The sequence below is a fragment of the Leucopleurus acutus genome (genome assembly GCF_964270905.1).
Source record: "Leucopleurus acutus genome assembly, chromosome: 1".
In the NCBI taxonomy this organism is placed as follows: Eukaryota; Metazoa; Chordata; class Mammalia; order Artiodactyla; family Delphinidae; genus Leucopleurus; species Leucopleurus acutus.
This window is the reverse complement of record NC_139142.1, coordinates 103985451-104057539: the sequence shown is the minus strand read 5'-3', so window position 1 is coordinate 104057539 and position 72089 is coordinate 103985451.

Below are 72089 nucleotides of genomic sequence, written 5' to 3'. Positions count from 1 at the left end.
AGGATGAGGAACAATGAGAGACAAGTCCTAGGTGTTCAGACAGGCACATGTCACTCTAATTTCCAATCAGGAAGATGAATTGACCAAAGGCTAGGGTTGCCCATGGAAACAGTATAGGGCTTGAGGAAATCCCACTGCTTTGTGGCCAGTTCCCATAAACACAAGTTGAACAATGGAACTCAGGGGCAGTAAAATTCACGAAACTGCAGAGTTGAAAATATCTATCACTGAAAAATGTCTTGAGGAAAGTCAGAGAAAAGGATTGGCAAGCAAGGGAGAATGGCAGGAAAGGGATTTGAGGAGGTAGAAAGGATTCGCCATTAAGCACAAGAAAAGGGGCTGAACATTTCCGACATTGCAGTTGGCCAAAAAGGCTGTATGCGTTTTTTTCTGTATATATTCAAGAAAAGGGCATACACTTTTTTAGCCAACCAAACAGGTGGGCACTGGAAATCAATACTACAAAAGATATCACTTCGCATCAGTCAGAAGAGCCATCCTCATAAAGTGTAAACGCCAGAAATGCAGGACAGGGCAAGGAGAAGAGGGAGCCCTGTGAGGCTTATAGTGGAAATGTATATTGCCAACGGCCATTCTGGAGAAGTGTATTGTGTTTACTAAAGCATCTAAAAAATGAGCTACAGAGCATAGGGCACTTGCACTCATGGGCGTATATCTTGGGTAAAACAAAAATCGAGAGGACACAGGCACCCCAATGTTTACTGCCTCTCTGTTTAAAAGATCCTCGACTAGGATATAACTTAAATGTCTCTGGAGGGAGAAAATGGATAGAGATGTGGTACTTATGTAGAGTGGAATATTACTCAGCCTGGAAATCAATGAAATATGGCCAGTTGTAACAACTCCGGAGGAGTTACGTATGATCATTCTAAGTGACATAATTCAAAAAGAAAAAGACACATATCATAAGATATCACTTAAAGGTGGAATCCAAAATGGCTACACATGAAATAAATTACAAAACAAAAACATAGTCAAATATGTAGAAAACACGCGTAAGGCTGCTAAACGGGAAAGGTGGGGAGGGGTGAGGCATCATCCAGGAGGTTGAAATTAGCAAAGATACCATTCCAAATACCAAACTGATAATCAACAAGGCCTACACGGTAGCTAAAAGAACTGCACTCAGCACACTCAAGTCACCGGAAAAGAATATCTATGACTGGTAAGAATCTGAAAAAGAATTTATTGATGTCTCTCTGTACGTGAATCAAGTGGATGTACAGCAGCAAGAAACAGAGCTTTGAAAATCAGCTGTAACCAATATAGTAATAAATTGAAAAAAATAAACGACAGAGAGACAGAGAAAACCTCTTACAACTTTTCCTCAGGGACGGTGATGCAACATGGATTGAACACATCTAGACCCACAGCAGGATGAGACATAAGGCTGGAAACTGTTCGCGCTAAGAGAAATGTGAGGTTGGGTGAGGAAATGCACACCCTTTAAAGTAATACTACCTGGTACCCATTCAATGGGTCCCAAATCTGCAGGTTCAAGGAATCTTCCTACAGCTAAAACATGCATGGAAAACCCAGAGGACTGTACACCATGTGATCGGGAGATGTGTCTAAAATGCACCTCATTTATCCTCTCCTGGTGCTCCTGTTCATCATTCCAGCCACGTTACTTAGAATCTCCCCACTTAGAGAATCAGCACATTTAAACTTCTGTTTCACACATTTTGCAAATTGTGAGGAGGATGAACGGGAAGAGGGGGAACCAATGAGAGAATAGTTGTAGGGGTTTGGACGGGCACATGTCACTCTAATTTCCCATTAAGAATAAGAATTAAAAAAAGGTTCAGCCCGCCTCGCCGGAGCCAAAGTAGGGCCTGAAGCAATCCTGCGGTTTTGAGGCCAGCTCACAAAAGAGCAACTTAAAAAATGGAGCTCAGGGTCACTGCAATTCACAAACCTGCAGAGTTATAAATGAAAACTAACGTCCAAAAATATGTTGAGGTAAGGCAAAGAAGAGGATCTGAATGCAAGACAGAATTGCAAGAAACAGATTTCAAGAGATAGATTGGACTCGCCTTTAAAGCACATGAAAAGCGGCAGAATTTCGACAATGATGCAGTTGGCCCAAAAGGGAGTATGCGTTATTTCCTGAATATATCCAGGAAAAAACGCATACGCACTTTATGGGCAACCAAGCAAGCAAGCAATGCAAATGTGCACAACAAAGAAGTCTCATTTCCCACCGGTCAAAAGGGCCATCCGAAAAAATTGTAAACACCAGAAATGCAGGACAGGCCATGGAGAACAGGGAGCCTTTATACGCTGATGGACAGTGTGTGAACTGCCGAGAGCCACTCTGGAGAAGTGTATGGTGGTTCCTAAATCATCTAAAAAAGAGAGCTACAATTTCTATGGAAGATGAAAAGGAATAGGGAGAACCAATGAGAGACTAGCTGGAGGTGTCTGGACGGGCAAATTTAACTCTCACTTCCCACGAGGAAGAGGAATTAACCAAAGGCTCAGCATGCCATGCCGTAACCAGAAGAGGTCCTGAAGCAATCATGCAGTGTTGCGGCCAGCTCACAAGAAAGCGAGTTGAAGAAAGGAGCTCAGGGGCACTGTAATTCACAAACCTGCAGAGTTATAAATGACAGCTATCGTCCAAAAATATATTGAAGTGAGGCTGCCAAGAGGACTTGAAAGTGGGGCAGAATTGCAAAAATCGGATTTCAGGAGGTAGACTGGAATTGCATTTAAAGCATAAGAAAAGAGGCAGAACATCCACAATGATGCACTTGGCCAAAAAGGCCCTATACCTTTTTTCCTGAATATATTCAGGAAAAAACGCATATGCCCGTTTTGGCCAACAAAGCAAGCTTGCAAAGGAAATCTGCACTAAAATGAAGTCTCAATGCCCCCCGGTCAAAAGGGCCATCTAAAAAAAAGTGTAAAATCCAGAAAGGCATGACAGGCCATGGAGAACTGGGAGACTTGTTATTCTGATGGGCGGAATGTAAATTGCCAACAGCCACTCTGGAGAAGTATATAGTATTTCCTGAAACATCTAAAAAACAAAGCAACAGAGCCTAGGGCACTTCCACTTATGGTCCTATAGCTTAGGGAAATTATAATCAAAAAGACACAGCCACCCCAAACTTTGGGACGGCTCTTTATACAAGAACCTCGTTTACGGTACAAGTTCAATATCACAGAAAGCGAAAAATGGATAAAGAAGTTGTGGTACTTACGTACAATGCAATATCACTCAGCAATGAAATCTATGTCATCAGGCCCGTAGCAGCATAATGAGTGGATGCACGTACGATGATTCTAAGTGAAATAAGTCACACAGAAAAAGAAACATCATAAGATATCACTACTACACGGAATGTAAACTTGGCTACACAGGAACTGAATTACAAAACAGAACAGGGTCTCAAATGTAGAAAACCAACTTATGCTTGCTTAAGGGGAAAGGTGAGTTGGGGTGCTGCATGAAACCAGAGATTGAAATTAGCACAGATACCGTTCCATAAGCCAAATATGTGATAGACAAGAGCTACTCCTTGCTGAACGAAGTGGACTCAACACCCCATATTAAACGCCTAAGAATATACCTGACTAGAAATAATCTAAAAACCTACCGATTTATATGTCTCCGAAAGAGAATCAAGCGTGTGTACAGTGACATAAACGCAGCAGTGATAGGATTGGTGAGGTTCGGTGAGCAAATGCAGACCCTATGAAGTCATATTGCATGGTACCCATTCCATGGGTCTCAACTCTCCAGGTTTAAGGGATTCTTCCTTCAGCTAAAACATGCATGTGGAACCCAGAGTATGATCCACCGTGTGATCGGGAAACGTGTTCAAATGTGTCTAGTTTTCGTCCCCTGGTACTCGGGTGCAACATTCCAGATGCTTTACTAACACTCTCCCCACTTGGAGAGTCAGTGCCTTTAACGTCCTGATTGGCCCAGTTTGCAATTTCTGTGGAAAATGAACAGGAATAGGGAGAACGAAAGAGAGACTAGCTGGAGGTGTCTGGACGGGCAAATTTAACTCTCATTTCCCACCAGGAAGAGGAATTAACCAAAGGCTCAGCGTGCCGTGCCGGAACCACACTAGGGCCTGAAGCAATCCTGCGGTGTTGCGGCCAGCTCACAAAAAAGTGAGTTGAAGAAAGGAGCTCAGGGGCACTGTAATTCACAAACCTGCAGAGTTATAAATGACAGCTATCGTCCAAAAATATATTGAAGTAAGGCTGCCAAGAGGACTTGAAAGTGGGGCAGAATTGCAGGAAACCGATTTCAGGAGGTAGACGGGAATTGCATGTAAAGCATAAGAAAAGAGGCAGAACGTCCACAATGATGCACTTGGCCAAAAAGGGCGTATGCGTATTTTCCTGAATATATTCAGGAAAAAACGCATACGCCCTTTTTGGCCAACCAAGCAAGCTTGCAAACGAAATCTGCACTACAATGAAGTCTCACTGCCCCCCCACGGTCAAAAGGGCATCTTAAAAAAGTGTAAAATCCAGAAAGGCAGGACAGGCCATGGAGAACTGGGAGCCTTGTTATGCTGATGGGCGGGATGTAAATTGCCAACAGCCACTCTGGAGAAGTGTATGGTGTTTCCTGAAACATCTAAAAAACTAAGCAACAGAGCCTAGGGCACTTCCACTTATGGTCCTATAGCTTAGGGAAATTAAAATCAAAAAGACACAGCCACCGCAAAATTTGGGCCGGCTCTGTTTACAAGAACCTCGTTTACGGTACAAGTTCAATATCACAGAAAGCGAAAAATGGATAAAGAAGTTGTGGTACTTACGTACAATGCAATATCATTCAGCAATGAAATCTATGTCATCAGGCCCGTAGCAGCATAATGAGTGGATGCAGGTATGATGAGTCTAAGTGAAATAAGTCACACAGAAAAAGAAACATCATAAAATATCACTACTACACGGAATGTAAACTTGGCTACACAGGAACTGAATTACAAAACAGAACAGGGTCTCAAATGTAGAAAACCAACTTATGCTTGCTTAAGGGGAAAGGTGAGTTGGGGTGCTGCATAAAACCAGAGATTGAAATTAGCACAGATACCGTTCCATAAGCCAAATATGTAATAGACAAGAGCTACTCCTTGCTCAACGAAGTGGACTCAACACCCCATATTAAACGCTTAAGAATACACCTGACTAGAAATAATCTTAAAAAGTACGAATTTATATGTCTCCGAAAGAGAATCAAGCGTGTGTACAACGGCATAAACGCAGCAGTGATAGGATTGGTGAGGTTCGGTGAGCAAATGCAGACCCTTTGAAGTCATATTGCATGGTACCCATTCCATGGGTCTCAACTCTCCAGGTTTAAGGGATTCTTCCTTCAGCTAAAACATGCATGTGGAACCCAGAGTAGGATCCACCGTGTGATCGGGAAACGTGTTCAAATGTGTCTCAGTTTTCCTCCCCTGGTACTCGGGTGCAACACTCCAGACGCTTTACTAACACCCTCCCAACTTGGAGAGTCAGTGCCTTTAACCTCCTGTATGGCCCAGTTTGCAATTTCTGCGGAGAATGTACAGGAATAGGGAGAACCAATGATGAACTAGCTGGAGGTGTCTGGACGGGCAAATTTAACTCTCATTTCCCACCAGGAAGAGGAATTAACCAAAGGCTCAGCGTGCCGTGCCGGAACCACACTAGGGCCTGAAGCAATCCTGCAGTGTTGCGGCCAGTTCACAAAAAAGTGAGTTGAAGAAAGGAGCTGAGGGGCACTGTAATTCACAAACCTGCAGAGTTATAAATGACAGCTATCGTCCAAAAATATATTGAAGTAAGGCTGCCAAGAGGACTTGAAAGCGGGGCAGAATTGCAGGAAACCGATTTCAGGAGGTAGACGGGAATTGCATGTAAAGCATAGGAAAAGAGGCAGAACGTCCACAATGATGCACTTGGCCAAAAAGGGCGTATGCGTTTTTTCCTGAATATATTCAGGAAAAAACGCATACGCACTTTTTGGCCAACCAAGCAAGCTTGCAAACGAAATCTGCACTACAATGAAGTCTCACTGCCCCCCGGTCAAAAGGGCCATCTGAAAAAAGTGTAAAATCCAGAAAGGCAGGACAGGCCATGGAGAACTGGGAGCCTTGTTATGCTGATGGGCGGGATGTAAATTGCCAACAGCCACTCTGGAGAAGTGTATGCTGTTTCCTGAAACATCTAAAAAACTAAGCAACAGAGCCTAGGGCACTTCCACTTATGGTCCTATAGCTTAGGGAAATTAAAATCAAAAAGACACAGCCACCCCAAAGTTTGGGACGGCTCTGTTTACAAGAACCTCGTTTATGGTACAAGTTCAATATCACAGAAAGCGAAAAATGGATAAAGAAGTTGTGGTACTTACGTACAATGCAATATCACTCAGCAATGAAATCTATGTCATCAGGCCCGTAGCAGCATAATGAGTGGATTCAGGTACGATGATTCTAAGTGAAATAAGTCACACAGAAAAAGAAACATCATAAGATATCACCAATACACGGAATGTAAACTTGGCTACAAAGGAACTGAATTACAAAACAGAACAGGGTCTCAAATGTAGAAAACCAACTTATGCTTGCTTAAGGGGAAAGGTGAGTTGGGGTGCTGCATGAAACCAGAGATTGAAATTAGCACAGATACCGTTCCATAAGCCAAATATGCAATAGACAAGAGCTACTCCTTGCTGAACGAAGTGGACTCAACACCCCATATTAAACGCCTAAGAATATACCTGACTAGAAATAATCTTAAAACCTACGGATTTATATGTCTCCGAAAGAGAATCAAGCGTGTGTACAGTGGCATAAACGCAGCAGTGATAGGATTGGTGAGGTTCGGTGAGCAAATGCAGACCCTTTGAAGTCATATTGCATGGTACCCATTCCATGGGTCTCAACTCTCCAGGTTTAAGGGATTCTTCCTTCAGCTAAAACATGCATGTGGAACCCAGAGTATGATCCACCGTGTGATCGGGAAACGTGTTCAAATGTGTCTCGTTTTCGTCCCCTGGTACTCGGGTGCAACATTCCAGATGCTTTACTAACACTCTCCCCACTTGGAGAGTCAGTGCCTTTAAACTCCTGTTTGGCCCAGTTTGTAATTTCTGTGGAAAATGTACAGCAATAGGGAGAACCAATGATAAACTAGCTGGAGGTGTCTGGACGGGCAAATTTAACTCTCATTTCCCACCAGAAAGAGGAATTAACCAAAGGCTCAGCATGCCGTGCCGGAACCACACTAGGGCCTGAAGCAATCCTGCGGTGTTGCGGCCAGCTCACAAGAAAGCGAGTTGAAGAAAGAAGCTCAGGGGCACTGTAATTCACAAACCTGCAGAGTTATAAATGACAGCTATCGTCCAAAAATATATTGAAGTAAGGCTGCCAAGAGGACTTGAAAGTGGGGCAGAATTGCAGGAAACCGATTTCAGGAGGTAGACGGGTATTGCATGTAAAGCATAGGAAAAGAGGCAGAACGTCCACAATGATGCACTTGGCCAAAAAGGGCGTATGCGTTTTTTCCTGAATATATTCAGGAAAAAACGCATACGCCCTTTTTGGCCAACCAAGCAAGCTTGCAAAGGAAATCTGCACTACAATGAAGTCTCGCTGCCCCCCAGTCAAAAGGACCATCTGAAAAAAGTGTAAAATCCAGAAAGGCAGGACAGGCCATGAAGAACTGGGAGCCTTGTTATGCTGATGGGCGGGATGTAAATTGCCAACAGCCACTCTGGAGAAGTGTATGGTGTTTCCTGTAACATCTAAAAAACTAAGCAACAGAGCCTAGGGCACTTCCACTTATGGTCCTATAGCTTAGGGCAATTAAAATCAAAGAGACACAGCCACCCCAAAGTTTGGGACGGCTCTGTTTACAAGAATCTTGTTTACGGTACAAGTTCAATATCACAAAAGCGAAAAATGGATAAAGAAGTTGTGGTACTTACGTACAATGCAATATCACTCAGCAATGAAATCTATGTCATCAGGCCCGTAGCAGCATAATGAGTGGATTCAGGTACGATGATTCTAAGTGAAATAAGTCACACAGAAAAAGAAACATCATAAGATATCACTACTACACGGAATGTAAACTTGGCTACACAGGATCTGAATTACAAAACAGAACAGGGTCTCAAATGTAGAAAACCAACTTATGCTTGCTTAAGGGGAAAGGTGAGTTGGGGTGCTGCATGAAACCAGAGATTGAAATTAGCACAGATACCGTTCCATAAGCCAAATATGTAATAGACAAGAGCTACTCCTTGCTCAACGAAGTGGACTCAACACCCCATATTAAACGCCTAAGAATATACCTGACTAGAAATAATCTAAAAACCTACCGATTTATATATCTCGGAAAGAGAATCAAGCATGTGTACAGCGACATAAACGCAGCAGTGATAGGATTGGTGAGGTTCGGTGAGCAAATGCAGACCCTATGAAGTCATATTGCATAGTACCCATTCCATGGGTCTCAACTCTCCAGGTTTAAGGGATTCTTCCTTCAGCTAAAACATGCATGTGGAACCCAGAGTATGATCCACCGTGTGATCGGGAAACGTGTTCAAATGTGTCTCGTTTTCGTCCCCTGGTACTCGAGTGCAACATTCCAGATGCTTTACTAACACTCTCCCCACTTGGAGAGTCAGTGCCTTTAACCTCCTGTTTGGCCCAGTTTGCAATTTCTGTGGAAAATGAACAGGAATAGGGAGAACGAAAGAGAGACTAGCTGGAGGTGTCTGGACGGGCAAATTTAACTCTCATTTCCCACCAGGAAGAGGAATTAACCAAAGGCTCAGCGTGCCGTGCCGGAGCCACACTAGGGCCTGAAGCAATCCTGCGGTGTTGCGGCCAGCTCACAAGAAAGCGAGTTGAAGAAAGGAGCTCAGGGGCACTGTAATTCACAAACCTGCAGAGTTATAAATGACAGCTATCGTCCAAAAATATATTGAAGTAAGGCTGCCAAGAGGACTTGAAAGCGGGGCAGAATTGCAGGAAACCGATTTCAGGAGGTAGACAGGAATTGCATGTAAAGCATAGGAAAAGAGGCAGAACGTCCACAATGATGCACTTGGCCAAAAAGGGCGTATGCGTTTTTTCCTGGATATATTCAGGAAAAAACGCATACGCACTTTTTGGCCAACCAAGCAAGCTAGCAAAGGATATCTGCACTACAATGAAGTCTCACTGCCCCCCGGTCAAAAGGGCCATCTGAAAAAAGTGTAAAATCCAGAAAGGCAGGACAGGCCATGGAGAACTGGGAGCCTTGTTATGCTGGTAGGCGGGATGTAAATTGCCAACAGCCACTCTGGAGAAGTGTATGGTGTTTCCTGAAACATCTAAAAAACAAAGCAACAGAGCCTAGGGCACTTCCACTTATGGTCCTATAGCTTAGGGAAATTAATATCAAAAAGACACGGTCACCCCAAAGTTTGGGACGGCTCTGTTTACAGAACCTCGTTTACAGTACAAGTTCAATATCACAGAAAGCAAAAAATGGATAAAGAAGTGGTGGTACTTACGTACAATGCAATATCACTCAGCAATGAAATCTATGTCATCAGGCCCGTAGCAGCATAATGAGTGGATGCAGGTATGATGATTCTAAGTGAAATAAGTCACACAGAAAAAGAAACATCATAAGGTATCAGTACTACACGGAATGTAAACTTGGCTACGCAGGAACTGAATTACAAAACAGAACAGGGTCTCAAATGTAGAAAACCAACTTATGCTTGCTTGAGGGGAAAGGTGAGTTGGGGTGCTGCATGAAACCAGAGATTGAAATTAGCACAGATACCGTTCCATAAGCCAAATATGTAATAGACAAGAGCTACTCCTTGCTCAACGAAGTGGACTCAACATCCCATATTAAACGCCTAAGAATATACCTGACTAGTAAGAATATTAAAACCTACGGATTTATATGTTTCCGAAAGAGAATCAAGCGTGTGTACAGCGGCATAAACGCAGCAGTGATAGGATTGGTAAGGTTCGGTGAGCAAATGCAGACCCTTTGAAGTCATATTGCATGGTACCCATTCCATGGGTCTCAACTCTCCAAGTTTAAGGGATTCTTCCTTCAGCTAAAACATGCATGTGGAACACAGAGTATGATCCACCGTGTGATCAGGAAACGTGTTCAAATGTGTCTCAGTTTTCGTCCCCTGGTACTCGGGTGCAACACTCCAGACGCTTTACTAAGACTCTCTCCACTTGGAGAGTCAGTGCCTTTAACCTCCTGTATGGCCCAGTTTGCAATTTCTGCGGAAAATGTACAGGAATAGGGAGAACCAATGAGAAACTAGCTGGAGGTGTCTGGACGGGCAAATTTAACTCTCATTTCCGACCAGAAAGAGGAATTAACCAAAGGCTCAGCATGCCGTGCCGTAACCACACTAGGGCCTGAAGCAATCCTGCGGTGTTGCGGCCAGCTCACAAGAAAGCGAGTTGAAGAAACGAGCTCAGGGGCAGTGTAATTCACAAACCGGCAGAGTTATAAATGACAGCTATCGTCCAAAAATATATTGAAGTAAGGCTGCCAAGAGGACTTGAAAGCGGGGCAGAATTGCAGGAAATCGATTTCAGGAGGTAGATTGGAATTGCATGTAAAGCATTGGAAAAGAGGCAGAACGTCCACAATGATGCACTTGGCCAAAAAGGGCGTAGGCGTTTTTTCCAGAATATATTCAGGAAAAAACGCATACGCCCTTTTTGGCCAACCAAGCAAGCTTGCAAAGGATATCTGCACTACAATGAAGTCTCACTGCCGCCCGGTCAAAAGGGCCATCTGAAAAAAGTGTAAAATCCAGAAAGGCAGGACAGGCCATGGAGAACTGGGAGCCTTGTTATGCTGATGGGCGGGATGTAAATTGCCAACAGCCACTCTGGAGAAGTGTATGGTGTTTCCTGAAACATCTAAAAAACAAAGCAACAGAGCCTAGGGCACTTCCACTTATGGTCCTATAGCTTAGGGAAATTAAAATCAAAAAGACACAGTCACCCCAAAGTTTGGGACGGCTCTGTTTACAAGAACATCGTTTACGGTACAAGTTCAATATCGCAAAAAGCGAGAAATGGATAAAGAAGTTGTGGTACTTACGTACAATGCAATATCACTCAGCAATGAAATCTATGTCATCAGGCCCGTAGCAGCATAATGAGTGGATTCAGGTATGATGATTCTAAGTGAAATAAGTCACACAGAAAAAGAAACATCATAAGATATCAGTACTACACGGAATGTAAACTTGGCTACACAGGAACTGAATTACAAAACAGAACAGGGTGTCAAATGTAGAAAACCAACTTATGCTTGCTTAAGGGGAAAGGTGAGTTGGGGTGCTGCATGAAACCAGAGATTGAAATTAGCACAGATACCGCTCCATAAGCCAAATATGTAATAGACAACAGCTACACCTTGCTCAACGAAGTGGACTCAACACCCCATATTAAACGCCTAAGAATATACCTGACTAGAAATAATCTTAAAACCTACGGATTTATATGTCTCCGAAAGAGAATCAAGCGTGTGTACAGCGGCATAAACGCAGCAGTGATAGGATTGGTGAGGTTCGGTGAGCAAATGCAGACCCTTTGAAGTCATACTGCATGGTACCCATTCCATGGGTCTCAACTCTCCAGGTTTAAGGGATTCTTCCTTCAGCTAAAACATGCATGTGGAACCCAGAGTATGATCCACCGTGTGATGAGGAAACGTGTTCAAATGTGTCTCAGTTTTCGTCCCCTGGTACTCGGGTGCAACACTCCAGACGCTTTACTAACACTCTCTCCACTTGGAGAGTCAGTGCCTTTAACCTCCTGTATGGCCCAGTTTGCAATTTCTGCGGAAAATGTACAGGAATAGGGAGAACCAATGATAAACTAGCTGGAGGTGTCTGGACGGGCAAATTTAACTCTCATTTCCCACCAGGAAGAGGAATTAACCAAAGGCTCAGCGTGCCGTGCCGGAACTACACTAGGGCCTGAAGCAATCCTGCGGTGTTGCGGCCAGCTCACAAGAAAGCGAGTTGAAGAAACGAGCTCAGGGGCAGTGTAATTCACAAACCTGCAGAGTTATAAAAGAGAGCTATCGTCCAAAAATATATTGAAGTAAGGCTGCCAAGAGGACTTGAAAGCGGGGCAGAATTGCAGGAAACCGATTTCAGGAGGTAGACGGGAATTGCATGTAAAGCATAGGAAAAGAGGCAGAACGTCCACAATGATGCACTTGGCCAAAAAGTGTGTATGTGTTCTTTCTTGAATATATTCAGGAAAAAACGCATACGCCCTTTTTGGCCAACCAAGCAGGCTTGCAAAGGAAATCTACACTACAATGAAGTCTCACTGCCCCCCGGTCAAAAGGGCCATCTGAAAAAAGTGTAATATCCAGAAAGGCAGGACAGGGCATGGAGAACTGGGAGCCTTGTTATGCTGATGGGCGGGATGTAAATTGCCAACAGCCACTCTGGAGAAGTGTATGGTGTTTCCTGAAACATCCAAAAAACAAAGCAACACAGCCTAGGGCACTTCCACTTATGGTCCTATAGCTTAGGGAAATTAAAATCAAAAAGACACAGCCTCCCCAAACTTTGGGACGGCTCTGTTTACAAGAACCTCGTTTACGGTACAAGTTCAATATCACAGAAAGCGAAAAATGGATACAGAAGTTGTGGTACTTACGTACAATGCAATATCACTCAGCAATGAAATCTATGTCATCAGGCCCGTAGCAGCATAATGAGTGGATTCAGGTATGATGATTCTAAGTGAAATAAGTCACACAGAAAAAGAAACATCATAAGATATCACTACTACACGGAATGTAAACTTGGCTATACAGGAACTGAATTACAAAACAGAACAGGGTGTCAAATGTAGAAAACCAACTTATGCTTGCTTAAGGGGAAAGGTGAGTTGGGGTGCTGCATGAAACCAGAGATTGAAATTAGCACAGATACCGCTCCATAAGCCAAATATGTAATAGACAACAGCTACACCTTGCTCAACGAAGTGGACTCAACACCCCATATTAAACGCCTAAGAATATACCTGACTAGAAATAATCTTAAAACCTACGGATTTATATGTCTCCGAAAGAGAATCAAGCATGTGTACAGCGGCATAAACGCAGCAGTGATAGGATTGGTGAGGTTCGGTGAGCAAATGCAGACCCTTTGAAGTCATATTGCATGGTACCCATTCCATGGGTCTCAACTCTCCAAGTTTAAGGGATTCTTCCTTCAGCTAAAACATGCATGTGGAACACAGAGTATGATCCACCGTGTGATCAGGAAACGTGTTCAAATGTGTCTCAGTTTTCGTCCCCTGGTACTCGGGTGCAACACTCCAGACGCTTTACTAACACTCTCTCCACTTGGAGAGTCAGTGCCTTTAACCTCCTGTATGGCCCAGTTTGCAATTTCTGCGGAAAATGTACAGGAATAGGGAGAACCAATGATAAACTAGCTGGAGGTGTCTGGACGGGCAAATTTAACTCTCATTTCCCACCAGGAAGAGGAATTAACCAAAGGCTCAGCGTGCCGTGCCGGATCCACACTAGGGCCTGAAGCAATCCTGCGGTGTTGCGGCCAGCTCACAAGAAAGCGAGTTGAAGAAAGGAGCTCAGGGGCACTGTAATTCACAAACCTGCAGAGTTATAAATGACAGCTATCGTCCAAAAATATATTGAAGTAAGGCTGCCAAGAGGACTTGAAAGTGGTGCAGAATTGCACGAAACCGATTTCAGGAGGTAGACGGGAATTGCATGTAAAGCATAGGAAAAGAGGCAGAACGTCCACAACGATGCACTTGGCCAAAAAGGGCGTATGCGTTTTTTCCTGAATATATTCAGGAAAAAACGCATACGCCCTTTTTGGCCAACCAAGCAAGCTTGCAAAGGATATCTGCACTACAATGAAGTCTCACTGCCGCCCGGTCAATAGGGTCATCTGAAAAAAGTGTAAAATCCAGAAAGGCAGGACAGGCCATGGAGAACTGGGAGCCTTGTTATGCTGATGGGCGGGATGTAAATTGCCAACAGCCACTCTGGAGAAGTGTATGGTGTTTCCTGAAACATCTAAAAAACAAAGCAACAGAGCCTAGGGCACTTCCACTTATGGTCCGATAGCTTAGGGAAATTAAAATAAAAAAGACACAGCCACCCCAAAGTTTGGGACGGCTCTGTTTACAAGAACCTCGTTTACGGTACAAGTTCAATATCGCAGAAAGTGAAAAATGGATAAAGAAGTTGTGGTACTTACGTACAATGCAATATCACTCAGCAATGAAATCTATGTCATCAGGCCCGTAGCAGCATAATGAGTGGATTCAGGTATGATGATTCTAAGTGAAATAAGTCACACAGAAAAAGAAACATCATAAGATATCACCAATACACGGAATGTAAACTTGGCTACACAGGAACTGAATTACAAAACAGAACAGGGTCTCAAATGTAGAAAACCAACTTATGCTTGCTTAAGGGGAAAGGTGAGTTGGGGTGCTGCATGAAACCAGAGATTGAAATTAGCACAGATACCGTTCCATAAGCCAAATATGCAATAGACAAGAGCTACTCCTTGCTGAACGAAGTGGACTCAACACCCCATATTAAACGCCTTAGAATATACCTGACTAGAAATAATCTTAAAACCTACGGATTTATATGTCTCCGAAAGAGAATCAAGCGTGTGTACAGCGGCATAAACGCAGCAGTGATAGGATTGGTGAGGTTCGGTGAGCAAATGCAGACCCTTTGAAGTCATATTGCATGGTACCCATTCCATGGGTCTCAACTCTCCAGGTTTAAGGGATTCTTCCTTCAGCTAAAACATGCATGTGGAACCCAGAGTATGATCCACCGTGTGATCGGGAAACGTGTTCAAATGTGTCTCGTTTTCGTCCCCTGGTACTCGGGTGCAACATTCCAGATGCTTTACTAACACTCTCCCCACTTGGAGAGTCAGTGCCTTTAACCTCCTGTTTGGCCCAGTTTGTAATTTCTGTGGAAAATGAACAGGAATAGGCAGAACGAAAGAGAGACTAGCTGGAGGTGTCTGGACGGGCAAATTTAACTCTCATTTCCCACCAGGAAGAGGAATTAACCAAAGGCTCAGCGTGCCGTGCCGGAACTAAACTAGGGCCTGAAGCAATCCTGCGGTGTTGCGGCCAGCTCACAAGAAAGCGAGTTGAAGAAACGAGCTCAGGGGCACTGTAATTCACAAACCTGCAGAGTTATAAATGACAGCTATCGTCCAAAAATATATTGAAGTAAGGCTGCCAAGAGGACTTGAAAGCGGGGCAGAATTGCAGGAAATCGATTTCAGGAGGTAGATTGGAATTGCATGTAAAGCATTGGAAAAGAGGCAGAACGTCCACAATGATGCACTTGGCCAAAAAGGGCGTATGCGTTTTTTCCAGAATATATTCAGGAAAAAACGCATACGCCCTTTTTGGCCAACCAAGCAAGCTTGCAAAGGATATCTGCACTACAATGAAGTCTCACTGCCGCCCGGTCAAAAGGGTCATCTGAAAAAAGTGTAAAATCCAGAAAGGCAGGACAGGCCATGGAGAACTGGGAGCCTTGTTATGCTGATGGGCGGGATGTAAATTGCCAACAGCCACTCTGGAGAAATGTATGGTGTTTCCTGAAACATCTAAAAAACAAAGCAACAGAGCCTAGGGCACTTCCACTTATGGTCCTATAGCTTAGGGAAATTAAAATCAAAAAGACACAGCCACCCCAAAGTTTGGGACGGCTCTGTTTACAAGAATCTTGTTTACGGTACAAGTTCAATAGCACAAAAGCGAAAAATGGATAAAGAAGTTGTGGTACTTAAGTACAATGCAATATCACTCAGCAAAGAAATCTATATCATCAGGCCCGTAGCAGCATAATGAGTGGATTCAGGTATGATGATTCTAAGTGAAATAAGTCACACAGAAAAAGAAACATCATAAGATATCAGTACTACACGGAATGTAAACTTGGCTACACAGGAACTGAATTACAAAACAGAACAGGGTGTCAAATGTAGAAAACCAACTTATGCTTGCTTAAGGGGAAAGGTGAGTTGGGGTGCTGCATGAAACCAGAGATTGAAATTAGCACAGATACCGCTCCATAAGCCAAATATGTAATAGACAACAGCTACACCTTGCTCAACGAAGTGGACTCAACACCCCATATTAAACGCTTAAGAATATACCTGACTAGAAATAATCTTAAAACCTACGGATTTATATGTCTCCGAAAGAGAATCAATCGTGTGTACAGCGGCATAAACGCAGCAGTGATAGGATTGGTGAGGTTCGGTGAGCAAATGCAGACCCTTTGAAGTCATACTGCATGGTACCCATTCCATGGGTCTCACCTCTCCAGGTTTAAGGGATTCTTCCTTCAGCTAAAACATGCATGTGGAACCCAGAGTATGATCCACCGTGTGATCAGGAAACGTGTTCAAATGTGTCTCAGTTTTCGTCCCCTGGTACTCGGGTGCAACACTCCAGACGCTTTACTAACACTCTCTCCACTTGGAGAGTCAGTGCCTTTAACCTCCTGTATGGCCCAGTTTGCAATTTCTGCGGAAAATGTACAGGAATAGGGAGAACCAATGATAAACTAGCTGGAGGTGTCTGGACGGGCAAATTTAACTCTCATTTCCCACCAGGAAGAGGAATTAACCAAAGGCTCAGCGTGCCGTGCCGGAACTACACTAGGGCCTGAAGCAATCCTGCGGTGTTGCGGCCAGCTCACAAGAAAGCGAGTTGAAGAAACGAGCTCAGGGGCAGTGTAATTCACAAACCTGCAGAGTTATAAAAGACAGCTATCGTCCAAAAATATATTGAAGTAAGGCTGCCAAGAGGACTTGAAAGCGGGGCAGAATTGCAGGAAACCGATTTCAGGAGGTAGACGGGAATTGCATGTAAAGCATAGGAAAAGAGGCAGAACGTCCACAATGATGCACTTGGCCAAAAAGGGTGTATGTGTTCTTTCTTGAATATATTCAGGAAAAAACGCATACGCCTTTTTTGGCCAACCAAGCAGGCTTGCAAAGGAAATCTACACTACAATGAAGTCTCACTGCCCCCCGGTCAAAAGGGCCATCTGAAAAAAGTGTAATATCCAGAAAGGCAGGACAGGGCATGGAGAACTGGGAGCCTTGTTATGCTGATGGGCGGGATGTAAATTGCCAACAGCCACTCTGGAGAAGTGTATGGTGTTTCCTGAAACATCTAAAAAACAAAGCAACACAGCCTAGGGCACTTCCACTTATGGTCCTATAGCTTAGGGAAATTAAAATCAAAAAGACACAGCCTCCCCAAACTTTGGGACGGCTCTGTTTACAAGAACCTCATTTACGGTACAAGTTCAATATCACAGAAAGCGAAAAATGGATACAGAAGTTGTGGTACTTACGTACAATGCAATATCACTCAGCAATGAAATCTATGTCATCAGGCCCGTAGCAGCATAATGAGTGGATTCAGGTATGATGATTCTAAGTGAAATAAGTCACACAGAAAAAGAAACATCATAAGATATCACTACTACACGGAATGTAAACTTGGCTATACAGGAACTGAATTACAAAACAGAACAGGGTGTCAAATGTAGAAAACCAACTTATGCTTGCTTAAGGGGAAAGGTGAGTTGGGGTGCTGCATGAAACCAGAGATTGAAATTAGCACAGATACCGCTCCATAAGCCAAATATGTAATAGACAACAGCTACACCTTGCTCAACGAAGTGGACTCAACACCCCATATTAAACGCCTAAGAATATACCTGACTAGAAATAATCTTAAAACCTACGGATTTATATGTCTCCGAAAGAGAATCAAGCGTGTGTACAGCGACATAAACGCAGCAGTGATAGGATTGGTGAGGTTCGGTGAGCAAATGCAGACCCTTTGAAGTCATATTGCATGGTACCCATTCCATGGGTCTCAACTCTCCAAGTTTAAGGGATTCTTCCTTCAGCTAAAACATGCATGTGGAACACAGAGTATGATCCACCGTGTGATCAGGAAACGTGTTCAAATGTGTCTCAGTTTTCGTCCCCTGGTACTCGGGTGCAACACTCCAGACGCTTTACTAACACTCTCTCCACTTGGAGAGTCAGTGCCTTTAACCTCCTGTATGGCCCAGTTTGCAATTTCTGCGGAAAATGTACAGGAATAGGGAGAACCAATGATAAACTAGCTGGAGGTGTCTGGACGGGCAAATTTAACTCTCATTTCCCACCAGGAAGAGGAATTAACCAAAGGCTCAGCGTGCCGTGCCGGATCCACACTAGGGCCTGAAGCAATCCTGCGGTGTTGCGGCCAGCTCACAAGAAAGCGAGTTGAAGAAAGGAGCTCAGGGGCACTGTAATTCACAAACCTGCAGAGTTATAAATGACAGCTATCGTCCAAAAATATATTGAAGTAAGGCTGCCAAGAGGACTTGAAAGTGGTGCAGAATTGCACGAAACCGATTTCAGGAGGTAGACGGGAATTGCATGTAAAGCATAGGAAAAGAGGCAGAACGTCCACAACGATGCACTTGGCCAAAAAGGGCGTATGCGTTTTTTCCTGAATATATTCAGGAAAAAACGCATACGCCTTTTTTGGCCAACCAAGCAGGCTTGCAAAGGAAATCTGCACTACAATGAAGTCTCACTGCCGCCCAGTCAAAAGGGCCATCTGAAAAATGTGTAAAATCCAGAAAGGCAGGACAGGCCATGGACAACTGGGAGCCTTGTTATGCTGATGGGCGGGATGTAAATTGCCAACAGCCACTCTGGAGAAGTGTATGGTGTTTCCTGAAACATCTAAAAAACAAAGCAACAGAGCCTAGGGCACTTCCACTTATGGTCCGATAGCTTAGGGAAATTAAAATAAAAAAGACACAGCCACCCCAAAGTTTGGGACGGCTCTGTTTACAAGAACCTCGTTTACGGTACAAGTTCAATATCGCAGAAAGTGAAAAATGGATAAAGAAGTTGTGGTACTTACGTACAATGCAATATCACTCAGCAATGAAATCTATGTCATCAGGCCCGTAGCAGCATAATGAGTGGATTCAGGTATGATGATTCTAAGTGAAATAAGTCACACAGAAAAAGAAACATCATAAGATATCACCAATACACGGAATGTAAACTTGGCTACACAGGAACTGAATTACAAAACAGAACAGGGTCTCAAATGTAGAAAACCAACTTATGCTTGCTTAAGGGGAAAGGTGAGTTGGGGTGCTGCATGAAACCAGAGATTGAAATTAGCACAGATACCGTTCCATAAGCCAAATATACAATAGACAAGAGCTACTCCTTGCTGAACGAAGTGGACTCAACACCCCATATTAAACGCCTAAGAATATACCTGACTAGAAATAATCTTAAAACCTACGGATTTATATGTCTCCGAAAGAGAATCAAGCGTGTGTACAGCGGCATAAACGCAGCAGTGATAGGATTGGTGAGGTTCGGTGAGCAAATGCAGACCCTTTGAAGTCATATTGCATGGTACCCATTCCATGGGTCTCAACTCTCCAGGTTTAAGGGATTCTTCCTTCAGCTAAAACATGCGTGTGGAACCCAGAGTATGATCCACCGTGTGATCGGGAAACGTGTTCAAATGTGTCTCGTTTTCGTCCCCTGGTACTCGGGTGCAACATTCCAGATGCTTTACTAACACTCTCCCCACTTGGAGAGTCAGTGCCTTTAACCTCCTGTTTGGCCCAGTTTGTAATTTCTGTGGAAAATGAACAGGAATAGGCAGAACGAAAGAGAGACTAGCTGGAGGTGTCTGGACGGGCAAATTTTACTCTCATTTCCCACCAGGAAGAGGAATTAACCAAAGGCTCAGCGTGCCGTGCCGGAACTACACGAGGGCCTGAAGCAATCCTGCGGTGTTGCGGCCAGCTCACAAGAAAGTGAGTTGAAGAAACGAGCTCAGGGGCACTGTAATTCACAAACCTGCAGAGTTATAAATGACAGCTATCGTCCAAAAATATATTGAAGTAAGGCTGCCAAGAGGACTTGAAAGCGGGGCAGAATTGCAGGAAATCGATTTCAGGAGGTAGATTGGAATTGCATGTAAAGCATTGGAAAAGAGGCAGAACGTCCACAATGATGCACTTGGCCAAAAAGGGCATATGCGTTTTTTCCAGAATATATTCAGGAAAAAACGCATACACCCTTTTTGGCCAACCAAGCAAGCTTGCAAAGGATATCTGCACTACAATGAAGTCTCACTGCCGCCCGGTCAAAAGGGTCATCTGAAAAAAGTGTAAAATCCAGAAAGACAGGACAGGCCATGGAGAACTGGGAGCCTTGTTATGCTGATGGGCGAGATGTAAATTGCCAACAGCCACTCTGGAGAAGTGTATGGTGTTTCCTGAAACATCTAAAAAACAAAGCAACAGAGCCTAGGGCACTTCCACTTATGGTCCTATAGCTTAGGGAAATTAAAATCAAAAAGACACAGCCACCCCAAAGTTTGGGACGGCTCTGTTTACAAGAATCTTGTTTACGGTACAAGTTCAATAGCACAAAAGCGAAAAATGGATAAAGAAGTTGTGGTACTTAAGTACAATGCAATATCACTCAGCAAAGAAATCTTGTCATCAGGCCCGTAGCAGCATAATGAGTGGATTCAGGTACGATGATTCTAAGTGAAATAAGTCACACAGAAAAAGAAACATCATAAGATATCACTACTACACGGAATATAAACTTGGCTACACAGGAACTGAATTACAAAACAGAACAGGGTCTCAAATGTAGAACACCAACTTATGCTTGCTTAAGGGGAAAGGTGAGTTGGGGTGCTGCATGAAACCAGTGATTGAAATTAGCACAGATACCGTTCTATAAGCCAAATATGCAATAGACAATAGCTACTCCTTGCTGAACGAAGTGGACTCAACACCCCATATTAAAAGCCTAAGAATATACCTGACTAGAAATAATCTTAAAGCCTACGGATTTATATGTCTCCGAAAGAGAATCAAGCGTGTGTACAGCGACATAAACGCAGCAGTGATAGGATTGGTTAGGTTCGGTGAGCAAATGCAGACCCTTTGAAGTCATATTGCATGGTACCCATTCCATGGGTCTTAACTCTCCAGGTTTAAGGGATTCTTCCTTCAGCTAAAACATGCATGTGGAACCCAGAGTATGATCCACCTTGTGATCGGGAAACGTGTTCAAATGTGTCTCGTTTTCGTCCCCTGGTACTCGGGTGCAACATTCCAGATGCTTTACTAACACTCTCCCCACTTGGAGAGTCAGTGCCTTTAACCTCCTGTTTGGCCCAGTTTGTAATTTCTGTGGAAAATGAACAGGAATAGGGAGAACGAAAGAGAGACTAGCTGGAGGTGTCTGGACGGGCAAATTTAACTCTCATTTCCCACCAGGAAGAGGAATTAACCAAAGGCTCAGCGTGCCGTGCCGGAACTACACTAGGGCCTGAAGCAATCCTGCGGTATTGCGGCCAGCTCACAAGAAAGCGAGTTGAAGAAACAAGCTCAGGGACACTGTAATTCACAAACCTGCAGAGTTATAAATGACAGCTATCGTCCAAAAATATATTGAAGTAAGGCTGCCAAGAGGACTTGAAAGCGGGGCAGAATTGCAGGAAACCGATTTCAGGAGGTAGACGGGAATTGCTTGTAAAGCATAAGAAAAGAGGCAGAACGTCCACAATGATGCACTTGGCCAAAAAGGGTGTATGTGTTCTTTCCTGAATATATTCAGGAAAAAACGCATACGCCCTTTTTGGCCAACCAAGCAGGCTTGCAAAGGAAATCTACACTACAATGAAGTCTCACTGCCCCCCGGTCAAAAGGGCCATCTGAAAAAAGTGTAATATCCAGAAATGCAGGACAGTGCATGGAGAACTGGGAGCCTTGTTATCCTGATGGGCGGGATGTAAATTGCCAACAGCCACTCTGGAGAAGTGTATGGTGTTTCCTGAAACATCTAAAAAACAAAGCAACAGAGCCTAGGGCACTTCCACTTATGGTCCTATAGCTTAGGGAAATGAAAATCAAAAAGACACAGCCACCCCAAAGTTTGGGACGGCTCTGTTTACAAGAACCTCGTTTACGGTACAAGTTCAATATCACAGAAAGCGAAAAATGGATATAGAAGTTGTGGTACTTACGTACAATGCAATATCACTCAGCAATGAAATCTATGTCATCAGGCCCGTAGCAGCATAATGAGTGGATTCAGGTATGATGATTGTAAGTGAAATAAGTCACACAGAAAAAGAAACATCATAAGATATCACTACTACACGGAATGTAAACTTGGCTACACAGGAACTGAATTACAAAACAGAACAGGGTCTCAAATGTAGAAAACCAACTTATGCTTGCTTAAGGGGAAAGGTGAGTTGGGGTGCTGCATGAAACCAGAGATTGAAATTAGCACAGATACCGCTCCATAAGCCAAATATGTAATAGACAACAGCTACACCTTGCTGAACGAAGTGGACTCAACACCCCATATTAAACGCCTAAGAATATACCTGACTAGAAATAATCTTAAAACCTACGGATTTATATGTCTCCGAAAGAGAATCAAGCGTGTGTACAGCGGCATAAACGCAGCAGTGATAGGATTGGGGAGGTTCGGTGAGCAAATGCAGACCCTTTGAAGTCATATTGCATGGTACCCATTCCATGGGTCTCAACTCTCCAAGTTTAAGGGATTCTTCCTTCAGCTAAAACATGCATGTGGAACACAGAGTATGATCCACCGTGTGATCAGGAAACGTGTTCAAATGTGTCTCAGTTTTCGTCCCCTGGTTCTCGGGTGCAACAATCCAGACGCTTTACTAACACTCTCCCCACTTGGAGAGTCAGTGCCTTTAACCTCCTGTTTGGCCCAGTTTGCAATTTCTTCGGAAGATGAACAGCAATAAGGAGAAGCAATGGGAGACTATCTGTAGGTGTCTGGACGGGCAAATTTAACTCTCATTTCCCACCAGGAAGATAAATGAACCAAAGGCTCCGCGTGCCATGCTGGAACTAGATTAGGGCCTGAGGAGATCCTGCGGTGTTGCGGCCAGCTCACAAGAAAGCGAGTTGAAGAAAGGAGCTCAGGGGCACTGTAATTCAGAAACCTGCGGAGTTATAAATGACAGCTATCATCCAAAATTATACTGAAGTAAGGCTGCGAAGAGGACTTGAATGCGGGGCAGAATTGCTGGAAACTGATTTCAGAACGTACACGGGAGTAGCTCTTAAAGCATAGGAAAAGAGACAGAACTTGGAAAATAATGCACTTGGCAAAAAAGGGCATATGTGTTTTATACAGAGCTCTCATACCTGAGGGGAGGAGATTCCCAGCAGGCTCCAACTGCCACCTGAGGGCTCACATTGCCAAGGCAACGTGAGCATGCCAGGCAGGAGTTACCTCACAGCAGAGGTCCCACCTCACAGAAGGGTGAGAAACCCAGCCAACATCAGACTCTCACCAGAGGGCCCACATCACCAAGGGGATGGGAACCAGGCAGGAGTGTCTTCACATCAGTGGGGTCACATCATCAAAAGCTGAGGTACTCAGCACATGTGTCCTCAAACCAGAGGACCCACATCACCAAGGACCTCGGAGTGAGGCAGGCAGGAGTAGCCTCACAACACTGGGCACATAGAATAAAAAAGTGAGGAATCCAGCAGTTGGAACCTCCCAGCAGGCGGCCCAGAGCACCGAGGCCATGAGATCCAGGCCACAGTGAACTCACAGAAGAGGGCCCATGTCATGAAACTGAGCAACCCAGCCATTGGAACCTCAGAGCAGGAGGCCCACATCCCCATGGGGATGGAATTCTGGTAGGAGTGTCCTCGCACCACTGAGAACGTATCAGAAAATTTGGGGCGACCAGCAGTTAGGGCCTGACGCCAGAGGACCCTCATCACCAAGGGAAGGAGGCTCCCAGCAGGCTCCAACTGCCACCAGAGGGCTGACGTCGCCAAGGCGATGTGTGCCAACCAGGCACGAATGACCTCACAGCAGAGGGCCCACCTCAGAGAAGTGTGACGAACCCAGTCAGGATCAGACTCGCACCAGAGGGCCCACATCACCAAATGGATTGGAACCAGGCAGGAGTGTCCTCACATGAGTAGGGCCACATCATCTAAAGGTGAGGAACCCAGAACATGTGGCTTCAAACCATAGGACACCCATCACCAAGGGGCTGGGAGTGAGGCAGGCAGGAGGAGCCTCATAACAGAGGGCCCAAAAATAAGAAAGGTGAGGAATCCAGCAGTTGGAACCTCCCAGCAGGCGGCCCAGAGCACAGAGGCTAGAGGAACCAGGCCAGAGTGAACTAACACCAGACAGCCCACATCATGAAACTGTGAGCAACCCAGACATTGGGACCTCAGAGCAGAAGGCCCACATCCCCATGGTGATGGGAACATGACAGGAGTGTCCTGGCATCACTGGGCTCACATCAGAAAACGTGGGGTGCTCAGAAGTTAGGGCCTGACGCTAGAGGGCACTCATCACCGAGAGGAGGAGGCTCCCAGCAGGCTCCAGCTGCCACCAGAGGGCCAACGTCGCCAAGGTGATGTGTGCCAGCCTGGCAGGAGTGACCTCACAGCAGAGGGCCCACCTCACAGAAGGGTGAGGAACACAGCCAGGATCAGACTCTCACCAGAGGGCCCACATCACCAAGGGGATGGGAACCAGGCAGGAGTGTCCCCACACCAGTGGGACAACATCATCGAAAGGTGAGGATCCCAGCACATGTGTCCTCAAACCAGAGGAACCACATCACCAAGGGGTTCGGAATGAGGCTGGCAGGACTGGCCTCACAACACAGGGTCCATAGAATATAAAAGTTGAGGAATCCAGCAGTTGGAACCTCCCAGCAAGTGGCCCAGAGCACCGAGGCTATGGGATCCAGGCCGCAGTGAACTCACAGCAGAGGGCCCACATCATGAACCTGTGAGCAGCCCAGCTGTTGGGACCTCAGAACAGAAGGCCCACATCCCCATTGGGATGGGAACCTGGCAGGAGTGGCTTTGCACCACTTAGCACATATCAGAAAATGTTAGGAGCCCAGCAGTTAGGGCCTGACGCCAGGGGGCCCTCATAACTGAGGGGAGGAGACTCCCAGCAGGTTCCAACTGCCAACAGAGGGCCCACGTCTACAAGGTGGCATGCGCCAGCCAGGCAGTAGTGACCTCACAGCAGAGGGCCTATCTCACAGAAGGGTGAGGAACCGAGGCAGGATGAGACTCTCACCAGAGGGCCCACAACACCAAGGGGATGGGAACCAGTCAGGACTGTCCTCCCACCAGTGGGGCCACATCATCGAAAGGTGAGGAACCCAGCACATGTGGCCTCATATCAGAGGACATACATCACAAAGGGGATGGGAGTGAGGCAGGTAGGAGTAGCCTAAAAACAGAGGGCCCAAAGAATAAAAAAAGTGAGGAATCCAGCATTTGGAACCTCCCAGCAGGCGGCCGAGAGCACAGAAGCTATGGGATGCAGGCAGGAGTGAACTAACAGCAGAGAGCCCACATCATGAAACTGTGAGCAACCCAGGCATTGGGACCTCAGAGCAGAAAGCCCACATCCCCATGGGGATGGGAACCTGACAGGAGTGTCCTGGCATCACTGGGCTCACATCAGAAAACGTGGGGAGCCCAGCAGTTAGAGCCTGATGCTAGAGGGCCGTCATCACCGAGGGCAGGAGGCTCCCAGCAGGTTCCATGTGCCAACAGAGGGCCCACGTCGCCAAGGTGATGTGTGCAAGTCAGGCAGGATTGACCTCACAGCAGAGGGCCTACCTCACAGAAGAGTGAGGAACCCAGCCAGGATAAGACTGTCACCAGAAGGCCCACATCACCAAGGGGATGGGAACCAGGCAGGAGTGTCCTCACACCAGTGGGGCCACATCATTGAAAGTTGCCTAACCCAGCACATGTGGCCTCAAACCAGAAGACCCACATCACGAAGGGGTTGCGAGTGAGGCAGGCAGGAGGAGCATCACAACACAGGACCCATAGAATACAAAAGTTGAGGAATCGAGCAGTTGGAACCTCCCAGCAGGCAGCCAAGACCACAGAGGCTATGGGATCCAGGCCACAGTGAACTAACACCAGAGAGCCCACATCATGAAATTGTGATCAACCCAGCCGTTGGAACCTCAGAGCAGAAGGCCCACATCCCCATGGGGATGGGAACCTAAGAGGAGTGCTTGAGCAACACTGGGCTCACTAAGAAAAGTTGGGGAGCCCAGCAGTTAGGGCCTGACGTCAGAGGGCCCTCATCACAGAGCTGAGGAGGCTCCCAGCAGGGTCCAATTGCCACCAGAGGGCTCATGTCAACAAGGCGAGGTGAGCAACCCAGGCAAGAGTTACCTGATAGTAGAGGGCCCACCTCACAGATGGGTGAGGAACCCAGCCAGGATCAGACTCTCACCAGAGGGCCCACATCACAAAGGGGATGGGACCCAGTCAGGATTATCCTCACACCAGTGGGGCCTTATCATCTTAAGGTGAGGAACCCAGCACATGTGTCCTCAAACCAGAGGACCCACATCACCAAGGGCCTTGGAGTGAGGCAGGCAGGAGTAGCCTCACAACACAGGGCACATAATATAAAAAACGTGAGGATTCCAGCATTTAGACCTTCCAGCAGGCAGCCCAGAACACCGAGGATATGGGATCCAGGCCACAGTGAACTCACAGCAGAGGGCCCACATCACAAAACTGTGAGCAACCCAGGAGTTGAGACCTCAGCGCAGAAGGACCACATCCCCATGGGAATGGGAACCTGGCTGGAGTGTCCTCGCACCACTGGGCGCACATCAGAAAATGTGGGGAGCCCACCATTTAGGGCCTGACGCCAGAGGGCCGTCATCACCGAGAGGAGGAGGCGCCCTGCACGCTCCAACTGCCACCAGAGGGCTCACGTCTCCAAGGTGACGTGTGCCAGCCAGGCAGGAGTGACCTCACAGCAGAGGGCCTACCTCACAGAACGTTGAGGAACCCAGCCAGGATTAGACTCTCGCCAGAGGGCCCACCTCACCAAGGGGATGGGAACCAGGCAGGAGTGTCCTCACACGAGTGGGGTCACATCATCGAAAGGTGAGGAACGCAGCACATGTGGCCTCAAGCCATAGGACAGTCATCACCAAGGGGCTGGCAGTGAGGCAGGCAGGAGGAGCCTCACAACAGAGGGCACATAGAATAAAAAAGTTGAGGAATCCAGCAGTTGGAACCTCCCAGCAGGCGGCTCAGAGCACCGATGATAAGGGATCCTTGCCGGAGTGAACTCACAGCAGAGGGCCCACATCATGGTACTGTGAGCAAGCCAGCCGTTTTGACCTCAGAGCAGAAGGCCCATATCGCCATGGGGATGGGAACCTGGCAAGAGTCTCCTCACTCACTTGGCGCACATCAGAAAATGTGGGGAGCCCAGCAGTTATGGCCTAAGGCAAGAGGGCCCTCATCACCGAGGGGAGGAGGATCCCAGCACACTCCAACTGCCACCAGAGGGCCCACGTCACCAAGGTGACGTGTGCCAGACAGGCATGATTGACCTCACAGCAGAGGGCCCACCTCACAGAAGGGTGAGGAACCCAGCCAGGATCAGACTCTCACCTGAGGGCCCACATCAGCAAGGGGATGGGAACCAGTCAGGACTGTCTTCCCTCCAGTGGGGTCACATCATCGAAAGGTGCGGAACCCAGCACATGTGGCCTCAAATCAGAGGACACATATCACAAAGGGAATGGGAGTGAGGCAGGCAGGAGTAGCCTAAAAACAGAGGGCCCAAAGAATAAGAAAGGTGAGGAATCCAGCAGTTGGAACTTCCCAGCAGGCGGTCCAGAGCACAGAAGCTATGGGATGCAGGCAGGAGTGAACTAACAGCAGAGAGCCCACATCATGAAACTGTGAGCAACCCAGGCTTTGGGACCTCAGAGCAGAAGGCCCACATCCCAATGGGGATGTGAACCTGGCTGGAGTGTCCTCGCACCACTGGGCGCACATCACAAAATGTGGGGAGCCCAGCAGTTAAGGCCTGATGCCAGAGGGCCCTCATCACCGAGGAGAGGAGGCTCCCAGCAGGCTCCAAGTGCCACCAGAGGGCTCATGTCCACAAGGCGAGGTGAGCAAGCCAGGCAGGAGTGACCTCACATCAGACGGCCCACCTCACAGATGGGTGAGGAACCCAGCCAGGATCAGACTCTCAACAGAGGGCCCACATCACCAAGGGTATGTGAACCAGGCAGGAGTCTCCTAAGACCATTGGTCCCACATCATCGAAAGGTGAGGAACCCAGCACATGTGGCCTCAAACCAGACGACACACATCACGAAGGGGCTGGGAGTGAGGCAGGCAGGAGGATCCTCACAACAGAGGGCCCAAAAATTTAAAAAAGTGAGGAATCCAGCAGTTGGAACCTCCCAGCAGGCGGCCAAGAGCACAGAGGCTATGGGATCCAGGCTTCTGTGAACTAACACCAGAGAGCCCACATCATGAAAATGTGAACAACCCAGCCGTTGGGACCTCAGAGCAGAAGGCCCACATCCCCATGGAGATGGGATCCTAAGAGGAGTGCCAAAGCATCACTGGGCTCACTAAGAAAAGTTGGTGAGCCCAGCAGTCAGGGCCTGATGCAAGAGGGCCCTCATCACCGGGGGGAAGAGATTCCCAGCACGCTCCAACTGCCACCACACGGCTGACTTCACCAAGGCAATGTGTGCCAGCCATGCAGGAGTGACCTATCAGCAGAGGGTCTCCCTCACAGGTGGGTGAGGAACAAAGCCAGGAACAGACTCTCACCAGGGGGTCCACATAACCACGTGGATGAGAACCAAGCAGGAGTGTCCTCACACTAGTGGGGCCACATCATCGAAAGGTGAGGAACCCAGCAAAAGTGGCCACAAACCAGAGGACCCACATCACCAAGGGGTTGAGAGTGAGGTAGGTGTCTGGACGGGCATATTTAACACTCATTTCCCACCAGGAAGAGGAATTAACCAAAGGCTCAGCGTGCCCTGCCAGAAGCAGATTAGGGCCTGAAGCAGTCTTGCGGGTTTGCGGCCAGCTCACAAGAAAGCGAGTTGAAGAAAGGAGCTCAGGGGCACTGTAATTCACAAACCTGCAGAGTTATAAATGACAGATAACGTCCAAAAATATATTGAAGTAAGGCTGCGAAGAGGACTTGAAAGCGGGGCAGAATTGCAGGAAACCGATTTCAGGAGGTAGACTGGATTTGCATTTAAAGCATAGGAAAAGAGGCAGAACATCGACAATGATGCACTTGGCAACAAAGGGCGTATGAGTTTGTTCCTGAATATATTCAGGAACAAACACATACGCCCTTTTTGGCAAACCAAGCAAGCTTGCAATGGAAATCCGAACTACTATGAAGTGTCACTTCCCCCCGGTCTAAAGGGCCATCTGAGAAAAGTGTAAAATCCAGAAAGGCAAGACAGGCCATGGGGAAAAAGGAGCCTTGTTATGCTGATGGGCGGGATGTACATTGCCAACAGCCACTCTGGAGAAGTGTATGGTGTTTCCTGATACATCTGAAAAACAAAGCAACAGAGTCTAGGGCATTTCCACTTATGGTCCTATAGCTTAGGGAAATTAAAATCAAAAAGACACAGCCACCCCAAAATTTACAACGGCTCTGTTTACAGGAGCCTCTTCTACAGTACAAGTTAAATATCCCAGAGAACAAATAATTGATAAAGAAGTTGCGGTACTTATGTACAACAGAATACCACTCAGCAATGAAATCTGTGTCACCAGGCCTGTACCAGCATAATGAGTGGATTGAGGCACGATGATTCTAAGTGAAATAAGTCACACAGAAAAAGAAACATCATAAGGTATCACTAATGCACGGAATGTAAACTTGGCTACACATGAACTGAATTACAAAACAGAACAGGGTCTCAAGTTTAGAAAACCAACTTATGCTTGCTTAAGGGGAAAGGTGAGTTGGGGTGCTGCATAAAACCAGAGTTTGAAATTAGCACAGATACCGTTCCATAAGCCAAATATGTAATAGACAAGACCTACCCCTTGCTCAACGAAATGGACTCAACAATGAGGTATCACCTCACACCTGTTAGAATGGGCATCATCTGAAAATCTACAAACAACAAATGCTGGAAAGGGTGTGGAGAAAAGGAAGCCTCTTCCACTATTGTTGGGAATATAAATTGATACAGTCACTATGGAGAACAATATGGAGTTTCTTAAGAAACTAATAATAGAATTACCATATGATACAGCAATCCCAGGACTGGACATATACCCAGACAAAACCATAAATCAAAAAGAGACATTCACCGCAATGTTCATTGCATCACTATTTACAATATCGAGGTAATGGAAGCAACCTAAATGCCCACAGACAGACGAATGCATAAAGATGTGGTACATATATAAAATGGAATATTACTAAGCCATGAAAGGAATGAAATTGGGTCATTTGTAGAGACGTCGATGGATCTAGAGACTGTCATACAGAGTGAAGTAAGTCAGAAAGAGAAAAACAAATCTTGTATATTCATGCATATATGTGGAACCTAGAAAAACTGTACAGATTAACCGTTTTGCAAGGCATAAATAGAGCAACAGATGTAGACAACAATCGTATGGACAACAAGGGGGGAAAGCTCTTGGAGGGGTGGTGGTGGGAGGAGTTGAGAGATTGGGATTGGCATGTAAACATTTATATGTATAAAATAGATAACCAATGAGAACCTGCTGTATAAAAATATAAAATAAAATTCAAAATTAAAAAGAAATAAAATTTAAAAAATAAAACAGAAAAAACAATTATTCCCTTCACATACATGTATTTATATGAATAAATTATTTCCATGCTTATATCTGTAAATACAAAAAAGAGGAATAAAATCTACCTTGAACCAAAAACGAAAAAGAGAAAAAAAAAACAGAACCCACCAGTTACTCAGAGGAAAACCGTATCAGGGCACTTGCTCCAGTTGTAAACAATTCTGAAGTTGGTCAGTGGTGGGGAATCGTCTCCCATTCAGCCAGCAGCCCCCACACAACAAGCGTCCTCATTGCAAAGCTGGGGCACCGTGCCGAGGCATCTGTGAGTAAACGTGAGCTGAACCCCAGGCCAGTTGCTGCTGAACTGTTCCCGCCCTTCCCAGGTAAAACACCTGAATATATACAAGGACTTGAAAGCCTAGAGGAAGGGCCATGGAGCCACACGAGTGACAGCATGCCAGCTGACTTGGTGCCTGCAGGCCAGCCAGGATGGTCCTGGCCCTGGGTGCTCTTCTGGAAGATTTCCATTTCCCTGCCTGAGATACCCGTCCTGTCCCTGCCCCCACTGCTTTTTTCCTTCCTCACCTCTGCCCAGGGAGAAATTCCAGCAGCAGGTATGGGTGACACATCCTCTTCTTTAGCAGGTGGCAGCCTGGCAACTGCTGCAGAAAGTCCAGCAGAGCCCCACTCACACTGGGCCACCCACAAAGCCGTGGCCTCTCACTCCCTCCCACCAGCCCAGCCCCGAGACTGCTGACAGGGCAGAGAAAATGGCGTCAGGCACAGCTGCAGGGGCTTTTGCTGCCTGGAGTGGTATTTATATTGATCTCAACCCAGGCACACCTGGGGAGGGCTGGCCGGCATGGTAAGGCTGCCCAGGTCAGCCAATCATCACCCCTCAGGGGCTCACAGTTGCAGAAAATGGAACTTGCTGAACCGGCCAGGTCCAAGGAACAGGTGTGGGCTCCTGAGAGTCAGGATAGACAAGGGGCTGCAGCTTTGGCTTGTTTTCTAATCATTTTATCTGGCCCATGAGTGGGAGACAACTTCAAGAAAACCCTCTCCTAATGAGAGGAACCCAGGAGTCAGGGAGAGGAGGGGTGGGTGGTGGTTGGAGACAGAGGCCTGGTGCCCTGGGTGCAGTGGAAGTCTCTGGAAGACCAGGTGGAGGGAGGCCACACAGAGTGATGCCCAGGGTCACAGACCTGTCGGAGCTGCTGTTTGTTAGTTCAAGTCCTGCTCTGAGGTGCTCTGTGTCAGCTCTGAGCGACAGGTGAGCTGGGGGTGCTCTTCAATGAGGGCTATGTGCACGGTTCCTGTGTGCCCAGCCCTGCCACGGTACCTGCAAGGGTAGCTCTGTATCCTGGGAGGGGCCTGACCATGAGAGCCCCGTGGGCTGGGTTGGGGGTGGGGTACCTGCCCAGGAGAGCTCCATATCCTGGGATTGGCCTGACCACGAGAGCCCCATGGGCTGCTGGGGACCTGGTAAAGGATGTCAGGACAGTCAGTGAAGCCACCGAGGATATACCTCCAGTTGCTCCTGATCCCTACACCCTGCTGGTCATTCTACCAACCACCAGGACATGGTATTCTGTATTAGTCTTCAATGATGCCTTCTTTTGTATTCCATTAGTCCCAGAGTCACAAGAAATTTTGGCTTGTGAGTGGCAGGACTCAACATACAACTAAAACAATACTTCCGGGCCGTCTTGCCCCAAGGGTTCAAAAATTCCCACACCATCTTTGGGGAAAGCTTAGCTAACGACCGAAAAGTTCTACCTCTGGAAAAGGAAACCCTCCTTCAATATGCAGACGACATTCTGATCGCCAGCCCTACTAAGGAGGCCTCTGAACTACCAAGCCAATAAAGGATAGAAGTTGTCCAAGAAAAAGCTCAAATATCACAGACTGCAGTGACCTGCCTGGGCTTCATTCTCACACAAGGTCAGAGAAGCCCATCCCAGGAAAGGGAAGAAACCATTTGCAGCCTTACCCCTTTCTAAAACTAGAAGACAGCTTAGGGGTTCCTGGGGAGGCCAGGGTTTGCTGCTTCTGGATCCCTAACTACAGTCTACTAGCTGGGCCTCTATATGAAACACTGAAAGGAAAAGATGATGATCCTTTTGAACAGAATCCAGAAGTGGCCTTTCAAGAATGGAAAGAGCAGTCAATTCAGACCCTTGCCCTGGAACTCCCTAATTGAGCTAAACCCTTTGACCTTTCCATTCCCGGTGAAAGGTGAATCGCCATTGGAGAATTAGTGCAAAAACTGGGACCACTTGAAATGGAACAACGCAAGAATGCCATCCAGGTAGGATAAACTACAGTCACCAAGGGGCTTGGCCCACTGCCACATCTGGCCAAGATACTGGCGGTATCTAAAAACCTGGAAATCAGCAGCCCAAAAGGCCACCTCCCTCCTAAGGGAAAAGGACCCCACGTGGTGATCCTAATCACCAACCATGCCCTGAAGTTGCAGGGTTCGCTCCGTGGGCACACCGACCTCGAGTGAGGAGGCCCTCCAACTCCAACATCCAGAGAGATAACCGGGGGCAACAGGGCACCATGACGACTCGTGTGAACATCACTTGACCTGGAGTTTCTCTCATAAAACAACAATAGTGTGTCCCGAAGGAGTAGACTACTGCTTGCAGGACTTCCTGCACCCGGAGGGGAGCTAATAATCTTGGCGGGGGAACCGTATATCACACCGTCACCATAGAAAAGCCTACAGACACCGTGATGATGGTGGCCAATAAGACCGGCTGGACTCCTGTTTACTTCAAAAGGCTGTTGACTCAGTGGCCATCATGGTCCTTGATCACCACTGACCCTGGACTGTCTGGGAGTTGAGCGGGCAGGGCTCTGACACCTGGTGCTGTTTTTACGTTAATTCAGGGGCCTAATTGAAGAAAGAGCAGACTACTGGTCAGAACATCTAGGCTGGCAGAAACGGTCAGCCTAAGGTGGCCGAACAAATGTGGGGCGGGGTGAAACCGGCCCCCACAGCGTCTCTGCACATCTCTTTCCTGGACCCTTAAAGGTCATTAGAATCTATAACACTTCCAATGCTGGTGCTCAGGCGGACGAGCAGGGAGGCAGGGGTCCTGGGGCCAATCAACGTCACCTGGAGGCTGCTGGGGAGAAGTTCTGACCCTCGTCCCCTGGTATGAGGGCTCCCAACTCAGCACTCAGCAGTTACAGAAGAAGGGTCTGCACCCTCAGCACTCCAAGAATGAGGAACGGGACAAAAGGCAGAGGAGGGGTTTGTCCCCAGCAAAGCCCATTAAAAATCCCTGGGAGATAAAAATAGAATGTGGGCAATAAAGTCAAGTCTGACCTTTTTTATCCTTTGTGCTTTGTCTAATTTCACGTGCTCCTAGGGTCCCGCATGCAGAGGTTCCACACCCGGCACTTCAGACCAGATTTCCTGGTGCAGAATGGCTGGGTCGACACCTCAGCTCCTGGGGCCCAGTGCAGACTCCGAGATATAGAGCCTGAGCTGCAGCCAACCCGGCCCTTGAGAGCTCCGCCCCCTCCCTCCCACTGACTCTGACAGGATCTCTACACAGCAGCCCAGCCCACAGCCCACGGGGTAGTGCATGCTCTCACCTCTCCATTCTCTGATGAAAATATAAAGTTTCCTTTGCTTGGGAACCAAACTCAGTCTCGATCTGTTGGCCCCAATGACACTGGGCAGGGGGACCCTTGTTGGGGTCCACTCTGGAGGATCAGTAACAGAAATTGAGACTATTGTAACTTCAATGAACAGATGTGTGAGCCAAACTGTAGTTAACATAGAACAGTTTATAAGGCTCGGGTAAAATAAGATGTTTCTAACACTTCCATTTGATATTTCCATCACTTTATTATAAGCAAGTTCAGTGAAAAGGTTTGTCTTATTTGTCAGGTCAATATTAGAGAAATGAAGTGATTTCTTTCCAAGGATGTACATCTAATAATCTTGGTTAAAGCTTCAATCTTGTTTTAAATGCTTTTCCATTGAAAATGATACCTCTCTTTCAGCTCCCCCATTTCTGAGAAGTATAAAATCTTATAATTTATTATTACCAAAGGGGAAAGGTGGGAGGAGGGATAAATTAACAGTTTGGAATTAACACATACACACTGCTATGTATAAAATAGATCATCAACAAGGAACTACTGTATAGCACAGGGAACTACACTCAATATTGTGCAATAACCTATAAGGGGAAATAATCGGAAAAAGAATAGATATTTTTATTGACATCATCTATCAATGACAGTTAAAGTGTAACCTAAGGGAAGCCGGTGGTGAGTGCTTCTGACCCTGAAGACTTCAGTCATCTAAAGTTTGGACTCTGCCTACTTCCCAAGGCCCTTAATGAACATATGTGTAGCCGTAGCTTAAAAAACTCCCCAGTTTGGGTTTCGGGGAGACACTGATTTTGAAAAAGCCCTGGTGTTCTCCTTACATGAATGGGACTCTTCCTACTGCTAAAACATGTCTGTCACACCCAGAGGATGGTATACCGTCTGATCGGGAAGAGTTTGGAAAAGGCATCTCATCTCCTCATCTCCTGGTGCTCGGGTTCACCCCTCCAGCGTCTTTACTAACAGTCTCCCCACTTGGAGATGTCAACACTGTCAACATCCTGTTGCGTACAGTTTGGAATTTGTCCAGAGGATGAAGCGGAAGGATGAGGAACAATGAGAGACAAGTCCTAGGTGTTCAGACAGGCACATGTCACTCTAATTTCCAATCAGGAAGATGAATTGACCAAAGGCTAGGGTTGCCCATGGAAACAGTATAGGGCTTGAGGAAATCCCACTGCTTTGTGGCCAGTTCCCATAAACACAAGTTGAACAATGGAACTCAGGGGCAGTAAAATTCACGAAACTGCAGAGTTGAAAATATCTATCACTGAAAAATGTCTTGAGGAAAGTCAGAGAAAAGGATTGGCAAGCAAGGGAGAATGGCAGGAAAGGGATTTGAGGAGGTAGAAAGGATTCGCCATTAAGCACAAGAAAAGGGGCTGAACATTGCCGACATTGCAGTTGGCCAAAAAGGCTGTATGCGTTTTTTTCTGTATATATTCAAGAAAAGGGCATACACTTTTTTAGCCAACCAAACAGGTGGGCACTGGAAATCAATACTACAAAAGATATCACTTCGCATCAGTCAGAAGAGCCATCCTCATAAAGTGTAAACGCCAGAAATGCAGGACAGGGCAAGGAGAAGAGGGAGCCCTGTGAGGCTTATAGTGGAAATGTATATTGCCAACGGCCATTCTGGAGAAGTGTATTGTGTTTACTAAAGCATCTAAAAAATGAGCTACAGAGCATAGGGCACTTGCACTCATGGGCGTATATCTTGGGTAAAACAAAAATCGAGAGGACACAGGCACCCCAATGTTTACTGCCTCTCTGTTTAAAAGATCCTCGACTAGGATATAACTTAAATGTCTCTGGAGGGAGAAAATGGATAGAGATGTGGTACTTATGTAGAGTGGAATATTACTCAGCCTGGAAATCAATGAAATATGGCCAGTTGTAACAACTCCGGAGGAGTTACGTATGATCATTCTAAGTGACATAATTCAAAAAGAAAAAGACACATATCATAAGATATCACTTAAAGGTGGAATCCAAAATGGCTACACATGAAATAAATTACAAAACAAAAACATAGTCAAATATGTAGAAAACACGCGTAAGGCTGCTAAACGGGAAAGGTGGGGAGGGGTGAGGCATCATCCAGGAGGTTGAAATTAGCAAAGATACCATTCCAAATACCAAACTGATAATCAACAAGGCCTACACGGTAGCTAAAAGAACTGCACTCAGCACACTCAAGTCACCGGAAAAGAATATCTATGACTGGTAAGAATCTGAAAAAGAATTTATTGATGTCTCTCTGTACGTGAATCAAGTGGATGTACAGCAGCAAGAAACAGAGCTTTGAAAATCAGCTGTAACCAATATAGTAATAAATTGAAAAAAATAAACGACAGAGAGACAGAGAAAACCTCTTACAACTTTTCCTCAGGGACGGTGATGCAACATGGATTGAACACATCTAGACCCACAGCAGGATGAGACATAAGGCTGGAAACTGTTCGCGCTAAGAGAAATGTGAGGTTGGGTGAGGAAATGCACACCCTTTAAAGTAATACTACCTGGTACCCATTCAATGGGTCCCAAATCTGCAGGTTCAAGGAATCTTCCTACAGCTAAAACATGCATGGAAAACCCAGAGGACTGTACACCATGTGATCGGGAGATGTGTCTAAAATGCACCTCATTTATCCTCTCCTGGTGCTCCTGTTCATCATTCCAGCCACGTTACTTAGAATCTCCCCACTTAGAGAATCAGCACATTTAAACTTCTGTTTCACACATTTTGCAAATTGTGAGGAGGATGAACGGGAAGAGGGGGAACCAATGAGAGAATAGTTGTAGGGGTTTGGACGGGCACATGTCACTCTAATTTCCCATTAAGAATAAGAATTAAAAAAAGGTTCAGCCCGCCTCGCCGGAGCCAAAGTAGGGCCTGAAGCAATCCTGCGGTTTTGAGGCCAGCTCACAAAAGAGCAACTTAAAAAATGGAGCTCAGGGTCACTGCAATTCACAAACCTGCAGAGTTATAAATGAAAACTAACGTCCAAAAATATGTTGAGGTAAGGCAAAGAAGAGGATCTGAATGCAAGACAGAATTGCAAGAAACAGATTTCAAGAGATAGATTGGACTCGCCTTTAAAGCACATGAAAAGCGGCAGAATTTCGACAATGATGCAGTTGGCCCAAAAGGGAGTATGCGTTATTTCCTGAATATATCCAGGAAAAAACGCATACGCACTTTATGGGCAACCAAGCAAGCAAGCAATGCAAATGTGCACAACAAAGAAGTCTCATTTCCCACCGGTCAAAAGGGCCATCCGAAAAAATTGTAAACACCAGAAATGCAGGACAGGCCATGGAGAACAGGGAGCCTTTATACGCTGATGGACAGTGTGTGAACTGCCGAGAGCCACTCTGGAGAAGTGTATGGTGGTTCCTAAATCATCTAAAAAAGAGAGCTACAATTTCTATGGAAGATGAAAAGGAATAGGGAGAACCAATGAGAGACTAGCTGGAGGTGTCTGGACGGGCAAATTTAACTCTCACTTCCCACGAGGAAGAGGAATTAACCAAAGGCTCAGCATGCCATGCCGTAACCAGAAGAGGTCCTGAAGCAATCATGCAGTGTTGCGGCCAGCTCACAAGAAAGCGAGTTGAAGAAAGGAGCTCAGGGGCACTGTAATTCACAAACCTGCAGAGTTATAAATGACAGCTATCGTCCAAAAATATATTGAAGTGAGGCTGCCAAGAGGACTTGAAAGTGGGGCAGAATTGCAAAAATCGGATTTCAGGAGGTAGACTGGAATTGCATTTAAAGCATAAGAAAAGAGGCAGAACATCCACAATGATGCACTTGGCCAAAAAGGCCCTATACCTTTTTTCCTGAATATATTCAGGAAAAAACGCATATGCCCGTTTTGGCCAACAAAGCAAGCTTGCAAAGGAAATCTGCACTAAAATGAAGTCTCACTGCCCCCCGGTCAAAAGGGCCATCTAAAAAAAAGTGTAAAATCCAGAAAGGCATGACAGGCCATGGAGAACTGGGAGACTTGTTATTCTGATGGGCGGAATGTAAATTGCCAACAGCCACTCTGGAGAAGTATATAGTATTTCCTGAAACATCTAAAAAACAAAGCAACAGAGCCTAGGGCACTTCCACTTATGGTCCTATAGCTTAGGGAAATTATAATCAAAAAGACACAGCCACCCCAAACTTTGGGACGGCTCTGTTTACAAGAACCTCGTTTACGGTACAAGTTCAATATCACAGAAAGCGAAAAATGGATAAAGAAGTTGTGGTACTTACGTACAATGCAATATCACTCAGCAATGAAATCTATGTCATCAGGCCCGTAGCAGCATAATGAGTGGATGCACGTACGATGATTCTAAGTGAAATAAGTCACACAGAAAAAGAAACATCATAAGATATCACTACTACACGGAATGTAAACTTGGCTACACAGGAACTGAATTACAAAACAGAACAGGGTCTCAAATGTAGAAAACCAACTTATGCTTGCTTAAGGGGAAAGGTGAGTTGGGGTGCTGCATGAAACCAGAGATTGAAATTAGCACAGATACCGTTCCATAAGCCAAATATGTGATAGACAAGAGCTACTCCTTGCTGAACGAAGTGGACTCAACACCCCATATTAAACGCCTAAGAATATACCTGACTAGAAATAATCTAAAAACCTACCGATTTATATGTCTCCGAAAGAGAATCAAGCGTGTGTACAGTGACATAAACGCAGCAGTGATAGGATTGGTGAGGTTCGGTGAGCAAATGCAGACCCTATGAAGTCATATTGCATGGTACCCATTCCATGGGTCTCAACTCTCCAGGTTTAAGGGATTCTTCCTTCAGCTAAAACATGCATGTGGAACCCAGAGTATGATCCACCGTGTGATCGGGAAACGTGTTCAAATGTGTCTAGTTTTCGTCCCCTGGTACTCGGGTGCAACATTCCAGATGCTTTACTAACACTCTCCCCACTTGGAGAGTCAGTGCCTTTAACGTCCTGATTGGCCCAGTTTGCAATTTCTGTGGAAAATGAACAGGAATAGGGAGAACGAAAGAGAGACTAGCTGGAGGTGTCTGGACGGGCAAATTTAACTCTCATTTCCCACCAGGAAGAGGAATTAACCAAAGGCTCAGCGTGCCGTGCCGGAACCACACTAGGGCCTGAAGCAATCCTGCGGTGTTGCGGCCAGCTCACAAAAAAGTGAGTTGAAGAAAGGAGCTCAGGGGCACTGTAATTCACAAACCTGCAGAGTTATAAATGACAGCTATCGTCCAAAAATATATTGAAGTAAGGCTGCCAAGAGGACTTGAAAGTGGGGCAGAATTGCAGGAAACCGATTTCAGGAGGTAGACGGGAATTGCATGTAAAGCATAAGAAAAGAGGCAGAACGTCCACAATGATGCACTTGGCCAAAAAGGGCGTATGCGTATTTTCCTGAATATATTCAGGAAAAAACGCATACGCCCTTTTTGGCCAACCAAGCAAGCTTGCAAACGAAATCTGCACTACAATGAAGTCTCACTGCCCCCCCACGGTCAAAAGGGCATCTGAAAAAAGTGTAAAATCCAGAAAGGCAGGACAGGCCATGGAGAACTGGGAGCCTTGTTATGCTGATGGGCGGGATGTAAATTGCCAACAGCCACTCTGGAGAAGTGTATGGTGTTTCCTGAAACATCTAAAAAACTAAGCAACAGAGCCTAGGGCATTTCCACTTATGGTCCTATAGCTTAGGGAAATTAAAATCAAAAAGACACAGCCACCGCAAAATTTGGGCCGGCTCTGTTTACAAGAACCTCGTTTACGGTACAAGTTCAATATCACAGAAAGCGAAAAATGGATAAAGAAGTTGTGGTACTTACGTACAATGCAATATCATTCAGCAATGAAATCTATGTCATCAGGCCCGTAGCAGCATAATGAGTGGATGCAGGTATGATGAGTCTAAGTGAAATAAGTCACACAGAAAAAGAAACATCATAAAATATCACTACTACACGGAATGTAAACTTGGCTACACAGGAACTGAATTACAAAACAGAACAGGGTCTCAAATGTAGAAAACCAACTTATGCTTGCTTAAGGGGAAAGGTGAGTTGGGGTGCTGCATAAAACCAGAGATTGAAATTAGCACAGATACCGTTCCATAAGCCAAATATGTAATAGACAAGAGCTACTCCTTGCTCAACGAAGTGGACTCAACACCCCATATTAAACGCTTAAGAATACACCTGACTAGAAATAATCTTAAAAAGTACGAATTTATATGTCTCCGAAAGAGAATCAAGCGTGTGTACAACGGCATAAACGCAGCAGTGATAGGATTGGTGAGGTTCGGTGAGCAAATGCAGACCCTTTGAAGTCATATTGCATGGTACCCATTCCATGGGTCTCAACTCTCCAGGTTTAAGGGATTCTTCCTTCAGCTAAAACATGCATGTGGAACCCAGAGTAGGATCCACCGTGTGATCGGGAAACGTGTTCAAATGTGTCTCAGTTTTCCTCCCCTGGTACTCGGGTGCAACACTCCAGACGCTTTACTAACACCCTCCCAACTTGGAGAGTCAGTGCCTTTAACCTCCTGTATGGCCCAGTTTGCAATTTCTGCGGAGAATGTACAGGAATAGGGAGAACCAATGATGAACTAGCTGGAGGTGTCTGGACGGGCAAATTTAACTCTCATTTCCCACCAGGAAGAGGAATTAACCAAAGGCTCAGCGTGCCGTGCCGGAACCACACTAGGGCCTGAAGCAATCCTGCAGTGTTGCGGCCAGTTCACAAAAAAGTGAGTTGAAGAAAGGAGCTGAGGGGCACTGTAATTCACAAACCTGCAGAGTTATAAATGACAGCTATCGTCCAAAAATATATTGAAGTAAGGCTGCCAAGAGGACTTGAAAGCGGGGCAGAATTGCAGGAAACCGATTTCAGGAGGTAGACGGGAATTGCATGTAAAGCATAGGAAAAGAGGCAGAACGTCCACAATGATGCACTTGGCCAAAAAGGGCGTATGCGTTTTTTCCTGAATATATTCAGGAAAAAACGCATACGCACTTTTTGGGCAACCAAGCAAGCTTGCAAACGAAATCTGCACTACAATGAAGTCTCACTGCCCCCCGGTCAAAAGGGCCATCTGAAAAAAGTGTAAAATCCAGAAAGGCAGGACAGGCCATGGAGAACTGGGAGCCTTGTTATGCTGATGGGCGGGATGTAAATTGCCAACAGCCACTCTGGAGAAGTGTATGGTGTTTCCTGAAACATCTAAAAAACTAAGCAACAGAGCCTAGGGCACTTCCACTTATGGTCCTATAGCTTAGGGAAATTAAAATCAAAAAGACACAGCCACCCCAAAGTTTGGGACGGCTCTGTTTACAAGAACCTCGTTTATGGTACAAGTTCAATATCACAGAAAGCGAAAAATGGATAAAGAAGTTGTGGTACTTACGTACAATGCAATATCACTCAGCAATGAAATCTATGTCATCAGGCCCGTAGCAGCATAATGAGTGGATTCAGGTACGATGATTCTAAGTGAAATAAGTCACACAGAAAAAGAAACATCATAAGATATCACCAATACACGGAATGTAAACTTGGCTACAAAGGAACTGAATTACAAAACAGAACAGGGTCTCAAATGTAGAAAACCAACTTATGCTTGCTTAAGGGGAAAGGTGAGTTGGGGTGCTGCATGAAACCAGAGATTGAAATTAGCACAGATACCGTTCCATAAGCCAAATATGCAATAGACAAGAGCTACTCCTTGCTGAACGAAGTGGACTCAACACCCCATATTAAACGCCTAAGAATATACCTGACTAGAAATAATCTTAAAACCTACGGATTTATATGTCTCCGAAAGAGAATCAAGCGTGTGTAGAGTGGCATAAACGCAGCAGTGATAGGATTGGTGAGGTTCGGTGAGCAAATGCAGACCCTTTGAAGTCATATTGCATGGTACCCATTCCATGGGTCTCAACTCTCCAGGTTTAAGGGATTCTTCCTTCAGCTAAAACATGCATGTGGAACCCAGAGTATGATCCACCGTGTGATCGGGAAACGTGTTCAAATGTGTCTCGTTTTCGTCCCCTGGTACTCGGGTGCAACATTCCAGATGCTTTACTAACACTCTCCCCACTTGGAGAGTCAGTGCCTTTAAACTCCTGTTTGGCCCAGTTTGTAATTTCTGTGGAAAATGTACAGCAATAGGGAGAACCAATGATAAACTAGCTGGAGGTGTCTGGACGGGCAAATTTAACTCTCATTTCCCACCAGAAAGAGGAATTAACCAAAGGCTCAGCATGCCGTGCCGGAACCACACTAGGGCCTGAAGCAATCCTGCGGTGTTGCGGCCAGCTCACAAGAAAGCGAGTTGAAGAAAGAAGCTCAGGGGCACTGTAATTCACAAACCTGCAGAGTTATAAATGACAGCTATCGTCCAAAAATATATTGAAGTAAGGCTGCCAAGAGGACTTGAAAGTGGGGCAGAATTGCAGGAAACCGATTTCAGGAGGTAGACGGGTATTGCATGTAAAGCATAGGAAAAGAGGCAGAACGTCCACAATGATGCACTTGGCCAAAAAGGGCGTATGCGTTTTTTCCTGAATATATTCAGGAAAAAACGCATACGCCCTTTTTGGCCAACCAAGCAAGCTTGCAAAGGAAATCTGCACTACAATGAAGTCTCGCTGCCCCCCAGTCAAAAGGACCATCTGAAAAAAGTGTAAAATCCAGAAAGGCAGGACAGGCCATGAAGAACTGGGAGCCTTGTTATGCTGATGGGCGGGATGTAAATTGCCAACAGCCACTCTGGAGAAGTGTATGGTGTTTCCTGTAACATCTAAAAAACTAAGCAACAGAGCCTAGGGCACTTCCACTTATGGTCCTATAGCTTAGGGCAATTAAAATCAAAGAGACACAGCCACCCCAAAGTTTGGGACGGCTCTGTTTACAAGAATCTTGTTTACGGTACAAGTTCAATATCACAAAAGCGAAAAATGGATAAAGAAGTTGTGGTACTTACGTACAATGCAATATCACTCAGCAATGAAATCTATGTCATCAGGCCCGTAGCAGCATAATGAGTGGATTCAGGTACGATGATTCTAAGTGAAATAAGTCACACAGAAAAAGAAACATCATAAGATATCACTACTACACGGAATGTAAACTTGGCTACACAGGATCTGAATTACAAAACAGAACAGGGTCTCAAATGTAGAAAACCAACTTATGCTTGCTTAAGGGGAAAGGTGAGTTGGGGTGCTGCATGAAACCAGAGATTGAAATTAGCACAGATACCGTTCCATAAGCCAAATATGTAATAGACAAGAGCTACTCCTTGCTCAACGAAGTGGACTCAACACCCCATATTAAACGCCTAAGAATATACCTGACTAGAAATAATCTAAAAACCTACCGATTTATATATCTCGGAAAGAGAATCAAGCGTGTGTACAGCGACATAAACGCAGCAGTGATAGGATTGGTGAGGTTCGGTGAGCAAATGCAGACCCTATGAAGTCATATTGCATAGTACCCATTCCATGGGTCTCAACTCTCCAGGTTTAAGGGATTCTTCCTTCAGCTAAAACATGCATGTGGAACCCAGAGTATGATCCACCGTGTGATCGGGAAACGTGTTCAAATATGTCTCGTTTTCGTCCCCTGGTACTCGAGTGCAACATTCCAGATGCTTTACTAACACTCTCCCCACTTGGAGAGTCAGTGCCTTTAACCTCCTGTTTGGCCCAGTTTGCAATTTCTGTGGAAAATGAACAGGAATAGGGAGAACGAAAGAGAGACTAGCTGGAGGTGTCTGGACGGGCAAATTTAACTCTCATTTCCCACCAGGAAGAGGAATTAACCAAAGGCTCAGCGTGCCGTGCCGGAGCCACACTAGGGCCTGAAGCAATCCTGCGGTGTTGCGGCCAGCTCACAAGAAAGCGAGTTGAAGAAAGGAGCTCAGGGGCACTGTAATTCACAAACCTGCAGAGTTATAAATGACAGCTATCGTCCAAAAATATATTGAAGTAAGGCTGCCAAGAGGACTTGAAAGCGGGGCAGAATTGCAGGAAACCGATTTCAGGAGGTAGACAGGAATTGCATGTAAAGCATAGGAAAAGAGGCAGAACGTCCACAATGATGCACTTGGCCAAAAAGGGCGTATGCGTTTTTTCCTGGATATATTCAGGAAAAAACGCATACGCACTTTTTGGCCAACCAAGCAAGCTAGCAAAGGATATCTGCACTACAATGAAGTCTCACTGCCCCCCGGTCAAAAGGGCCATCTGAAAAAAGTGTAAAATCCAGAAAGGCAGGACAGGCCATGGAGAACTGGGAGCCTTGTTATGCTGGTAGGCGGGATGTAAATTGCCAACAGCCACTCTGGAGAAGTGTATGGTGTTTCCTGAAACATCTAAAAAACAAAGCAACAGAGCCTAGGGCACTTCCACTTATGGTCCTATAGCTTAGGGAAATTAAAATCAAAAAGACACGGTCACCCCAAAGTTTGGGACGGCTCTGTTTACAGAACCTCGTTTACAGTACAAGTTCAATATCACAGAAAGCAAAAAATGGATAAAGAAGTTGTGGTACTTACGTACAATGCAATATCACTCAGCAATGAAATCTATGTCATCAGGCCCGTAGCAGCATAATGAGTGGATGCAGGTATGATGATTCTAAGTGAAATAAGTCACACAGAAAAAGAAACATCATAAGGTATCAGTACTACACGGAATGTAAACTTGGCTACGCAGGAACTGAATTACAAAACAGAACAGGGTCTCAAATGTAGAAAACCAACTTATGCTTGCTTGAGGGGAAAGGTGAGTTGGGGTGCTGCATGAAACCAGAGATTGAAATTAGCACAGATACCGTTCCATAAGCCAAATATGTAATAGACAAGAGCTACTCCTTGCTCAACGAAGTGGACTCAACATCCCATATTAAACGCCTAAGAATATACCTGACTAGTAAGAATATTAAAACCTACGGATTTATATGTTTCCGAAAGAGAATCAAGCGTGTGTACAGCGGCATAAACGCAGCAGTGATAGGATTGGTAAGGTTCGGTGAGCAAATGCAGACCCTTTGAAGTCATATTGCATGGTACCCATTCCATGGGTCTCAACTCTCCAAGTTTAAGGGATTCTTCCTTCAGCTAAAACATGCATGTGGAACACAGAGTATGATCCACCGTGTGATCAGGAAACGTGTTCAAATGTGTCTCAGTTTTCGTCCCCTGGTACTCGGGTGCAACACTCCAGACGCTTTACTAAGACTCTCTCCACTTGGAGAGTCAGTGCCTTTAACCTCCTGTATGGCCCAGTTTGCAATTTCTGCGGAAAATGTACAGGAATAGGGAGAACCAATGAGAAACTAGCTGGAGGTGTCTGGACGGGCAAATTTAACTCTCATTTCCGACCAGAAAGAGGAATTAACCAAAGGCTCAGCATGCCGTGCCGTAACCACACTAGGGCCTGAAGCAATCCTGCGGTGTTGCGGCCAGCTCACAAGAAAGCGAGTTGAAGAAAGGAGCTCAGGGGCACTGTAATTCACAAACCTGCAGAGTTATAAATGACAGCTATCGTCCAAAAATATATTGAAGTAAGGCTGCCAAGAGGACTTGAAAGCGGGGCAGAATTGCAGGAAACCGATTTCAGGAGGTAGACGGGAATTGCATGTAAAGCATAGGAAAAGAGGCAGAAAGTCCACAATGATGCACTTGGCCAAAAAGGGCGTATGTGTTCTTTCCTGAATATATTCAGGAAAAAACGCATACGCCCTTTTTCGCCAACCAAGCAGGCTTGCAAAGGAAATCTGCACTACAATGAAGTCTCACTGCCCCCCGGTCAAAAGGGCCATCTGAAGAAAGTGTAATATCCAGAAAGGCAGGACTTGGCATGGAGAACTGGGAGCCTTGTTATGCTAATGGGCGGGATGTCAATTGCCAACAGCCACTCTGGAGAAGTGTATGGTGTTTCCTGAAACATCTAAAAAACAAAGCAACAGAGCCTAGGGCACTTCCACTTATGGTCCTATAGCTTAGGGAAATTAAAATCAAAAGACACAGCCACCCAAAAGTTTGGGACGGCTCTGTTTACAAGAACCTCGTTTATGGTACAAGTTCAATATCACAGAAAGCGAAAAATGGATAAAGAAGTTGTGGTACTTACGTACAATGCAATATCACTCAGCAATGAAATCTATGTCATCAGGCCCGTAGCAGCATAATGAGTGGATTCAGGTACGATGATTCTAAGTGAAATAAGTCACACAGAAAAAGAAACATCATAAGATATCACCAATACACGGAATGTAAACTTGGCTACACAGGAACTGAATTACAAAACAGAACAGGGTCTCAAATGTAGAAAACCAACTTATGCTTGCTTAAGGGGAAAGGTGAGTTGGGGTGCTGCATGAAACCAGAGATTGAAATTAGCACAGATACCGTTCCATAAGCCAAATATGCAATAGACAAGAGCTACTCCTTGCTGAACGAAGTGGACTCAACACCCCATATTAAACGCCTAAGAATATACCTGACTAGAAATAATCTTAAAACCTACGGATTTATATGTCTCCGAAAGAGAATCAAGCGTGTGTACAGCGGCATAAATGCAGCAGTGATAGGATTGGTGAGGTTCGGTGAGCAAATGCAGACCCTTTGAAGTCATATTGCATGGTACCCATTCCATGGGTCTCAACTCTCCAGGTTTAAGGGATTCTTCCTTCAGCTAAAACATGCATGTGGAACCCAGAGTATGATCCACCGTGTGATCGGGAAACGTGTTCAAATGTGTCTCGTTTTCGTCCCCTGGTACTCGGGTGCAACATTCCAGATGCTTTACTGACACTCTCCCCACTTGGAGAGTCAGTGCCTTTAACCTCCTGTTTGGCCCAGTTTGTAATTTCTGTGGAAAATGAACAGGAAGAGGGAGAACGAAAGAGAGACTAGCTGGAGGTGTCTGGACGGGCAAATTTAACTCTCATTTCCCACCAGGAAGAGGAATTAACCAAAGGCTCAACGTGCTATGCCGGAACTACACTAGGGCCTGAAGCAATCCTGCGGTGTTGCGGCCAGCTCACAAGAAAGCGAGTTGAAGAAACGAGCTCAGGGGCAGTGTAATTCACAAACCGGCAGAGTTATAAATGACAGCTATCGTCCAAAAATATATTGAAGTAAGGCTGCCAAGAGGACTTGAAAGCGGGGCAGAATTGCAGGAAATCGATTTCAGGAGGTAGATTGGAATTGCATGTAAAGCATTGGAAAAGAGGCAGAACGTCCACAATGATGCACTTGGCCAAAAAGGGCGTAGGCGTTTTTTCCAGAATATATTCAGGAAAAAACGCATACGCCCTTTTTGGCCAACCAAGCAAGCTTGCAAAGGATATCTGCACTACAATGAAGTCTCACTGCCGCCCGGTCAAAAGGGCCATCTGAAAAAAGTGTAAAATCCAGAAAGGCAGGACAGGCCATGGAGAACTGGGAGCCTTGTTATGCTGATGGGCGGGATGTAAATTGCCAACAGCCACTCTGGAGAAGTGTATGGTGTTTCCTGAAACATCTAAAAAACAAAGCAACAGAGCCTAGGGCACTTCCACTTATGGTCCTATAGCTTAGGGAAATTAAAATCAAAAAGACACAGTCACCCCAAAGTTTGGGACGGCTCTGTTTACAAGAACATCGTTTACGGTACAAGTTCAATATCGCAAAAAGCGAGAAATGGATAAAGAAGTTGTGGTACTTACGTACAATGCAATATCACTCAGCAATGAAATCTATGTCATCAGGCCCGTAGCAGCATAATGAGTGGATTCAGGTATGATGATTCTAAGTGAAATAAGTCACACAGAAAAAGAAACATCATAAGATATCAGTACTACACGGAATGTAAACTTGGCTACACAGGAACTGAATTACAAAACAGAACAGGGTCTCAAATGTAGAAAACCAACTTATGCTTGCTTGAGGGGAAAGGTGAGTTGGGGTGCTGCATGAAACCAGAGATTGAAATTAGCACAGATACTGTTCCATAAGCCAAATATGTAATAGACAAGAGCTACTCCTTGCTCAACGAAGTGGACTCAACACCCCATATTAAACGCCTAAGAATATACCTGACTAGTAAGAATCTTAAAACCTATGGATTTATATGTCTCCGAAAGAGAATCAAGCGTGTGTACAGCGGCATAAACGCAGCAGTGATAGGATTGGTGAGGTTCGGTGAGCAAATGCAGACCCTTTGAAGTCATACTGCATGGTACCCATTCCATGGGTCTCAACTCTCCAGGTTTAAGGGATTCTTCCTTCAGCTGAAACATGCATGTGGAACACAGAATATGATCCACCGTGTGATCAGGAAATGTGTTCAAATGTGTCTCAGTTTTCGTCCCCTGGTACTCGGGCGCAACACTCCAGACGCTTTACTAACACTCTCTCCACTTGGAGAGTCAGTGCCTTTAACCTCCTGTATGGCCCAGTTTGCAATTTCTGCGGAAAATGTACAGGAATAGGGAGAACCAATGATAAACTAGCTGGAGGTGTCTGGACGGGCAAATTTAACTCTCATTTCCCACCAGGAAGAGGAATTAACCAAAGGCTCAGCGTGCCGTGCCAGAACTACACTAGGGCCTGAAGCAATCCTGCGGTGTTGCGGCCAGCTCACAAGAAAGCGAGTTGAAGAAACGAGCTCAGGGGTAGTGTAATTCACAAACCTGCAGAGTTATAAAAGACAGCTATCGTCCAAAAATATATTGAAGTAAGGCTGCCAAGAGGACTTGAAAGCGGGGCAGAATTGCAGGAAACCGATTTCAGGAGGTAGACGGGAATTGCATGTAAAGCATAGGAAAAGAGGCAGAACGTCCACAATGATGCACTTGGCCAAAAAGGGTGTATGTGTTCTTTCTTGAATATATTCAGGAAAAAACGCATACGCCCTTTTTGGCCAACCAAGCAGGCTTGCAAAGGAAATCTACACTACAATGAAGTCTCACTGCCCCCCGGTCAAAAGGGCCATCTGAAAAAAGTGTAATATCCAGAAAGGCAGGACAGGGCATGGAGAACTGGGAGCCTTGTTATGCTGATGGGCGGGATGTAAATTGCCAACAGCCACTCTGGAGAAGTGTATGGTGTTTCCTGAAACATCTAAAAAACAAAGCAACACAGCCTAGGGCACTTCCACTTATGGTCCTATAGCTTAGGGAAATTAAAATCAAAAAGACACAGCCTCCCCAAACTTTGGGACGGCTCTGTTTACAAGAACCTCGTTTACTGTACAAATTCAATATCACAGAAAGCGAAAAATGGATACAGAAGTTGTGGTACTTACGTACAATGCAATATCACTCAGCAATGAAATCTATGTCATCAGGCCCGTAGCAGCATAATGAGTGGATTCAGGTATGATGATTCTAAGTGAAATAAGTCACACAGAAAAAGAAACATCATAAGATATCACTACTACACGGAATGTAAACTTGGCTATACAGGAACTGAATTACAAAACAGAACAGGGTCTCAAATGTAGAAAACCAACTTATGCTTGCTTAAGGGGAAAGGTGAGTTGGGGTGCTGCATGAAACCAGAGATTGAAATTAGCACAGATACCGCTCCATAAGCCAAATATGTAATAGACAACAGCTACACCTTGCTCAACGAAGTGGACTCAACACCCCATATTAAACGCCTAAGAATATACCTGACTAGAAATAATCTTAAAACCTACGGATTTATATGTCTCCGAAAGAGAATCAAGCGTGTGTACAGTGGCATAAACGCAGCAGTGATAGGATTGGTGAGGTTCGGTGAGCAAATGCAGACCCTTTGAAGTCATATTGCATGGTACCCATTCCATGGGTCTCAACTCTCCAAGTTTAAGGGATTCTTCCTTCAGCTAAAACATGCATGTGGAACACAGAGTATGATCCACCGTGTGATCAGGAAACGTGTTCAAATGTGTCTCAGTTTTCGTCCCCTGGTACTCGGATGCAACACTCCAGACGCTTTACTAATACTCTCTCCACTTGGAGAGTCAGTGCCTTTAACCTCCTGTATGGCCCAGTTTGCAATTTCTGCGGAAAATGTACAGGAATAGGGAGAACCAATGATAAACTAGCTGGAGGTGTCTGGACGGGCAAATTTAACTCTCATTTCCCACCAGGAAGAGGAATTAACCAAAGGCTCAGCGTGCCGTGCCGGATCCACACTAGGGCCTGAAGCAATCCTGCGGTGTTGCGGCCAGCTCACAAAAAATCGAGTTGAAGAAAGGAGCTCAGGGGCACTGTAATTCACAAACCTGCAGAGTTATAAATGACAGCTATCGTCCAAAAATATATTGAAGTAAGGCTGCCAAGAGGAATTGAAAGTGGTGCAGAATTGCACGAAACCGATTTCAGGAGGTAGACAGGAATTGCATGTAAAGCATAGGAAAAGAGGCAGAACGTCCACAATGATGCACTTGGCCAAAAGGGCGTATGTGTTCTTTCCTGAATATATTCAGGAAAAAACGCATACGCCCTTTTTCGCCAACCAAGCAGGCTTGCAAAGGAAATCTGCACTACAATGAAGTCTCACTGCCCCCCGGTCCAAAGGGCCATCTGAAGAAAGTGTAATATCCAGAAAGGCAGGACTTGGCATGGAGAACTGGGAGCCTTGTTATGCTGATGGGCGGGATGTAAATTGCCAACAGCCACTCTGGAGAAGTGTATGGTGTTTCCTGAAACATCTAAAAAACAAAGCAACAGAGCCTAGGGCACTTCCACTTATGGTCCTATAGCTTAGGGAAATTAAAATCAAAAAGACACAGCCTCCCCAAACTTTGGGACGGCTCTGTTTACAAGAACCTCGTTTACTGTACAAGTTCAATATCACAGAAAGCGAAAAATGGATACAGAAGTTGTGGTACTTACGTACAATGCAATATCACTCAGCAATGAAATCTATGTCATCAGGCCCGTAGCAGCATAATGAGTGGATTCAGGTACGATGATTCTAAGTGAAATAAGTCACACAGAAAAAGAAACATCATAAGATATCACCAATACACGGAATGTAAACTTGGCTACACAGGAACTGAATTACAAAACAGAACAGGGTCTCAAATGTAGAAAACCAACTTATGCTTGCTTAAGGGGAAAGGTGAGTTGGGGTGCTGCATGAAACCAGAGATTGAAATTAGCACAGATACCGTTCCATAAGCCAAATATGCAATAGACAAGAGCTACTCCTTGCTGAACGAAGTGGACTCAACACCCCATATTAAATGCCTAAGAATATACCTGACTAGAAATAATCTTAAAACCTACGGATTTATATGTCTCCGAAAGAGAATCAAGCGTGTATACAGCGGCATAAACGCAGCAGTGATAGGATTGGTGAGGTTCGGTGAGCAAATGCAGACCCTTTGAAGTCATATTGCATGGTACCCATTCCATGGGTCTCAACTCTCCAGGTTTAAGGGATTCTTCCTTCAGCTAAAACATGCATGTGGAACCCAGAGTATGATCCACCGTGTGATCGGGAAACGTGTTCAAATGTGTCTCGTTTTCGTCCCCTGGTACTCGGGTGCAACATTCCAGATGCTTTACTAACACTCTCCCCACTTGGAGAGTCAGTGCCTTTAACCTCCTGTTTGGCCCAGTTTGTAATTTCTGTAGAAAATGAACAGGAATAGGGAGAACGAAAGAGAGACTAGCTGGAGGTGTCTGGACGGGCAAATTTAACTCTCATTTCCCACCAGGAAGAGGAATTAACCAAAGGCTCAGCGTGCCGTGCCGGAACTACACTAGGGCCTGAAGCAATCCTGCGGTGTTGCGGCCAGCTCACAAGAAAGCGAGTTGAAGAAACGAGCTCAGGGGCAGTGTAATTCACAAACCTGCAGAGTTATAAATGACAGCTATCGTCCAAAAATATATTGAAGTAAGGCTGCCAAGAGGACTTGAAAGCGGGGCAGAATTGCAGGAAATCGATTTCAGGAGGTAGATTGGAATTGCATGTAAAGCATAGGAAAAGAGGCAGAACGTCCACAATGATGCACTTGGCCAAAAAGGGCGTATGCGTTTTTTCCAGAATATATTCATGAAAAAACGCATACGCCCTTTTTGGCCAACCAAGCAAGCTTGCAAAAGATATCTGCACTACAATGAAGTCTCACTGCCGCCCGGTCAAAAGGGCCATCTGAAAAAAGTGTAAAATCCAGAAAGGCAGGACAGGCCATGGAGAACTGGGAGCCTTGTTATGCTGGTGGGCGGGATGTAAATTGCCAACAGCCACTCTGGAGAAGTGTATGGTGTTTCCTGAAACATCTAAAAAACAAAGCAACAGAGCCTAGGGCACTTCCACTTATGGTCCTATAGCTTAGGGAAATTAAAATCTAAAAGACACAGTCACCCCAAAGTTTGGGACGGCTCTGTTTACAAGAACCTCGTTTACGGTACAAGTTCAATATCGCAAAAAGCGAGAAATGGATAAAGAAGTTGTGGTACTTACGTACAATGCAATATCACTCAGCAATGAAATCTATGTCATCAGGCCCGTAGCAGCATAATGAGTGGATTCAGGTATGATGATTCTAAGTGAAATAAGTCACACAGAAAAAGAAACATCATAAGATATCACTACTACACGGAATGTAAACTTGGCTACACAGGAACTGAATTACAAAACAGAACAGGGTCTCAATTGTAGAACACCAACTTATGCTTGCTTAAGGGGAAAGGTGAGTTGGGGTGCTGCATGAAACCAGAGATTGAAATTAGCACAGATACCGTTCCATAAGCCAAATATGTAATAGACAAGAGCTACTCCTTGCTCAACGAAGTGGACTCAACACCCCATATTAAACGCCTAAGAATATACCTGACTAGTAAGAATCTTAAAACCTATGGATTTATATGTCTCCGAAAGAGAATCAAGCGTGTGTACAGCGGCATAAACGCAGCAGTGATAGGATTGGTGAGGTTCGGTGAGCAAATGCAGACCCTTTGAAGTCATACTGCATGGTACCCATTCCATGGGTCTCAACTCTCCAGGTTTAAGGGATTCTTCCTTCAGCTGAAACATGCATGTGGAACACAGAGTATGATCCACCGTGTGATCAGGAAACGTGTTCAAATGTGTCTCAGTTTTCGTCCCCTCGTACTCGGCTGCAACATTCAAGACGCTTTACTAACACTCTCCCCACTTGGAGAGTCAGTGTCTTTAAACTCCTGTTTGGTCCAGTTTGCAATTTCTGCGGAAAATGTACAGGAATAGGGAGAACCAATGAGAAACTAGCTGGAGGTGTCTGGACGGGCAAATTTAACTCTCATTTCCGACCAGAAAGAGGAATTAACCAAAGGCTCAGCATGCCGTGCCGGAACCACATTAGGGCCTGAAGCAATCCTGCGGTGTTGCGGCCAGCTCACAAGAAAGCGAGTTGAAGAAAGGAGCTCAGGGGCACTGTAATTCACAAACCTGCAGAGTTATAAATGACAGCTATCGTCCAAAAATATATTGAAGTAAGGCTGCCAAGAGGACTTGAAAGCGGGCCAGAATTGCAGGAAACCGATTTCAGGAGGTAGACGGGAATTGCATGTAAAGCATAGGAAAAGAGGCAGAACGTCCACAATGATGCACTTGGCCAAAAAGTGTGTATGTGTTCTTTCTTGAATATATTCAGGAAAAAACGCATACGCACTTTTTCGCCAACCAAGCAGGCTTGCAAAGGAAATCTACACTACAATGAAGTCTCACTGCCCCCCGGTCAAAAGGGCCATCTGAAAAAAGTGTAATATCCAGAAAGGCAGGACAGGGCATGGAGAACTGGGAGCCTTGTTATGCTGATGGGCGGGATGTAAATTGCCAACAGCCACTCTGGAGAAGTGTATGGTGTTTCCTGAAACATCCAAAAAACAAAGCAACACAGCCTAGGGCACTTCCACTTATGGTCCTATAGCTTAGGGAAATTAAAATCAAAAAGACACAGCCTCCCCAAACTTTGGGACGGCTCTGTTTACAAGAACCTCGTTTACGGTACAAGTTCAATATCACAGAAAGCGAAAAATGGATACAGAAGTTGTGGTACTTACGTACAATGCAATATCACTCAGCAATGAAATCTATGTCATCAGGCCCGTAGCAGCATAATGAGTGGATTCAGGTATGATGATTCTAAGTGAAATAAGTCACACAGAAAAAGAAACATCATAAGATATCACTACTACACGGAATGTAAACTTGGCTATACAGGAACTGAATTACAAAACAGAACAGGGTGTCAAATGTAGAAAACCAACTTATGCTTGCTTAAGGGGAAAGGTGAGTTGGGGTGCTGCATGAAACCAGAGATTGAAATTAGCACAGATACCGCTCCATAAGCCAAATATGTAATAGACAACAGCTACACCTTGCTCAACGAAGTGGACTCAACACCCCATATTAAACGCCTAAGAATATACCTGACTAGAAATAATCTTAAAACCTACGGATTTATATGTCTCCGAAAGAGAATCAAGCATGTGTACAGCGGCATAAACGCAGCAGTGATAGGATTGGTGAGGTTCGGTGAGCAAATGCAGACCCTTTGAAGTCATATTGCATGGTACCCATTCCATGGGTCTCAACTCTCCAAGTTTAAGGGATTCTTCCTTCAGCTAAAACATGCATGTGGAACACAGAGTATGATCCACCGTGTGATCAGGAAACGTGTTCAAATGTGTCTCAGTTTTCGTCCCCTGGTACTCGGGTGCAACACTCCAGACGCTTTACTAACACTCTCTCCACTTGGAGAGTCAGTGCCTTTAACCTCCTGTATGGCCCAGTTTGCAATTTCTGCGGAAAATGTACAGGAATAGGGAGAACCAATGATAAACTAGCTGGAGGTGTCTGGACGGGCAAATTTAACTCTCATTTCCCACCAGGAAGAGGAATTAACCAAAGGCTCAGCGTGCCGTGCCGGATCCACACTAGGGCCTGAAGCAATCCTGCGGTGTTGCGGCCAGCTCACAAGAAAGCGAGTTGAAGAAAGGAGCTCAGGGGCACTGTAATTCACAAACCTGCAGAGTTATAAATGACAGCTATCGTCCAAAAATATATTGAAGTAAGGCTGCCAAGAGGACTTGAAAGTGGTGCAGAATTGCACAAAACCGATTTCAGGAGGTAGACGGGAATTGCATGTAAAGCATAGGAAAAGAGGCAGAACGTCCACAACGATGCACTTGGCCAAAAAGGGCGTATGCGTTTTTTCCTGAATATATTCAGGAAAAAACGCATACGCCCTTTTTGGCCAACCAAGCAAGCTTGCAAAGGATATCTGCACTACAATGAAGTCTCACTGCCGCCCGGTCAAAAGGGTCATCTGAAAAAAGTGTAAAATCCAGAAAGGCAGGACAGGCCATGGAGAACTGGGAGCCTTGTTATGCTGATGGGCGGGATGTAAATTGCCAACAGCCACTCTGGAGAAGTGTATGGTGTTTCCTGAAACATCTAAAAAACAAAGCAACAGAGCCTAGGGCACTTCCACTTATGGTCCGATAGCTTAGGGAAATTAAAATAAAAAAGACACAGCCACCCCAAAGTTTGGGACGGCTCTGTTTACAAGAACCTCGTTTACGGTACAAGTTCAATATCGCAGAAAGTGAAAAATGGATAAAGAAGTTGTGGTACTTACGTACAATGCAATATCACTCAGCAATGAAATCTATGTCATCAGGCCCGTAGCAGCATAATGAGTGGATTCAGGTATGATGATTCTAAGTGAAATAAGTCACACAGAAAAAGAAACATCATAAGATATCACCAATACACGGAATGTAAACTTGGCTACACAGGAACTGAATTACAAAACAGAACAGGGTCTCAAACGTAGAAAACCAACTTATGCTTGCTTAAGGGGAAAGGTGAGTTGGGGTGCTGCATGAAACCAGAGATTGAAATTAGCACAGATACCGTTCCATAAGCCAAATATGCAATAGACAAGAGCTACTCCTTGCTGAACGAAGTGGACTCAACACCCCATATTAAACGCCTTAGAATATACCTGACTAGAAATAATCTTAAAACCTACGGATTTATATGTCTCCGAAAGAGAATCAAGCGTGTGTACAGCGGCATAAACGCAGCAGTGATAGGATTGGTGAGGTTCGGTGAGCAAATGCAGACCCTTTGAAGTCATATTGCATGGTACCCATTCCATGGGTCTCAACTCTCCAGGTTTAAGGGATTCTTCCTTCAGCTAAAACATGCATGTGGAACCCAGAGTATGATCCACCGTGTGATCGGGAAACGTGTTCAAATGTGTCTCGTTTTCGTCCCCTGGTACTCGGGTGCAACATTCCAGATGCTTTACTAACACTCTCCCCACTTGGAGAGTCAGTGCCTTTAACCTCCTGTTTGGCCCAGTTTGTAATTTCTGTGGAAAATGAACAGGAATAGGCAGAACGAAAGAGAGACTAGCTGGAGGTGTCTGGACGGGCAAATTTAACTCTCATTTCCCACCAGGAAGAGGAATTAACCAAAGGCTCAGCGTGCCGTGCCGGAACTAAACTAGGGCCTGAAGCAATCCTGCGGTGTTGCGGCCAGCTCACAAGAAAGCGAGTTGAAGAAACGAGCTCAGGGGCACTGTAATTCACAAACCTGCAGAGTTATAAATGACAGCTATCGTCCAAAAATATATTGAAGTAAGGCTGCCAAGAGGACTTGAAAGCGGGGCAGAATTGCAGGAAATCGATTTCAGGAGGTAGATTGGAATTGCATGTAAAGCATTGGAAAAGAGGCAGAACGTCCACAATGATGCACTTGGCCAAAAAGGGCGTATGCGTTTTTTCCAGAATATATTCAGGAAAAAACGCATACGCCCTTTTTGGCCAACCAAGCAAGCTTGCAAAGGATATCTGCACTACAATGAAGTCTCACTGCCGCCCGGTCAAAAGGGTCATCTGAAAAAAGTGTAAAATCCAGAAAGGCAGGACAGGCCATGGAGAACTGGGAGCCTTGTTATGCTGATGGGCGGGATGTAAATTGCCAACAGCCACTCTGGAGAAATGTATGGTGTTTCCTGAAACATCTAAAAAACAAAGCAACAGAGCCTAGGGCACTTCCACTTATGGTCCTATAGCTTAGGGAAATTAAAATCAAAAAGACACAGCCACCCCAAAGTTTGGGACGGCTCTGTTTACAAGAATCTTGTTTACGGTACAAGTTCAATAGCACAAAAGCGAAAAATGGATAAAGAAGTTGTGGTACTTAAGTACAATGCAATATCACTCAGCAAAGAAATCTATATCATCAGGCCCGTAGCAGCATAATGAGTGGATTCAGGTATGATGATTCTAAGTGAAATAAGTCACACAGAAAAAGAAACATCATAAGATATCAGTACTACACGGAATGTAAACTTGGCTACACAGGAACTGAATTACAAAACAGAACAGGGTGTCAAATGTAGAAAACCAACTTATGCTTGCTTAAGGGGAAAGGTGAGTTGGGGTGCTGCATGAAACCAGAGATTGAAATTAGCACAGATACCGCTCCATAAGCCAAATATGTAATAGACAACAGCTACACCTTGCTCAACGAAGTGGACTCAACACCCCATATTAAACGCTTAAGAATATACCTGACTAGAAATAATCTTAAAACCTACGGATTTATATGTCTCCGAAAGAGAATCAATCGTGTGTACAGCGGCATAAACGCAGCAGTGATAGGATTGGTGAGGTTCGGTGAGCAAATGCAGACCCTTTGAAGTCATACTGCATGGTACCCATTCCATGGGTCTCACCTCTCCAGGTTTAAGGGATTCTTCCTTCAGCTAAAACATGCATGTGGAACCCAGAGTATGATCCACCGTGTGATCAGGAAACGTGTTCAAATGTGTCTCAGTTTTCGTCCCCTGGTACTCGGGTGCAACACTCCAGACGCTTTACTAACACTCTCTCCACTTGGAGAGTCAGTGCCTTTAACCTCCTGTATGGCCCAGTTTGCAATTTCTGCGGAAAATGTACAGGAATAGGGAGAACCAATGATAAACTAGCTGGAGGTGTCTGGACGGGCAAATTTAACTCTCATTTCCCACCAGGAAGAGGAATTAACCAAAGGCTCAGCGTGCCGTGCCGGAACTACACTAGGGCCTGAAGCAATCCTGCGGTGTTGCGGCCAGCTCACAAGAAAGCGAGTTGAAGAAACGAGCTCAGGGGCAGTGTAATTCACAAACCTGCAGAGTTATAAAAGACAGCTATCGTCCAAAAATATATTGAAGTAAGGCTGCCAAGAGGACTTGAAAGCGGGGCAGAATTGCAGGAAACCGATTTCAGGAGGTAGACGGGAATTGCATGTAAAGCATAGGAAAAGAGGCAGAACGTCCACAATGATGCACTTGGCCAAAAAGGGTGTATGTGTTCTTTCTTGAATATATTCAGGAAAAAACGCATACGCCTTTTTTGGCCAACCAAGCAGGCTTGCAAAGGAAATCTACACTACAATGAAGTCTCACTGCCCCCCGGTCAAAAGGGCCATCTGAAAAAAGTGTAATATCCAGAAAGGCAGGACAGGGCATGGAGAACTGGGAGCCTTGTTATGCTGATGGGCGGGATGTAAATTGCCAACAGCCACTCTGGAGAAGTGTATGGTGTTTCCTGAAACATCTAAAAAACAAAGCAACACAGCCTAGGGCACTTCCACTTATGGTCCTATAGCTTAGGGAAATTAAAATCAAAAAGACACAGCCTCCCCAAACTTTGGGACGGCTCTGTTTACAAGAACCTCGTTTACGGTACAAGTTCAATATCACAGAAAGCGAAAAATGGATACAGAAGTTGTGGTACTTACGTACAATGCAATATCACTCAGCAATGAAATCTATGTCATCAGGCCCGTAGCAGCATAATGAGTGGATTCAGGTATGATGATTCTAAGTGAAATAAGTCACACAGAAAAAGAAACATCATAAGATATCACTACTACACGGAATGTAAACTTGGCTATACAGGAACTGAATTACAAAACAGAACAGGGTGTCAAATGTAGAAAACCAACTTATGCTTGCTTAAGGGGAAAGGTGAGTTGGGGTGCTGCATGAAACCAGAGATTGAAATTAGCACAGATACCGCTCCATAAGCCAAATATGTAATAGACAACAGCTACACCTTGCTCAACGAAGTGGACTCAACACCCCATATTAAACGCCTAAGAATATACCTGACTAGAAATAATCTTAAAACCTACGGATTTATATGTCTCCGAAAGAGAATCAAGCGTGTGTACAGCGACATAAACGCAGCAGTGATAGGATTGGTGAGGTTCGGTGAGCAAATGCAGACCCTTTGAAGTCATATTGCATGGTACCCATTCCATGGGTCTCAACTCTCCAAGTTTAAGGGATTCTTCCTTCAGCTAAAACATGCATGTGGAACACAGAGTATGATCCACCGTGTGATCAGGAAACGTGTTCAAATGTGTCTCAGTTTTCGTCCCCTGGTACTCGGGTGCAACACTCCAGACGCTTTACTAACACTCTCTCCACTTGGAGAGTCAGTGCCTTTAACCTCCTGTATGGCCCAGTTTGCAATTTCTGCGGAAAATGTACAGGAATAGGGAGAACCAATGATAAACTAGCTGGAGGTGTCTGGACGGGCAAATTTAACTCTCATTTCCCACCAGGAAGAGGAATTAACCAAAGGCTCAGCGTGCCGTGCCGGATCCACACTAGGGCCTGAAGCAATCCTGCGGTGTTGCGGCCAGCTCACAAGAAAGCGAGTTGAAGAAAGGAGCTCAGGGGCACTGTAATTCACAAACCTGCAGAGTTATAAATGACAGCTATCGTCCAAAAATATATTGAAGTAAGGCTGCCAAGAGGACTTGAAAGTGGTGCAGAATTGCACGAAACCGATTTCAGGAGGTAGACGGGAATTGCATGTAAAGCATAGGAAAAGAGGCAGAACGTCCACAACGATGCACTTGGCCAAAAAGGGCGTATGCGTTTTTTCCTGAATATATTCAGGAAAAAACGCATACGCCTTTTTTGGCCAACCAAGCAGGCTTGCAAAGGAAATCTGCACTACAATGAAGTCTCACTGCCGCCCAGTCAAAAGGGCCATCTGAAAAATGTGTACAATCCAGAAAGGCAGGACAGGCCATGGACAACTGGGAGCCTTGTTATGCTGATGGGCGGGATGTAAATTGCCAACAGCCACTCTGGAGAAGTGTATGGTGTTTCCTGAAACATCTAAAAAACAAAGCAACAGAGCCTAGGGCACTTCCACTTATGGTCTGATAGCTTAGGGAAATTAAAATAAAAAAGACACAGCCACCCCAAAGTTTGGGACGGCTCTGTTTACAAGAACCTCGTTTACGGTACAAGTTCAATATCGCAGAAAGTGAAAAATGGATAAAGAAGTTGTGGTACTTACGTACAATGCAATATCACTCAGCAATGAAATCTATGTCATCAGGCCCGTAGCAGCATAATGAGTGGATTCAGGTATGATGATTCTAAGTGAAATAAGTCACACAGAAAAAGAAACATCATAAGATATCACCAATACACGGAATGTAAACTTGGCTACACAGGAACTGAATTACAAAACAGAACAGGGTCTCAAATGTAGAAAACCAACTTATGCTTGCTTAAGGGGAAAGGTGAGTTGGGGTGCTGCATGAAACCAGAGATTGAAATTAGCACAGATACCGTTCCATAAGCCAAATATACAATAGACAAGAGCTACTCCTTGCTGAACGAAGTGGACTCAACACCCCATATTAAACGCCTAAGAATATACCTGACTAGAAATAATCTTAAAACCTACGGATTTATATGTCTCCGAAAGAGAATCAAGCGTGTGTACAGCGGCATAAACGCAGCAGTGATAGGATTGGTGAGGTTCGGTGAGCAAATGCAGACCCTTTGAAGTCATATTGCATGGTACCCATTCCATGGGTCTCAACTCTCCAGGTTTAAGGGATTCTTCCTTCAGCTAAAACATGCGTGTGGAACCCAGAGTATGATCCACCGTGTGATCGGGAAACGTGTTCAAATGTGTCTCGTTTTCATCCCCTGGTACTCGGGTGCAACATTCCAGATGCTTTACTAACACTCTCCCCACTTGGAGAGTCAGTGCCTTTAACCTCCTGTTTGGCCCAGTTTGTAATTTCTGTGGAAAATGAACAGGAATAGGCAGAACGAAAGAGAGACTAGCTGGAGGTGTCTGGACGGGCAAATTTTACTCTCATTTCCCACCAGGAAGAGGAATTAACCAAAGGCTCAGCGTGCCGTGCCGGAACTACACGAGGGCCTGAAGCAATCCTGCGGTGTTGCGGCCAGCTCACAAGAAAGTGAGTTGAAGAAACGAGCTCAGGGGCACTGTAATTCACAAACCTGCAGAGTTATAAATGACAGCTATCGTCCAAAAATATATTGAAGTAAGGCTGCCAAGAGGACTTGAAAGCGGGGCAGAATTGCAGGAAATCGATTTCAGGAGGTAGATTGGAATTGCATGTAAAGCATTGGAAAAGAGGCAGAACGTCCACAATGATGCACTTGGCCAAAAAGGGCATATGCGTTTTTTCCAGAATATATTCAGGAAAAAACGCATACACCCTTTTTGGCCAACCAAGCAAGCTTGCAAAGGATATCTGCACTACAATGAAGTCTCACTGCCGCCCGGTCAAAAGGGTCATCTGAAAAAAGTGTAAAATCCAGAAAGACAGGACAGGCCATGGAGAACTGGGAGCCTTGTTATGCTGATGGGCGAGATGTAAATTGCCAACAGCCACTCTGGAGAAGTGTATGGTGTTTCCTGAAACATCTAAAAAACAAAGCAACAGAGCCTAGGGCACTTCCACTTATGGTCCTATAGCTTAGGGAAATTAAAATCAAAAAGACACAGCCACCCCAAAGTTTGGGACGGCTCTGTTTACAAGAATCTTGTTTACGGTACAAGTTCAATAGCACAAAAGCGAAAAATGGATAAAGAAGTTGTGGTACTTAAGTACAATGCAATATCACTCAGCAAAGAAATCTTGTCATCAGGCCCGTAGCAGCATAATGAGTGGATTCAGGTACGATGATTCTAAGTGAAATAAGTCACACAGAAAAAGAAACATCATAAGATATCACTACTACACGGAATATAAACTTGGCTACACAGGAACTGAATTACAAAACAGAACAGGGTCTCAAATGTAGAACACCAACTTATGCTTGCTTAAGGGGAAAGGTGAGTTGGGGTGCTGCATGAAACCAGTGATTGAAATTAGCACAGATACCGTTCTATAAGCCAAATATGCAATAGACAATAGCTACTCCTTGCTGAACGAAGTGGACTCAACACCCCATATTAAAAGCCTAAGAATATACCTGACTAGAAATAATCTTAAAACCTACGGATTTATATGTCTCCGAAAGAGAATCAAGCGTGTGTACAGCGGCATAAACGCAGCAGTGATAGGATTGGTTAGGTTCGGTGAGCAAATGCAGACCCTTTGAAGTCATATTGCATGGTACCCATTCCATGGGTCTTAACTCTCCAGGTTTAAGGGATTCTTCCTTCAGCTAAAACATGCATGTGGAACCCAGAGTAAGATCCACCTTGTGATCGGGAAACGTGTTCAAATGTGTCTCGTTTTCGTCCCCTGGTACTCGGGTGCAACATTCCAGATGCTTTACTAACACTCTCCCCACTTGGAGAGTCAGTGCCTTTAACCTCCTGTTTGGCCCAGTTTGTAATTTCTGTGGAAAATGAACAGGAATAGGGAGAACGAAAGAGAGACTAGCTGGAGGTGTCTGGACGGGCAAATTTAACTCTCATTTCCCACCAGGAAGAGGAATTAACCAAAGGCTCAGCGTGCCGTGCCGGAACTACACTAGGGCCTGAAGCAATCCTGCGGTATTGCGGCCAGCTCACAAGAAAGCGAGTTGAAGAAACAAGCTCAGGGACACTGTAATTCACAAACCTGCAGAGTTATAAATGACAGCTATCGTCCAAAAATATATTGAAGTAAGGCTGCCAAGAGGACTTGAAAGCGGGGCAGAATTGCAGGAAACCGATTTCAGGAGGTAGACGGGAATTGCATGTAAAGCATAAGAAAAGAGGCAGAACGTCCACAATGATGCACTTGGCCAAAAAGGGTGTATGTGTTCTTTCCTGAATATATTCAGGAAAAAACGCATACGCCCTTTTTGGCCAACCAAGCAGGCTTGCAAAGGAAATCTACACTACAATGAAGTCTCACTGCCCCCCGGTCAAAAGGGCCATCTGAAAAAAGTGTAATATCCAGAAATGCAGGACAGTGCATGGAGAACTGGGAGCCTTGTTATCCTGATGGGCGGGATGTAAATTGCCAACAGCCACTCTGGAGAAGTGTATGGTGTTTCCTGAAACATCTAAAAAACAAAGCAACAGAGCCTAGGGCACTTCCACTTATGGTCCTATAGCTTAGGGAAATGAAAATCAAAAAGACACAGCCACCCCAAAGTTTGGGACGGCTCTGTTTACAAGAACCTCGTTTACGGTACAAGTTCAATATCACAGAAAGCGAAAAATGGATATAGAAGTTGTGGTACTTACGTACAATGCAATATCACTCAGCAATGAAATCTATGTCATCAGGCCCGTAGCAGCATAATGAGTGGATTCAGGTATGATGATTGTAAGTGAAATAAGTCACACAGAAAAAGAAACATCATAAGATATCACTACTACACGGAATGTAAACTTGGCTACACAGGAACTGAATTACAAAACAGAACAGGGTCTCAAATGTAGAAAACCAACTTATGCTTGCTTAAGGGGAAAGGTGAGTTGGGGTGCTGCATGAAACCAGAGATTGAAATTAGCACAGATACCGCTCCATAAGCCAAATATGTAATAGACAACAGCTACACCTTGCTGAACGAAGTGGACTCAACACCCCATATTAAACGCCTAAGAATATACCTGACTAGAAATAATCTTAAAACCTACGGATTTATATGTCTCCGAAAGAGAATCAAGCGTGTGTACAGCGGCATAAACGCAGCAGTGATAGGATTGGGGAGGTTCGGTGAGCAAATGCAGACCCTTTGAAGTCATATTGCATGGTACCCATTCCATGGGTCTCAACTCTCCAAGTTTAAGGGATTCTTCCTTCAGCTAAAACATGCATGTGGAACACAGAGTATGATCCACCGTGTGATCAGGAAACGTGTTCAAATGTGTCTCAGTTTTCGTCCCCTGGTTCTCGGGTGCAACAATCCAGACGCTTTACTAACACTCTCCCCACTTGGAGAGTCAGTGCCTTTAACCTCCTGTATGGCCCAGTTTGCAATTTCTGCGGAAAATGTACAGGAAGAGGGAGAACCAATGATAAACTAGCTGGAGGTGTCTGGACGGGCAAATTTAACTCTCATTTCCGACCAGGAAGAGGAATTAACCAAAGGCTCAACGTGCTATGCCGGAACTACACTAGGGCCTGAAGCAATCCTGCGGTGTTGCGGCCAGCTCACAAGAAAGCGAGTTGAAGAAACGAGCTCAGGGGCAGTGTAATTCACAAACCTGCAGAGTTATAAATGACAGCGATCGTCCAAAAATATATTGAAGTAAGGCTGCCAAGAGGACTTAAAAGCGGGGCAGAATGGCAGGAAATCGATTTCAGGAGGTACACTGGAATTGCATGTAAAGCATAGGAAAAGAGGCAGAACGTCCACAATGATGCACTTGGCCAAAAAGGGCGTATGCGTTTTTTCCTGAATATATTCAGGAAAAAACGCATACGCCCTTTTTGGCCAACCAAGCAAGCTTGCAAAGATATCTGCACTACAATGAAGTCTCACTGCCCCCCGGTCAAAAGGGCTATCTGAAAAAAGTGTAAAATCCAGAAAGGCAGGACAGGCCATGGAGAACTGGGAGCCTTGTTATGCTGATGGGCGGGATGTAAATTGCCAACAGCCACTCTGGAGAAGTGTATGGTGTTTCCTGAAACATCTAAAAAACAAGCAACAGAGCCTAGGGCACTTCCACTTATGGTCCTATAGCTTAGGGAAATTAAAATCAAAAAGACACAGCCACCCCAAAGTTTGGGACGGCTCTGTTTACAAGAATCTTGTTTACGGTACAAGTTCAATAGCACAAAAGCGAAAAATGGATAAAGGAGTTGTGGTACTTAAGTACAATGCAATATCACTCAGCAATGAAATCTTGTCATCAGGCCCGTCACAGCATAATGAGTGGATTCAGGTACGATGATTCTAAGTGAAATAAGTCACACAGAAAAAGAAACATCATAAGGTATCACTACTACACGGAATATAAACTTGGCTACACAGGAACTGAATTACAAAACAGAACAGTGTCTCAAATGTAGAACACCAACTTATGCTTGCTTAAGGGGAAAGGTGAGTTGGGGTGCTGCATGAAACCAGAGATTGAAATTAGCACAGACACCGTTTTATAAGCCAAATATGCAATAGACAAGAGCTACTCCTTGCTGAACGAAGTGGACCCAACACGCCATATTAAACGCCTAAGAATATACCTGACTAGAAATAATCTTAAAACCTACGGATTTATATGTCTCTGAAAGAGAATCAAGCGTGTGTACGGCGGCATAAACGCAGCAGTGATAGGATTGGGGAGGTTCGGTGAGCAAATGCAGACCCTTTGAAGTCATATTGCATGGTACCCATTCCATGGGTCTCAACTCTCCAGGTTTAAGGGATTCTTCCTTCAGCTGAAACATGCATGTGGAACACAGAGTATGATCCACCGTGTGATCAGGAAACGTGTTCAAATGTGTCTCAGTTTTCGTCCCCTGGTACTCGGGTGCAACATTCAAGACGCTTTACTAACACTCTCCCCACTTGGAGAGTCAGTGCCTTTAAACTCCTGTTTGGCCCAGTTTGCAATTTCTGCGGAAAATGTACAGGAATAGGGAGAACCAATGAGAGACTAGCTGGAGGTGTGTGGACGGGCAAATTTAACTCTCATTTCCCACCAGGAAGAGGAATTAACCAAAGGCTCAGCGTGCCGTGCCGGATCCACACTAGGGCCTGAAGCAATCCTGCGGTGTTGTGGCCAGCTCACAAAACAGCGAGTTGAAGAAAGGAGCTCAGGGGCACTGTAATTCACAAACCTGCAGAGTTATAAATGACAGCTATCGTCCAAAAATATATTGAAGTAAGGCTGCCAAGAGGACTTGAAAGTGGTGCAGAATTGCAGGAAACCGATTTCAGGAGGTAGACTGGAATTGCATGTAAAGCATAGGAATAGAGGCACAACGTCCACAAGGATGCACTTGGCCAAAAAGGGCGTATGCGTTTTTTCCTGAATATATTCAGGAAAAAACGCATACGCCCTTTTTGGCCAACCAAGAAAGCTTGCAAAGGAAATCTGCACTACAATGAAGTCTCACTGCCGCCCAGTCAAAAGGGCCATCTGAAAAATGTGTAAAATCCAGAAAGGCAGGATAGGCCATGGACAACTGGGAGCCTTGTTATGCTGATGGGCGGGATGTAAATTGCCAACAGCCACTCTGGAGAAGTGTATGGTGTTTCCTGAAACATCTAAAAAACAAAGCAACAGAGCCTAGGGCACTTCCACTTATGGTCCTATAGCTTAGGGAAATTAAAATCAAAAAGACACAGTCACCCCAAAGTTTGGGACGGCTCTGTTTACAAGAACCTCGTTTACGGTACAAGTTCAATATCGCAAAAAGCGAGAAATGGATAAAGAAGTTGTGGTACTTACGTACAATGCAATATCACTCAGCAATGAAATCTATGTCATCAGGCCCGTAGCAGCATAATGAGTGGATTCAGGTATGATGATTCTAAGTGAAATAAGTCACACAGAAAAAGAAACATCATAAGATATCACTACTACACGGAATGTAAACTTGGCTACACAGGAACTGAATTACAAAACAGAACAGGGTCTCAATTGTAGAACACCAACTTATGCTTGCTTAAGGGGAAAGGTGAGTTGGGGTGCTGCATGAAACCAGAGATTGAAATTAGCACAGATACCGTTCCATAAGCCAAATATGTAATAGACAAGAGCTACTCCTTGCTCAACGAAGTGGACTCAACACCCCATATTAAACGCCTAAGAATATACCTGACTAGTAAGAATCTTAAAACCTATGGATTTATATGTCTCCGAAAGAGAATCAAGCGTGTGTACAGCGGCATAAACGCAGCAGTGATAGGATTGGTGAGGTTCGGTGAGCAAATGCAGACCCTTTGAAGTCATACTGCATGGTACCCATTCCATGGGTCTCAACTCTCCAGGTTTAAGGGATTCTTCCTTCAGCTGAAACATGCATGTGGAACACAGAGTATGATCCACCGTGTGATCAGGAAACGTGTTCAAATGTGTCTCAGTTTTCGTCCCCTCGTACTCGGCTGCAACATTCAAGACGCTTTACTAACACTCTCCCCACTTGGAGAGTCAGTGTCTTTAAACTCCTGTTTGGTCCAGTTTGCAATTTCTGCGGAAAATGTACAGGAATAGGGAGAACCAATGAGAAACTAGCTGGAGGTGTCTGGACGGGCAAATTTAACTCTCATTTCCGACCAGAAAGAGGAATTAACCAAAGGCTCAGCATGCCGTGCCGGAACCACATTAGGGCCTGAAGCAATCCTGCGGTGTTGCGGCCAGCTCACAAGAAAGCGAGTTGAAGAAAGGAGCTCAGGGGCACTGTAATTCACAAACCTGCAGAGTTATAAATGACAGCTATCATCCAAAAATATATTGAAGTAAGGCTGCCAAGAGGACTTGAAAGCGGGCCAGAATTGCAGGAAACCGATTTCAGGAGGTAGACGGGAATTGCATGTAAAGCATAGGAAAAGAGGCAGAACGTCCACAATGATGCACTTGGCCAAAAAGGGCGTATGTGTTCTTTCCTGAATATATTCAGGAAAAAACGCATACGCACTTTTTCGCCAACCAAGCAGGCTTGCAAAGGAAATCTACACTACAATGAAGTCTCACTGCCCCCCGGTCAAAAGGGCCATCTGAAGAAAGTGTAATATCCAGAAAGGCAGGACTTGGCATGGAGAACTGGGAGCCTTGTTATGCTGATGGGCGGGATGTAAATTGCCAACAGCCACTCTGGAGAAGTGTATGGTGTTTCCTGAAACATCTAAAAAACAAAGCAACAGAGCCTAGGGCACTTCCACTTATGGTCCTATAGCTTAGGGAAATTAAAATCAAAAAGACACAGCCTCCCCAAACTTTGGGACGGCTCTGTTTACAAGAACCTCGTTTACTGTACAAGTTCAATATCACAGAAAGCGAAAAATGGATACAGAAGTTGTGGTACTTACGTACAATGCAATATCACTCAGCAATGAAATCTATATCATCAGGCCCGTAGCAGCATAATGAGTGGATTCAGGTATGATGATTCTAAGTGAAATAAGTCACACAGAAAAAGAAACATCATAAGATATCAGTACTACACGGAATGTAAACTTGGCTACACAGGAACTGAATTACAAAACAGAACAGGGTGTCAAATGTAGAAAACCAACTTATGCTTGCTTAAGGGGAAAGGTGAGTTGGGGTGCTGCATGAAACCAGAGATTGAAATTAGCACAGATACCGCTCCATAAGCCAAATATGTAATAGACAACAGCTACACCTTGCTCAACGAAGTGGACTCAACACCCCATATTAAACGCCTAAGAATATACCTGACTAGAAATAATCTTAAAACCTACGGATTTATATGTCTCCGAAAGAGAATCAAGCGTGTGTACAGCGGCATAAACGCAGCAGTGATAGGATTGGTGAGGTTCGGTGAGCAAATGCAGACCCTTTGAAGTCATACTGCATGGTACCCATTCCATGGGTCTCAACTCTCCAGGTTTAAGGGATTCTTCCTTCAGCTAAAACATGCATGTGGAACCCAGAGTATGATCCACCGTGTGATGAGGAAACGTGTTCAAATGTGTCTCAGTTTTCGTCCCCTGGTACTCGGGTGCAACACTCCAGACGCTTTACTAACACTCTCTCCACTTGGAGAGTCAGTGCCTTTAACCTCCTGTATGGCCCAGTTTGCAATTTCTGCGGAAAATGTACAGGAATAGGGAGAACCAATGAGAAACTAGCTGGAGGTGTCTGGACGGGCAAATTTAACTCTCATTTCCCACCAGGAAGAGGAATTAACCAAAGGCTCAGCGTGCCGTGCCGGAACTACACTAGGGCCTGAAGCAATCCTGCGGTGTTGCGGCCAGCTCACAAGAAAGCGAGTTGAAGAAACGAGCTCAGGGGCAGTGTAATTCACAAACCTGCAGAGTTATAAAAGAGAGCTATCGTCCAAAAATATATTGAAGTAAGGCTGCCAAGAGGACTTGAAAGCGGGGCAGAATTGCAGGAAACCGATTTCAGGAGGTAGACGGGAATTGCATGTAAAGCATAGGAAAAGAGGCAGAACGTCCACAATGATGCACTTGGCCAAAAAGTGTGTATGTGTTCTTTCTTGAATATATTCAGGAAAAAACGCATACGCCCTTTTTGGCCAACCAAGCAGGCTTGCAAAGGAAATCTACACTACAATGAAGTCTCACTGCCCCCCGGTCAAAAGGGCCATCTGAAAAAAGTGTAATATCCAGAAAGGCAGGACAGGGCATGGAGAACTGGGAGCCTTGTTATGCTGATGGGCGGGATGTAAATTGCCAACAGCCACTCTGGAGAAGTGTATGGTGTTTCCTGAAACATCCAAAAAACAAAGCAACACAGCCTAGGGCACTTCCACTTATGGTCCTATAGCTTAGGGAAATTAAAATCAAAAAGACACAGCCTCCCCAAACTTTGGGACGGCTCTGTTTACAAGAACCTCGTTTACGGTACAAGTTCAATATCACAGAAAGCGAAAAATGGATACAGAAGTTGTGGTACTTACGTACAATGCAATATCACTCAGCAATGAAATCTATGTCATCAGGCCCGTAGCAGCATAATGAGTGGATTCAGGTATGATGATTCTAAGTGAAATAAGTCACACAGAAAAAGAAACATCATAAGATATCACTACTACACGGAATGTAAACTTGGCTATACAGGAACTGAATTACAAAACAGAACAGGGTGTCAAATGTAGAAAACCAACTTATGCTTGCTTAAGGGGAAAGGTGAGTTGGGGTGCTGCATGAAACCAGAGATTGAAATTAGCACAGATACCGCTCCATAAGCCAAATATGTAATAGACAACAGCTACACCTTGCTCAACGAAGTGGACTCAACACCCCATATTAAACGCCTAAGAATATACCTGACTAGAAATAATCTTAAAACCTACGGATTTATATGTCTCCGAAAGAGAATCAAGCATGTGTACAGCGGCATAAACACAGCAGTGATAGGATTGGTGAGGTTCGGTGAGCAAATGCAGACCCTTTGAAGTCATATTGCATGGTACCCATTCCATGGGTCTCAACTCTCCAAGTTTAAGGGATTCTTCCTTCAGCTAAAACATGCATGTGGAACACAGAGTATGATCCACCGTGTGATCAGGAAACGTGTTCAAATGTGTCTCAGTTTTCATCCCCTGGTACTCGGGTGCAACACTCCAGACGCTTTACTAACACTCTCTCCACTTGGAGAGTCAGTGCCTTTAACCTCCTGTATGGCCCAGTTTGCAATTTCTGCGGAAAATGTACAGGAATAGGGAGAACCAATGATAAACTAGCTGGAGGTGTCTGGACGGGCAAATTTAACTCTCATTTCCCACCAGGAAGAGGAATTAACCAAAGGCTCAGCGTGCCGTGCCGGATCCACACTAGGGCCTAAAGCAATCCTGCGGTGTTGCGGCCAGCTCACAAGAAAGCGAGTTGAAGAAAGGAGCTCAGGGGCACTGTAATTCACAAACCTGCAGAGTTATAAATGACAGCTATCGTCCAAAAATATATTGAAGTAAGGCTGCCAAGAGGACTTGAAAGTGGTGCAGAATTGCACGAAACCGATTTCAGGAGGTAGACGGGAATTGCATGTAAAGCATAGGAAAAGAGGCAGAACGTCCACAACGATGCACTTGGCCAAAAAGGGCGTATGCGTTTTTTCCTGAATATATTCAGGAAAAAACGCATACGCCCTTTTTGGCCAACCAAGAAAGCTTGCAAAGGAAATCTGCACTACAATGAAGTCTCACTGCTGCCCAGTCAAAAGGGCCATCTGAAAAATGTGTAAAATCCAGAAAGGCAGGACAGGCCATGGAGAACTGGGAGCCTTGTTATGCTGATGGGCGGGATGTAAATTGCCAACAGCCACTCTGGAGAAGTGTATGGTGTTTCCTGAAACATCTAAAAAACAAAGCAACAGAGCCTAGGGCACTTCCACTTATGGTCCGATAGCTTAGGGAAATTAAAATAAAAAAGACACAGCCACCCCAAAGTTTGGGACGGCTCTGTTTACAAGAACCTCGTTTACGGTACAAGTTCAATATCGCAGAAAGTGAAAAATGGATAAAGAAGTTGTGGTACTTACGTACAATGCAATATCACTCAGCAATGAAATCTATGTCATCAGGCCCGTAGCAGCATAATGAGTGGATTCAGGTATGATGATTCTAAGTGAAATAAGTCACACAGAAAAAGAAACATCATAAGATATCACCAATACACGGAATGTAAACTTGGCTACACAGGAACTGAATTACAAAACAGAACAGGGTCTCAAATGTAGAAAACCAACTTATGC